General features: G+C 45.2%; 1 protein-coding gene and 1 long non-coding RNA gene across 2 annotated transcripts; both read left to right on the top strand.

The window, feature by feature from the left end:
- Positions 1–29972: 29972 nt before the first annotated feature.
- On the top strand, positions 29973–32787 carry LOC149402645 (uncharacterized). Its single transcript, XR_016296040.1, has 3 exons — positions 29973–30268; positions 31190–31283; positions 32242–32787. It is a non-coding gene; the product is annotated as an uncharacterized LOC149402645 (long non-coding RNA).
- A 25232-nt stretch (positions 32788–58019) lies between these two features.
- Positions 58020–58713, top strand: LOC149402646 (uncharacterized). The gene is made up of 2 exons (XM_089610127.1): positions 58020–58213; positions 58295–58713. The coding sequence occupies exons 1-2, from the start codon at positions 58103–58105 to the stop codon at positions 58673–58675; spliced, it is 492 nt and encodes a 163-aa protein (XP_089466253.1). The 5' UTR covers positions 58020–58102; the 3' UTR covers positions 58676–58713.
- The last annotated feature ends 13376 nt before the right edge of the window (positions 58714–72089 follow it).

Genomic DNA, 72089 nt, shown 5'->3' on the forward strand with positions numbered 1-72089 from the left:
TGGAAATAGTGAGATACTTAGTTATTATAGATATAGTAGAACTTTGAGTCATGTGTATAATGAATATGAACATGACCAATAATGATCGACTATGTAATAACCATGTAATGAAAACAGGTCAATAAAAGTTCTTAACAATATGTTCAATGATAACACAATATAGTTAGTGGTGATGAGATTGAAACATCCCGTGGTACAACTAGTCTTGGTGCCAAAGGGATGTACACATGTGATAGGGGAGTTATTATCAAGAAGATATAAAGTTTGGTGTATGATCTAACCGTATGCGAAGTGTTAATGTGTTCTATAGTAAATTGATTTACTAATGGAAAACTTGACTTGATCTTATAAAGGTAAGTCAATGATCACTTCCAAAGTAGCATGAACTAAAGAATGTCAAACGAGAAATATGTTGATGAGACAAAATCGATAGAGTAATAGATTAAGGTGAGACTCCATATGATGGGAATCTCAATACTGGTCTGACTTCTAGCTGTCTGGATGACATGGCTAGGAATAAAATGGCAAAAAGGAATTGCCTTATCTTCTCTTGTCAAAGTGCGAGATTGCTAGGAATTCTTGCCCACGAGAGATAATGAATAGATAATAAATTATTACTAAATAGAATAATGGTTTACTTTATTAGCATCATATGATTAGTGGGTTGAGCTCTGAATATCAGAATCAATAACAACTATCAATCATAGCCTCCGTATTAAACCGAGTCACGTGTTGGGCATCTGAGTTCGGGCTGTGAGCTAAAACATTGTCGATAACTGATACACGCCTGGATAGCTGTATCTAAAGTCATATATGTGGAACACTAGTGATGGTTGATCACGACGTGTGAGCATTCTGCACTTGTGGTAAGTGCATGACCAAGACAGACTTTGGTTGTAGATGTGTCATTTAAGTACCATTGCGACACACTAACTGTGGTCGCTATATATGATGATCACAGTGAGACTTGATCTAAATCCTGAAGTGATCATGGACACTGGATCATGTTACCGCGCTCTTTGACTCACTCGCTAAAAGGCTACTATCATGCTAATCATAGCTTATGTCTTGGTTGTTTCGGAACATGATTTGAGTGAGAAGTGATTGACAGATACAGACACAAGCCTTCCTAAAAAAGGTCAATGTTCACTCACCTAAGGTTTGATTCCAGAACCGATAGATTGCCGACACTTCCGAAATATGTACGTTCGGAAGAATCTTTCGCTGTGAAAGCAACGATAGTTAGGGTATATATGCATCAAGATAGTTATAACAGAATAATTGACCTTTCTCGATGTGGGTTGAACCTGGAGGATCTTGATCACGAATTAACTAGACCACTGGACACTTGTCACGATGGGTAAATATAATTCTAGTATAAAGAAGGGCTCAGTCTTAACTTACGTAGTGGAGTATTTGACCAACGAATCGATGGAAAAAGAGAAATGACTTCTTCGTCTTTTTCATCGACTTTGTTAAGCTTCTACTACAAGGTCCATAGTCCCCGATTCGGCTCTGATAAGGACGGATAAGAATTCTCTGGTAATAATGAATATTGTTGTCGGTCGTTTTCGGAAAACCCGAGACGCCAAGAAGGCACGTCGCTCAAAGGGCCGATGGTCAGGCCGGAGGTCCTGAAGAGCGGCAAATCTTCAAGCCCTAGCCCAAACTCCTGACTCCTCGAGTCGAGCTTCGCTCCTCGAGTCGAGCCTTGAGTCAATCTCCTCGAGTCGAGCTTCGCTCCTCGAGTCGAGCCTTGAATGGTTCCTCGAGTCGAGCCTTTAATCATTCCTCGAGTCGAGCCTCGAGTTATTTTCGAGTCGAGCCTCGAGTCATCCTCGAGTCACTCCTCGAATCAAGTCGCTAGTCGCTCTCGCCGGGCCGAGCCTTGCCCCTCGGATCGAGTCACTCTCATCAAGTAGAAAGCTTCATATTTCACGTGAGAAGAATGGCATTCGAAGGCCCGCAAGAGCCCGGCAAGACGAGCCGCTCACTGCGCACGCAACGCGCTGCGCCGGCCAGCCGGGCAGCAAGCAGCGCGCCGCGCCAGTCAAGGAACCCTGCGCCGCGCGTCCTGCGCCGCGCGTCCCGCGCCGCGCCCGGTGACCCGCGCGCCGCGCCCCCTGCGCCGCGCGCCGTGCGCTTCCACTTGATGCCACACGCATTCCTAGTCCCACATGGACGAAAAAGGGACCTTCTAAGGCTCCCAAACACCTATAAATACCCTCTCTCATTGAGGGGAAAGCCATCCCAGGATATCCAAGAATATCTAATAATTCTCTTCATCTCTTATCGACACGCTCGATTTCTCTGCTTCTCTGGATGCCATATTTGGCCTGAAGCAGGTTCTCTTCTCTCTCCCTCGTTCTCAAAGGTCCCGAAGCACTCACGGGAACTTCCCGGACGTCGCTCCCTTTGACCGAACGTTCTCCGGTGCTCAGGCACGCCCCTAGGGTTCTCAACTAGAGCTACCCTTGCGCGTCTAACACGCTAGACGCGTACGCGATCTCCGAAGTTCTGAGACGCTGCCGAGGACTCCTCGCGCCCCGTTTCCTTCGTCGAGCACGCCTCTTCGCCAAGGCTCCACGCCTCATACTGCGTCACACACGCTTGAACTACGTTCTGACCTGATCCCACGCACGGGTACGTAGGCAGCCGACAACCAAGGCACGGTCACTCATCCTCCTCACCCCCTACCTCTCCCGAGAGACGGGCTGATCGGAGAGAACCCTAGCTCGAGACTATCGAGATCACACTCTTGGCCCGGGTGCGATCACTTGGTCCGGCCTTGGATCGAACCGCCCGAGGTTTTAAATAGTTGTTCATTTTCGTGCGACAACATTTTGGCGCTAGAAGGAGGGGACTTCCCGACCTAATCAGCCCGAAATCCCTTCTATTCATCTTCTTCTTTTCTTCTGCGAACTCAACCTTCTCGAACTTGAGAAACGATGAGTAGCCAACCACCCGTACGTTCTGAGGGCGCAAACAACCCCGAAAACGTCGCTAAGACCAAGAAATACTTCTTGCGCTCACGAGCGCATGGTGACGAAGAGTCGCTCCACGAAGAGAGCTCGACCCGCTCACCATCTCCATCTCCTGATAGCAGGGACAACCGCATCACGGAGTTGGAGGAGAGTATCCGCCGACTGAAGGCGAGGAACGCAAGGTATCACCGCCGACTGGCTGCGAAGCAACCTATGCGTGACACGACGATCCCCAACGGGGATCCTGAGAACCTCAACGAGGAAAGCCGCGACCCTGATTATGAGGATGTTGGTGACTCGGAGGATGTCGAGACTTCTCTCACGAAGGACGGGGGACTCCCCGCCGTGATTGAAGTCGGTCCGTCGAATCCCTTACCCCGAACAGGCGATGCGCCGGTAGCTTCTCAAGAGGGGAATTCCCGACGTTCAGCCCTCGACCGACTAGGTCCGAGGGAGAATGTTGCGGAAAGTCAGGGCGCGCGGAGAGCACAACGCCGCAAGCAGAGCCGGCGCCTCCATACGGCCAGCCCTGATCTTAGGGACCACCTCACTGCTCAACGCATTGGGCGTGGCAATGATCTGAGAGAGCGACTCAGCTCTAGACCCAATATCCCGCTGGCAGCCCCAACTAACGGGAACCGCCGCGCAGGACAGGGGTCTAACGAGAGGCTGCAGGTGACTCCTCCCGATCAGGGGGTTACTCCAACGACCGGTCTCGATGTGGTCACTATGATCCACAACCTTCGAAATGAGGTACGAGATCTCCGAGAATACGGAATAGGTGGAAGTGCCTACGGAGTCGTTGAGGAGAACTCATCGCCTTTCACTACTCAGATATTGGCTGAGGTTTGTACGGGGAATTTCAAGCTCCCGAACCTCGCTCCCTATGATGGGAAAGCAGATCCCGCTTACCACATCCAGCACTATGAAACCTGGATGACGATGCAGGGTGTTTCTCCTGGTGCCATGTGCCAAGCCTTTAGTTTGACCCTCGCCGGACCCGGCTTTGAGTGGTTCAAAAACTTAAGACCAGGAAGCATCCACTCGTTCAAAGACCTGAAGGACATGTTCCTGGCACGGTTCGCTACGTCTATGGTCCAAAAGAAGACCAAGATGTACCTGTGGTCAATCAGGCAAGAGAGTGGCGAGTCTCTTAGACGATACCTCGCCCGATTCACAGAAGAGTCAAACAAGGTCGACCGCTTTGACGACAGTGACGCGATTGCCGCTATCATAGAAGGCTTGCGCACGAGTGACTTCCTCAAGTCTGTCGTCGGCCGCGTCCCTTCCACCATGGCCGAGTTAATGACTCGAGCTAAGACCTTCATGGGAGTCGAAGACTACCTCGACGGCCGCAAGAGCACTAATCAAAGCTCTCGCCGTCGGGAAGAACCTATCCGCGAGCAGAACGAACCTCGTAAGAGGCGAAACAAGGGGAACCAGGTTTCTAGCAACCAACCCCCTGTACCTCAGAAACCGCGACTTGCGGAAAACTTCAAAGGGTACTCGTCGTTCACGCCGCTGAACACGGCGCCGGAAAGGATCTTGGCTCTAGCACGTGACAAGTTCACGCCCCCGGCTCCAATGAAGAAGGATCCCGCAACTCGCGATCGGTCCAGGTATTGTGAGTTCCATCGGGAATATGGTCATTTGACTTCGGAATGCTACAACCTCAAAAGGCAAATCGAGGCTCTGATCCAACGGGGCGAGCTGAAGGAGTTCGTGTTGCGCATGATTGGCGCTGCGGGCCCCACCGCGAACAGACAGCAGTCTGGTCAAGGAGGAGGAGCAGCCGCCTCTGCCAACCAAACCCCGGCTACTGCCAACGCCAACCCACAACTGCACGTGGTAACCACCATACTGGGAGGTCCCCAGGATGGGGATTCAGCCCGTCAACGGAAGAAATTCCTTAGGGCCGTGTCTCAGGAAGACGCTGCTATGCACGTCAACTTCACATATGAAGAACCTCCGTCCGTGCCTCACGAGACGATGTATTTCACCAATGAAGAGGCCAAGCGAGTTGTGCATCCGCACAATGACGCGATCGTGCTCAAAGCCCAAGTGGCCAATAACTTGGTGAAAAGGGTTCTCATTGATAACGGCAGCGCTGCCGACATAATTTTCAAGTCCACCCTAGAGCGCATGAAGCTCGGGGGGCTGCGCCCGACTCCGACCCAAACGCCATTGTTTGGGTTCACTGGGGAAAAGGTTATGACTGAGGGCATCATCGACCTGCCGGTCACCTTTGGAACCCCTGGAGGAATCGAAGCCGTTCACATGGTCCCATTCCTAGTGGTCGATCAAGAGTCGCCCTACAACTTAATCATTGGGCGACCCACGTTGAACCGGCTAAGGGCAATCACTTCCACGTATCACCTGCTGGTGAAGTTCCCCACCGAAGGGGGAATTGGCATCATGGCTGGAGACCAATCCCAAGCCAGAATATGCTACGTGCAAGGAGTTGATGGCAAGTCCGCGGGAAAAGCGGTCAACACAATCTTCCAACTGGAAGACGATTACCCATGCAACCTAAGGGATGCAAGGAAGTTCGGAGAACTTGACCCCCGTGATGAAATCGAAAGACTCAAAGTGGAAACCTCCGATGATCTTGTGCCAATCGTCCTGGACGAGTCGAAGCCTGATCAAGTTGTAAAAATCGGCACCCGACTTCCATTCGCCATCAAAACTCAGCTTACCGCCTTCCTTAGGGAGTTCAAGGATGTTTTTGCATGGACTCATGCGGACATGCCCGGAATCGATCCCGAGGTAATAGTGCACCGACTAAACGACGACCCAAAGGTCGCCGAAAAAGTGCAGGCTAGACGAACGTTCAACCCAGAACGATACCTGGCCATAAATGAAGAGGTCGAGAAACTCCTCACCGCAAACTTCATTCGAGAGGCTAAGTACCCCAAGTGGGTCGCCAACGTGGTAATGGTAAAAAAGCCCAACGGGAAGTGGCGAATTTGTATAGACTACAAAGATCTTAACAAAACCTGCCCTAAGGATTGCTTTCCACTCCCGCGCATCGAACAACTGGTGGACGCCACTGCCGGCCATGAACTCCTAAGCTTCATGGACGCCTATTCAGGCTACAACCAAATTCGAATGCACGAACCCGATCAAATTAAGACGACCTTTGTCACTGATCGAGGTCTCTACTGTTACAAGGTCATGCCTTTCGGCCTTAAGAACGCGGGAGCAACATACCAACGCTTGGTAAATCGGATCTTCGCCGATCAAATCGGCAAGACGATGGAAGTGTACGTGGACGACATGCTCGTTAAAAGCCTACTGGAAACTAATCACGTACGCGACCTTAGGGAGATGTTCACAATCCTCCGCCGATATAAAATGAAGCTCAACCCCAACAAATGCGTGTTCGGGGTTGAATCCGGAAAGTTCCTCGGTTATATCGTCAACCGACGAGGCATAGAAGCGAACCCGGAAAAAATCAAGGCAATCCTTGAAATGAAGTCGCCAAGACGAGTCAAAGAAGTGCAAAGCCTGACCGGTCGGATTGCCGCTCTGACACGCTTCGTGTCTAAAGCCACTGACAAGTGTCAACCGTTCTTCAAAGCTCTGAAGAAGACGGACGGCTTTGAGTGGACGGACGAATGCGAAAGTGCCTTCCAAGAAATGAAGGCTTACTTTGGGTCCCCACCATTCCTCTCTAAACCAAAAGAGGGCGAGACGTTGTACGTGTATCTCGCCGTCTCTGAAAGAGCTGTAAGCGCCGTCCTTGTCCGCGAAGAGAACAAGGTCCAATGGCCAATCTACTACGTAAGCAAGGCCTTACTCGACGCGGAAACACGCTATACCGAGATTGAGAAACTTTCTCTGGCTCTCGTAACGGCAGCTAAGAAGCTACGACCGTACTTCCAAGCTCACCCAATTGCGGTGCGAACTGAGCATCCAATCGGTAAAGCTCTTCAAAAGGGAACGTCGACTCGCATGGCGATCTGGTCCCAAGAATTGAGCGAGTACGGGATTGAGTTCCACCCAAGAACGGCTATAAAGGGGCAGGCCTTAGCCGACTTCGTGGCAGAATTCTCCTACGCTCCCGATATGGGAAGAGCAGAAACTGACTTAAACGATAACGAGCTAACTCGGAAAAGGAAGGTAGACCCAACGGGTCCCATCTGGGAGTTATACGTAGACGGAGCATCTAATGCTCGGGGGGCTGGCGCCGGAATAATCCTAATTAACCCCGATGGGGAAAAGCTGCGATATGCCCTCCACTACGGCTTCCAAGCCTCCAACAATGAAGCTGAATACGAAGCGCTCATTGTAGGGATAGAGCTAGCACAGAAGCTCGGCTCCCATAACCTGCGAATACACTGCGACTCGCAGTTGATCGTAAACCAGGTTAAGGGAGAATACATCGCCAAGGAGCCCAACATGGTCGCATACCTGGCTAAGACGAACTCCAAACTCGAGGCCTTCTCTTGGTTCGAGATTCACCAAATCCCGAGAGAACAAAATTCGGAGGCTGATGCGCTTGCTCGCCTCGGATCCGGCATCGACGAAGACGGATTGGGGACTGTGCCCATTGAATCTCTCCCACGACCATCCGTCTCCCGAGACGAAGTCGGGACCATAGAAGTGGCATCTCAGCCCACTTGGATGGACTCAATTGTCGAGTTTTTGCGAAGAGGGGAACTCCCCGAAGACCGCAAGGAAGCCGATAAATTGAGGGCCTTAGCATCCAAATACACGCTCCGTGAGGGCACGCTCTATAAGCGCGGTTACTCGACACCGCTGCTCCGATGCCTCGATAGCGTTGAGTCGACCAAGGTCCTCCGCGAAATCCATGAGGGCATCTGCGGAAACCACGCCGCTGGAACTTCCCTTGCGCTCAAAGCGCTTAAGCAAGGCTATTTCTGGCCTTCCATGAAGCGAGATGCTTACGAATGGGCAAGGCGTTGCGATAAATGCCAGCGCTTCGCGGAAATTCCGCGACAGCCCCCGACCCCGTTAAGCAGCATCGTTGTCCCACGTCCCTTTGCTAAGTGGGGCGTGGACATCATTGGCAAGCTCCCTAGAGCGCCAAGGCAATACGAGTACGCCATTATCGCCATCGACTACTTCACTAAGTGGGTAGAGGCCGAGCCGCTTGCCAGAATAACTGAAGCAAACACGACGAACTTCATCTGGAAGAATATCATATGCAGGCACGGTATCCCCGCCTCGATTGTGACTGACAACGGGGCACAATTTGACAACGCGCGAGTAAGAGATATCTGCGATCAACTGAAGATCAGCAAGACCTTCTCCTCGCCGCGACATCCTCAGGCCAACGGCCAAGTCGAGGCAGTCAACAAGACTATTAAGAGCAACCTGAAAAAGAAGCTCGAAGACAAGAAAGGCGCCTGGGCCGATGAATTACCATTCGTCCTATGGGCGTATAGGACAACCGCGCGAAACGCCACCGGCGAGACGCCATTCTCCCTTGCATATGGGGTCGAGGCCGTGGTTCCAATTGAAACCGAGATACCCACGTTCCGAGTCGACACGTTCGACGAAGCGGAAAACAACGAGGCCATGCGCCTTGAATTGGACCTGATCGACGAAAAGAGGGCGGAAGCATTCCGACGCCTCGCCGCACAGAAGCGCAAGGTCGAAAGATACTACAACTCCAAAATCAAAAGGCGAACCTTTGCCGTCGGAAGCCTTGTCCTCAGACGAGTGTTCCAAAACACACAAGTCCAAGGCGCCGGCGTCCTAGGCCCAAACTGGGAAGGCCCTTACACAGTCCGCAAAGTCATTCACGACGGGACATACTACATCGAGCACACGGACGGGACTCCGATTCGCCACCCGTGGAACGCGGAGCACTTGAGGCAGTACTATCAGTAGCTAGCGTCCCCCGCTTTTTTTTTATCGCTTTTTATTTCCATTTTCAATAAGGCCTACGAGCCAATGTTTTAGGATTTAAATTTTCTCGCAAGTTTTTTTTCGCAAAAGTAATAAATCTCAAGTTTTCCATTTCAATTTCGTTTTATGCAAGTTTTCTGGTTATCAACATTTAACTTATAACCCAAAAACTTGGGGGGGCTAGCTATGGTAAGGAAACTCTCAAAAGAACACGCTCCACGAAAAAACCTAAGACGCCTACATGGCGCACGTAAGTCGCGTAAAGGCGCAACCCGTAAGACGCCTACATGGCGCAACCTAAGACGCCTACATGGCGCACGTAAGTCGCGTAAAGGCGCAACCCGTAAGACGCCTACATGGCGCAACCTAAGACGCCTACATGGCGCACGTAAGTCGCGTAAAGGCGCAATCCGTAAGACGCCTACATGGCGCAACCTAAGACGCCTACATGGCGCACGTAAGTCGCGTAAAGGCGCAGCCCGTAAGACGCCTACATGGCGCAACCTAAGACGCCTACATGGCGCACGTAAGTCGCGTAAAGGCGCAGCCCGTAAGACGCCTACATGGCGCAACCTAAGACGCCTACATGGCGCACGTAAGTCGCGTAAAGGCGCAGCCCGTAAGACGCCTACATGGCGCAACCTAAGACGCCTACATGGCGCACGTAAGTCGCGTAAAGGCGCAACCCGTAAGACGCCTACATGGCGCAACCTAAGACGCCTACATGGCGCACGTAAGTCGCGTAAAGGCGCAGCCCGTAAGACGCCTACATGGCGCAACCTAAGACGCCTACATGGCGCACGTAAGTCGCGTAAAGGCGCAATCCGTAAGACGCCTACATGGCGCAACCTAAGACGCCTACATGGCGCACGTAAGTCGCGTAAAGGCGCAGCCCGTAAGACGCCTACATGGCGCAACCTAAGACGCCTACATGGCGCACGTAAGTCGCGTAAAGGCGCAATCCGTAAGACGCCTACATGGCGCAACCTAAGACGCCTACATGGCGCACGTAAGTCGCGTAAAGGCGCAGCCCGTAAGACGCCTACATGGCGCAACCTAAGACGCCTACATGGCGCACGTAAGTCGCGTAAAGGCGCAGCCCGTAAGACGCCTACATGGCGCAACCTAAGACGCCTACATGGCGCACGTAAGTCGCGTAAAGGCGCAGCCCGTAAGACGCCTACATGGCGCAACCTAAGACGCCTACATGGCGCACGTAAGTCGCGTAAAGGCGCAGCCCGTAAGACGCCTACATGGCGCAACCTAAAACGCCTACATGGCGCACGTAAGTCGCGTAAAGGCGCAGCCCGTAAGACGCCTACATGGCGCAACCTAAGACGCCTACATGGCGCATGTAAGTCGCGTAAAGGCGCAGCCCGTAAGACGCCTACATGGCGCAACCCGTAAGACGCCTACATGGCGCACGTAAGTCGCTTACATGGCGCAACCCAAGATGCCTACATGGCGCAATTTGAGACGCCCACGTGGCACAATCCGGCGCACGTAACACACCTACGTAGCATGGCTGACTCGCAGTTGAAAATACTTAAGAACGCAAACCATCCAAGTGACTGGCGTGTTTGAAAAAGTATCCTGCTGAGATAAAAGGATGGACACAAACAAGTGACCATCCATGCATACCATAGGAGATAAATGTGCGAAAACATTCATAAAAATAAATGAATAACTCCTCATAAAAGAAAGGGGCAACTGCCTCAAAACCTAGAAAGCATGCGCTAAGACAAGTGCGCTAAAGGGAAATATCCTAGTAAGCAAGCGCTAAGACAAGTGCGCTGAACGGAAAAACCTAAAAAGCACGCGCTAAAACATTTGCGCAGGAAAAATAAAGAAAGAAAACGGTCACTCGGCGGGATCGTCGCCCACAGGGTCGGCCCCGTCAAGTGGTGGGAAAAGCGAGTCGAAGAAGTCGAAGGTGACCCCCCGAGAAACATTCTCGACAGCTGTGGCGTCCCGACACTCCACCGCCGCTGCGTGCCTTGCCTCCTCGACTCCGACATCAAAGTCGTCCTGAAGGTCGGACGCAAGCTGCTCCGCCGCGGCTTTCTCCTCGGTGACCCGAGCCACCTCCTCCGCCAAGGAGTCACGCTTACGCTCCGCACGAACACGGGCAGCCTCACTCGATGTAAGCTGGCCCTGAAGAATGCCAACTTCTTCCGTGCGCGATTCCAACTGACGTCGAAGGTCCCGCGCTTCGCTCCGGAAGACCTCCGTCGATCGAGTCGCCACTTCAAGGGCTTGACGTTCCGTCGTTAGCTCCTCAGCCATCTTCGCCACCGCCGCCTGAGCGCGGTCGCACTTGCCGCGAGTAACTCCCAGTTCCACGCGAGCCTCCTGAAGCTGCTCGCGGAGACTCGCAAACTCCGCCTTTGAGTGAGAACCTCGCTCGGCGTGAGCCAACTGAGACTTCGCTTGAGCAAGCTCCTCCTGAGCGCGACTCATCCGCCTGATGAGGTCGTGAAGGATCTTCTCGCCCCGGGTCGCTCGAGCAAGCACCTGAGAAGGCAAAGAGACAGTTTAGCGAAAGACAGATTCATCGCAAATGAGGCAAGGGAAACTCACTCTCTGTGCATCGGAAACGCCGTGACGAAAGAACTCTACATCACTGCTGGCCACAACGCTCTTCCACATCTTCATCGAAGATTGAGCAAGGCCCAGGGAGCATTCCCCCCTAACCTCCGCGGCCTCCACGTCGACCATCGAGTTCACGCGCTTAGAGTCCGAAGGCGTGTCTGGCAAAGCCGAGGAGGAAGGTCGCTTCAAGGAAGCGCGAGGACCGCTCTCCGCCCGATGATCGGTATCGAGTTTCTCCCGACCATCCCGCGCAGCAATCCGACGGCGAACCGCCGCCAACGACTTCGGGTCCCGGGAAGCCTTCGCTAGACGAGCCCGATCCCTCGCCCTAGCCGAAGAGACTGCAAAAGCGACAAAGTCAAAACCTTGAGCTAAAAACAAAAGCAAAAATACGAAACGTCAACATACCTTGAGGATCGCCGCTCGAGAGAGATGATGCGGCACTTGGGGTACCCTCGGTCCGCTGAGGAAACGGCGGGAACCACCCAGTGGAAGCCATCAGCTCAGGAGAACGAAATCGTTCAACGGCTTTCCGAGCCTCCGACATTCCCCGGATCTCCTTCACAAAGTCGAGATCATCGGCCCCCTCGTTAGCAGGAAACTCGGACAAGGGGCCGAACCGGAGCGGGGCGTCACCAAAAGCCTCCGCCGAGACCCACACCCACGGTCGTCGATTGTACTTCTCTGAATCAATGATCAGCTTAGTATTCCGTCGATCGCGGGCCACAAAGAAACTGGGTTGCCCGGGCGCAGGGAAGACCGCGATGAGATTGCGAAAATCACTCACGGTCATCACCCGCTCGGTCTGGCAATGCCACTCCATATGGCACATCGCCACTATGCGGTAGAATGCCGGGCTCATCTGACATGCGTGCACCCCCAGACGGGCGAGAAGCTGCTGAACGATGGGTTGAAACGGCAGCCGCAACCCGCAGTTAAGACTCGCAACTGAAACTGCGGCAAAACCACGACGAGGCCGGAAAGGACGGTCGTCCTTTAAAGGACGGAGAAGCGCCACGGATGACGGAATGGCAAAAGCCTCCCGGAGACCGACGAATGTCCGGTAGGTAAGCGTGCTCGAAGCATCAACCCCCGAACAATCGAAGTCCTCGGGAGCAGCAAGGCCCTCCTCGGGATACCACTCCGTCCTAGCAAGCGACCTCGCCGATACCAACGCCTCCGCGTCAGGGGTCTCGGGCTGAGAATCCCCTGGCTCCACGGAAGGGTCCCCACCCTCCGACACGACCGCGGCAGCTGCCGACGGTACCTCGGGACACTCCGACGCGAGGCCTTCGGCCCCCGGACATGTCTCTGACTCACCTCCGGGATCTTCAGACTCGGGACCAAAGTCGTCCACGCAGTCTATCTCGTCGAGAACCGACTCTAGCGGAGTCACCGCATCCGCGTCCGTAACATCTCCCGGCGCGCCTTGAAAGCCCAAGTCGGACTGCGGCACGTCGAGGCGAACTTTGTCACGGACCCCCCCGCCAACTAAGTTGATCACGAGGCGAGGGGCCGGCTCCCCGGACGCGGGACGATCAAACTCCCCGCCTGTACCACGCCCAGTTGGCGCGCACCCTTCGAGAGGCTGAGCAGCGGGCACGGTCGCACCCAGCTCGCCTTCCTCCAACCACTGCTCTACTCCGCTTGGATTTTCTTCCACGTGCAGAGGGACTTCCCTTAATCCCGCGAAGAGATCATCCTCTGCGTGTTCAGAACCCTGAAACAAGAGAGAGAAATCAATCTCGGGACTCTCAGCTGAGAAAAGGGGAGGGACACCCATAATGCAAGCGTAAAAAAAGAAAACAAGCGTAAGAAAAGAGAAAAAATAAAGTGATGAATAAAGGGAAGGGGGGAGGTCTATTTATAGACTTCTAAGGGGGTAGGAGTCGAAATCCTACTCCCACAAGGTGCAAAATCGGAGTAGAAACTCCAAAAAGTCGGAGTTCTCCCGCGCGAAGCGAACCAGCCCCGCGCACGGGGCGCGCCGCGCGCCAAGCCCGCGCGCCGCGCGGGTCGTGCAGCGCAGACCGCGCGCCGCGCCGTCCAGGGCGCGCGCCGCGCGGCCACCACCTAAAAAAAAAAAAAAAAAAAAAAAAAAAAAAAAAGAAAGAAACGAAAGAAAAAAGGGAAGGAAAAAACTTTCCTCGGGGCCACAAGGCACGGGAAACATTTTCCTCAAACACCCAACTAGAAGAACAAAAAGTTCATCGCTGGGACGCCTCCCGAACGACGAACTTGGGGGGCTAATGTTGTCGGTCGTTTTCGGAAAACCCGAGACGCCAAGAAGGCACGTCGCTCAAAGGGCCGATGGTCAGGCCGGAGGTCCTGAAGAGCGGCAAATCTTCAAGCCCTAGCCCAAACTCCTGACTCCTCGAGTCGAGCTTCGCTCCTCGAGTCGAGCCTTGAGTCAATCTCCTCGAGTCGAGCTTCGCTCCTCGAGTCGAGCCTTGAATGGTTCCTCGAGTCGAGCCTTTAATCATTCCTCGAGTCGAGCCTCGAGTTATTTTCGAGTCGAGCCTCGAGTCATCCTCGAGTCACTCCTCGAATCAAGTCGCTAGTCGCTCTCGCCGGGCCGAGCCTTGCCCCTCGGATCGAGTCACTCTCATCAAGTAGAAAGCTTCATATTTCACGTGAGAAGAATGGCATTCGAAGGCCCGCAAGAGCCCGGCAAGACGAGCCGCTCACTGCGCACGCAACGCGCTGCGCCGGCCAGCCGGGCAGCAAGCAGCGCGCCGCGCCGGCCAGGCAGCGCGCCGCGCCAGTCAAGGAACCCTGCGCCGCGCGTCCTGCGCCGCGCGTCCCGCGCCGCGCCCGGTGACCCGCGCGCCGCGCGTTGTGCGCCGCCCTTTGTGCGCCGCGCGCGCCGTGCGCTTCCACTTGATGCCACACGCATTCCTAGTCCCACATGGACGAAAAAGGGACCTTCTAAGGCTCCCAAACACCTATAAATACCCTCTCTCATTGAGGGGAAAGCCATCCCAGGATATCCAAGAATATCTAATAATTCTCTTCATCTCTTATCGACACGCTCGATATCTCTGCTTCTCTGGATGCCATATTTGGCCTGAAGCAGGTTCTCTTCTCTCTCCCTCGTTCTCAAAGGTCCCGAAGCACTCACGGGAACTTCCCGGACGTCGCTCCCTTTGACCGAACGTTCTCCGGTGCTCAGGCACGCCCCTAGGGTTCTCAACTAGAGCTACCCTTGCGCGTCTAACACGCTAGACGCGTACGCGATCTCCGAAGTTCTGAGACGCTGCCGAGGACTCCTCGCGCCCCGTTTCCTTCGTCGAGCACGCCTCTTCGCCAAGGCTCCACGCCTCATACTGCGTCACACACGCTTGAACTACGTTCTGACCTGATCCCACGCACGGGTACGTAGGCAGCCGACAACCAAGGCACGGTCACTCATCCTCCTCACCCCCTACCTCTCCCGAGAGGCGGGCTGATCGGAGAGAACCCTAGCTCGAGACTATCGAGATCACACTCTTGGCCCGGGTGCGATCACTTGGTCCGGCCTTGGATCGAACCGCCCGAGGTTTTAAATAGTTGTTCATTTTCGTGCGACAACAAATATTATTATTACAATCTCACAGTTGTAAATTGTTTAGCAGCATTCACTCAGAAATTTGTCTATTTGTCGAATTAATTATTTATTGTTGGATCAAGGAAATAACTAATTGAATTTTAAGTTGGGCCTTCTGGACACTGTAAAATTCGAAATTCCTAGGTCCAATAGCACTATGTTGGGCGCCTACATTAGGGTATTTATATGATGCTTTTCCTAGATGATTTGAAGTCCCAATATTGTCTCCTTAATTAGTTGCTAGATTTGTGATAACTAATTAAATAAGAGATATAATAATAATGGTAGAGCTATTCTCTCTCCATTAAATAAGGAAATAAGATATTGTCTTTTATTCTCTCTCATAATTAATTTCCTAATATTTAGGAGAATAATAATGGTAGAGTTATTCTCTTCATAAAATAAGGAAATAAGATATTGTCCTAAGTATTGTCAAATATCTAGATTCCTTAAATATAGGAGAAAAATAAGAGAAATAAATATCCTATATTATGATATAATGGATGAGAGAAAAAGTACGATTTGTAGTCAAGATCCAATGTCTCATGCTTAACTACAAAATAGGAAAGAATAAATGATAATTAAATATCTCTATGATATTCCTAGAATATATCATTTCTACCACTTTCAATAGGGGCTAAGAGGAAGCAAGATATACATTTTTGCAGAGGCAAACATTTCGCCCATCATACCTAGTGTGGACGAAATTCTCTCTCTCTCTCTCCCTCTTCGTCGAAATTTCGTGATTACATTCTCATAAACACGGTACGATCTGAAATCATAAATCAGAGTCGTGGTGAGATTCAGAGTGTGCCCACACTGTATTCTTATTCGTCCGAAGATTATGTTTCGGAAGACTAAGGTGTCATCAAGGCAAAACAAAGGAGATCTCGAGAGTTTCAGAGACATCCCGGAGGGCTGATCATAGAAGACGACACTGTGAGGCTGAGATGAGACGAGAAGAAGACGAGGAGGTCGAGGAGATCCCGATTTAGAAAGCTTAAGGAGAAACTCCTAAGTTTTTTAATAACTCGTCTCTTTATATTGGTTGCTAACACATATACTCTCATGGTTAAAGTAATTAAAGAAAACTATATCTTGTTTTAATAACCATTAAACGTATTACCTTAAGATAGCGTAATTAATTATTTTCCCGCGATGTTATTATGTTAAGGTGAATAATCTTAGTTGTTTAGTAGGATAGTTCTAGCTGGTGTATATGGTTTTATAATGAAATTGCAGGTTTTTGGTTTGTCGATATTTTAGGGGAAACTCTACCAAAATTTCAATAGAACAAAATTCATAGTTGCGTAGTTTAAAATCTCTTTTTTCAATCATTGCAATTTTTCGACATCAAACTTCAAAAGTAATGTCCGGTCTTGTTCTCAATATTGGAATCTAAATATTGTAGTATGTCTTCAAGCCTAGGTGATCCGTCGGAGACACCTCCATCTGCAGTACGAGGTGTTACGAAGGGTGCCGGTTCGCAAAGGACGAGAAAGGGTTAGAAGGTGATCATGATCTTCGATTTAGTTCTACTACAGTTTTATCCGCCAGTGAGGAGGGGGCAAGGCGAGAAGTGTTGGTGATCAGTTCACCTTAATAACTGTGCGGAAAAAATAATTACGCTAATCGTAAGCTAATTAATGTGGTTATTAAACAAGAATCTAGATTTACTTGTGTGTACATTAAAAGTACGAGAGCGAGCAAGCAACCGATAAAAAATTAGATTAAGTTCTAGTGACACTTACTCGTTGGGCTCACAAACTGAATCTTCAAGCTGTGACAAATCCCACTTCAGTCTTTATAAGACTACTCCTTCGTGTTGTTTCTGAAACTTCGGGATCATCTTCAAGCCGTTGTTGATGACACCGCAGTCTTCTGAAACGTAATATCCGAGATGAATAGGAAATATGACACTAGTACAAAAAACAGCATTGGGTGCGACTTTTTTCGCACCTGAAAGTCCATATTCGCACCCAATGATACCTTTAGGTGCGACTTTAGGTGCGACTTTTTCGCACCCGAAAGTTCGCACCTAAAGGTCATGGGTGCGAAAAGTCGCACCCGAAGGTCATGACTTTTAGGTCCGACTTTTAGGTGTTGTTTTTCGCACCTATATTCGCACCCATAAGTCAGAAAAGATGTGCGAAAATGTCCGCGGGAAGGCCATTGGGTGCGACTATTCGCACCCATAGGCCTACCCGCCAAACCTTTGGGTGCGACCAGTCGCACCCGTTGGCCTACCCGCCAATTTATGGGTGCGACCAGTCGCACCCGTTGGCCTACCCGCCAATTTTTGGGTGCGACCAGTCGCACCCATTGGCCTACCCGCCAATTTATGGGTGCGATCAGTCGCACACGTTGGCCTACCCGCCAAATTTTTGGGTGCGACCAGTCGCACCCGTTGGCCAACATCAGTTTTTTTAAAATTTTTATTTATTTATTATGCTTATGAATTCTATAATTGTAATCAAATAATATGTACTAAATAGTTTATTAATTAGAAAATTCGTTAACTAATATTCATAATAATAATAAAAACTAACCATTAGTTGTTCGATTACAATAATTATTACAATGTACGATAAATAATTAAAAAAAATGTTCATTCTTTTCCCTTTCCTTTTCCTCGGTTTGTAAACCACTCCTTGAACATTTTACTCCCTCTTCCGCCAAATCTTGCTCCAGAACTGCTGCTACCTCCTCGTCCACTGCCGCTCGTACGCTCACTGTCGCTCGTACGCTCTCGCTGGAAATCTACTGAAGCTGGCGGCGTCGTCTGAGCATCTGACATTGAAACTGATGGCGGCGTTGTCTGATGCATAGGGTGCATCTGAGGCGACGGCGTCGTCTGATGCATCTGTGGCATCGTGCCGGGCGACATCTGAGGCATGTGTGGCATCGTGCTGGACGACATCTGAGGCAAGGGTGAAAACTGTTGCGTGAACGCGAACATTTGTCGCTGCATCTCCTCCATCTGCGTGAACCCCAATGTCGTGCCATCTCATGTTGTTGCAAGGCTTGCAAGGACATCGATATTCGTAATTATCGTTCGGAAATCTTCTTGCAGCGCGGATAAATTCATTAACTCCGATTTTATACTGCAAGGACAACCGATTGTTCTCGGTGATCCAATCTCTACTTGGATTGGACATTGATTTCGCTAAACGAAAGGGAAAAAGAACAATTATTAAGAGTTGTTGCTAAGTGACGAAGACGAATGAAGTCGATTACTTATTGCAATGGGACGAAGATCAATGAATGAAGATTAGATTATGAATTTTATGTTATTTGAAGTCGAATTGAAAAAATTAGGATTTTGAGAATAATAGGCTAGAAACTCAATCTAAATTTCGGCAGAGTTTCCCCTATAATACTAACAAACCAAAAACCTGCAAACTCATTTAAAAGCATATACAAATCACCCAAAACTATCCTAATAATCAACTAAACCCTAAACAGAACCTCCGTGGCTCGTTTACAACAAAAATACAATATTCTCAACTCATTTATACAATAACTTAACTAATTTTAATTTCATGATTAACAATTTAACACATATTATTAAACTAATTACAATTTCAATTTAACAATTTCAATTAACCTAAACTAATCAAAACTAAACAACCTAAACATATTATTAAATTAATTACAATTTCAATTTGACAATTTCAATTAACCTAAACTGATCAAAACTAAACAACTTAAACATATTATTAAACTAAATACAATTTCAATTTGACAATTTCAATTAATTAACATAAACTAATCAAAACTAAACAACCTAAATATATTATTAAACTAATTACAATTTCAATTTGACAATTTCAATTAACCTTAACAAATTAAAACTAAACAAGTTAAACATATTATTAAACTAATTACAATTTCAATTTGACAATTTTAAATTAACCTAAACTAATCAAAACTAAACAACCTAAACATGTATGTATTAAACTAAAAAACATAAAATTAATTAGAACAAATTTCATTTAATAAATTAATTAAAAACTAATTAACTGATTCATTACAAATCAATTACAAACTAACTAACTAATTATAAACTAAACTACTAATCAAAATACTAATCAAATTATGAAAAATACCTAATGAAGCAGAGGGGCTGGTCGGAGGCTCGGGACAGGTCGGAGGAGCTGGTCGAAGAGGCAGCAGCGGAGGGGCTGGTCGGACGGGCTGCAACGGAGGCTCGGTGCTGGTCACGGAAGGGCTGGTCACGCAGAAATCAAAAGCCCCAAAATTCGAATCTTCAAACCCTAGTTCATCGAATTTCGGCCAAATCACTACCAAACCAAAGAAATCCGAACTCAATCCACAAATTCAAGCTATAACCATCACTAATCGAGTTCAATGAGCAACCAAAACCAATCAATTTCACAAAAATCATCTTTTAAATCCGAAACCCCCAAATTTGAATTTCGGAGCTCAAAAATCCAAAATCAACTCGAGGTCAAGAATCCTCACCTTGTTTTTGTGGAATTAGATTCTCCGGCGCTCCCTCACTCCTTCCCCAGTGGTCGCTCCTGGTCCGGCGTCCTCGTGACTCACGGCTGACAGCGTGGTGGGAGAAGAAAGGAAGAAGAATGAGAAAAGAAGAATGACAGCGTGGCGACGGAGTACAGAGTGAGAGGTAGCCGACGAAGCTCGGAGTGGCGGCGGCGACGGAGCTCGGAGTATGGTGGTGGTCGCAGACTTTTTAGGAGAGAAATCGGAGAGAGAGAAGTTTAAAGTTTGGTTCGGGTGAAATGAAAACCGAGCACTTCACCCAATAGTTCTGAGAGACTTGTGGGTGCGACATAGTCGCACCCAATAGTTCTGAGAGACTTTTGGGTGCAAAAAGTCGCACCCAAAGTCAAAAAAATCAGCGAAAATTTTCGACGAGTTGTTTGACTTATGGGTGCGATAAGTCGCACCTGAATGATTATTTGGTGCGACTTTTTGGTGCGAAAAGTCGCACCCGAATGTCTGCCGCACCTGAAAACAGTATTTGTAGTAGTGTGAGTAGGCACAATCTTTATCTCACTATGACCTCGAACAATGAATTCAGGTGGCATCGCGTTTATGGGATTGGAATCACGGAGTTCCGAGGGTTAGGGAGAGAGAGAAATTTTTGTCCACCACAGAGAAGGAATGGAAGAAAATTCTAGAGCAACAAGGTACATTTTTCTCTTCCCTTGAACCCCTATTTATAGTAGTGGAATGGAAAGGTTTTAGGAAACCCTAGTCTCCAATTAAAGATCAACAGTTAGATCTTTATTTAAAATCTTTATTTAAAATCTTACTTTCTCTCTTAACCCTTAGATCATAATATAGGATATATTATTCCATAACATCTTCCTTTAAATAAGAAATCTGTTTAAAAAGGCAATATCTTATTCCCTTTTAAATAGTGAGATAATATCAAATCTAATATTATCTCCTAGATATCAGGAATTTAAACATAGCGAGAATAAAGGCATATATCTTATTTCCTTTTAAATATTATTCTCTCTTTATTTAAATCATGAAAGAGAAAAGTTGGCCGTTTTCCCAATATACCCACTATGGGTATTTCGAATTTCATGTGCCCATGAGCAAAGGATTTCATTTTTGGGTGTTTTCCCAATATACCCACTATGGGTATGGACAAATTAATTGCTTCTCCATGGGCCAAGGAATTTCCAATTTTGCAAATGTCCATAAAGCCCAATTCAAAATTCAATTAATTATTTACTTGATCCAACAACAAATAATTAATTCCACTATAAAGAGTTAATTCGACAAATAAACAAATTTCCAAATGTTTGTTGCTTATCATATTACAACATGTTAGATTATAATTAAAAACATTATTATTAGAAAGTTCCTATTCATATTTATCGAAGCCGAATCGGGGACTATGGACCCAGTAGTTGAAGCTTAACGAATCCGATCAAAAAAGACGAAATAGTCCTTTCTCTTTTTCGATCGATTCATTTAATCTTAGTCAATACTCCACCGTGTAAGTTAACACTGAACTCTCCTTTAATACTGGAATTATATTCACTCATCGTGATGAGTGTCCACTGATATAGTCAGTACGTGATCAAGATCCTCCAGGTTCAACCCGTTTCGAGAAGAGGTCAATTATTCCGTTATACCTTTCTCATACATATGAGTCCTAAGCATTGTTACTTCCCCAGCTAAAGATTCTCTCGAAAGTTACTTACTTCAAGAGTGCGCGCAATCTATCGGTTCTGGAATTAACCCTTAGGTGAGAGAACGTTTTCCTTCTTTCAGGAAGGCTGGATTCCGTATGTAATATACAAACTTTTGTAACGCTTGACTTGTGAATTTGAATAAAATAAACGAGCTCCCGTTTGTTACAATTATGTTATTGAGTGGATGATGGACGTATAAGTTTCTCGAGTTAATTTAAAATATATTAAGGTAAGGAGAAATCTCGGAATAAATAAAGGAATTATCGAGTTTATCTCGACTAATAAATTATTTCCGAGGAAATATTCCGGAAATTAATTTAAGAAATAAATTCTCAAGAACGAGAATTAATTCCAAGAAACCTTAAATATATTTTAATTAATTTAGAACGAACAAGAAAATTCTCGGTTCGAATCATATAATTATAATCCCTTCGGTTATGGGTTTAATTAAATAATTATATGAAGAGGATTTGGTTGTAATGATTTTTTAAGGGACCCATTTGAAATAAAACAAGGAAAAGAGATTGGTTTGTAAAAATTAGGATAAGGATTGAGCTACCACGTGGAAATCTTATCCTTTTTGTCCCTTATCTCTTTCGGCCACTCTCTCTCTCTCTCTCTCTCTCTCTCTCTCTCTCTCTCTCTCTCTCTCTCTCTCTCTTCTCTTTCTTACTTCTTCACGTGCTATATCTTCTCTTCTTCTCCTTCTTCATGCGAATCACCAGCAAAGGATAACAAAGAAGAAAAAAAAAATTCAAGCAACAAAAGCTTGCTCGGCCATCATCACCGATCCTCTTCACTAGCACCCAACCTCAACCTCTTCTTCCTTTCTTCTCGTCGAGTGCCATCATCCTCCAGCCTAGCTCTCCACCGCGCGCGCGCCACCGAGAGGAAGAGCGAGGCCGCCGTGGACCACCGGTACGTTGGAGCAAGGGGAGATCACCGGGAAGAGACGAGGAAGCAGTGGGTGAATGGTATTTCGCTGATTCGATGAGAAATTTCATCTCCTTGGTATGATTGATTCTAGGGTTCATGGATTCTTTTGATTTGGGGCTTTTTTATTCGAGCTAAAATCAGTGGAATTGATGGGTTTTATTTGGTTGTTGGACTTGATTAATTATGTTCCTAGCTCGGATTTGTGTATTTGAGTTGATTTTTGAATGATTTGAGAATTTTGAGCTCGCTGTGAACAACCTCTATAAATTGATTTGAGCAGTTCGGTACCGATATAATTTGGATTTGTTGATATTTTTACTGGATAATAGGCGTTATGAGGTTTCTAAAATGACCAAGAACGCGTAAATCCATTTAGAATTGAGTGAGTTATGAATTTTTGAAAACAGGGTATTGAAGCTGGAAATTATGAACGGGTGTATGAATTTTTTGACCGTATGTGTGCCTTAGGCCATGAGCATTCTTTTGTTTGGCTGTGAGACTTGTTTGGCTAGGTAATTTGCTTTGGCCGTGTGATTTTGGTACTGGCTTAATATGATTTTGTTCATTGAGAATTGAGATTTTGTGACAAATTAGTTGGATTAGTGTTTGGTTGTGTGACTTGTTTGGGTTCGGGTTTTTGAGTCGAGAGGTCGGATTTGGAATTTCGGAATTAATATGAGTTTGGATTTAAGGAAGTAACTCGTTATCGAATTTCCGAACCGACTCAAATCTAATCCCGACACCGGACCCTATCTTTTTCAAGTAATCTCGAATCCAAAAACTATCGGACTTCCACCCTCGGATGCTAGTTCTTTCAACGTTTCGACAAGCGTCAAGTATCTCAGGGAACGTGAAAAGCAAGACATCGCCGGAAGTCGACGAGCTTCTATCGCAGTATTTCAGGTAAGTGAGGAGAGATAAGTCAACTACTTACCAGGGGAATAACCTTGTTTGTTTGTGCATTTATTTGTCAGTAAACAAGAGTAGGAAAAGCCTTAAAAGACACAAACACCAAAGATTAAGGCTTCGGCCACTCTTTATGGAAAACTTAGTTCGGGTTTTACCTGTAGGTTCAAATGCTAACTTGAACCAGCCACGTTGTTATTTGTTGTAGCCCGAACCCTAATGAATTGATGTGTCGATGGTACCAAAAGGAAATGAACCCTGACGGGCTATGAGGGCCTAGGGGATGGCGCTGAGTACTCATATCTTGGGGAGTCGACCAAGAGTCGTACCCGACTCTGTTGCCAGGCTATGAAGGCATGAAGAATGCACCTTGATGGGCTATGAGGGCCTGGGGGTGGCGCCGACGTCGAATGAAGTGGTACCATTAGTGGATCCCAGACAGATGTTAAAACTCTCAGTGCTCGAATTCTAAGGCTGGTCTCTTGTCATTCTAGAGGTTATAGCGGGGGATGTGTGTAACCTTAAAGACGACAAGTACTAGTTAGAGTGTGTACACACGAGTCATGCTCTAGAACTTGTTAGATTTGCATCCATGCATTCTTATGTGTTTGTTTGTACATCACATGTTATCACATGGCATTAGTCGCTTTAGTTTTCTAGGTTAGACTCCCACTTACTAAGTCAATCGACTCATAGTTTTATGACCCTTGGTAATGTAGAAAGGGCAAGGCGCCAATGTGAACAAGGAAGTTGAAGATGAAGACCGGACGTGTATCTCTTGACCTTTGGGCTAATGGGAACTCACCTGGGTTCAAACCCTTCTATAATAATATCAATATTTTGTTAAACCCCTTCCGTAAACTATGATCACCAAACTATCCCTCGTATATATACTTAAAATTCGGGATCTTGTGTATAAATAAGAGTCGCTATAAGGCTCTAATTCCTAAACTCTAAACGCGAAAAATTTACCCAGCTTCTCGTATAACAATTTATAACACTTATATATCATCGTAATATGTTTAATATAAGCGTTATGAGTATTACGGGTATTATTCTGATTATGTTGATATGAGATATATTGTTATATATGTTGATGTTGAGATCTGAGACGTAACCCACCGTCTCGGCCCGTGAGCCGCCGACGAGAGGTCGCAGGTCGTGACACGTTTTGTGGTATCAGAGCCCATGTTTAGCCTTTTCTGTAGACTTGAGATACACGTTTCGGTACGGATTGTGGGATCATGCTGAGCTTAATGTTGCCTTGTTGATAGGACGCAGATAGTTAGTAAGCAGCGTCAGGATTACCCTTTTTGAAACTCTTCTGACTAAGCCTCGGGAAATGCTAGTCTCTTGTTGGGAGTTTGTATATTTATGTAGATAGCGTTAGTTTCCATGTGACATGTGAGCAGTTGATGCATGAATGCAGGTTATATATACCTTTTTTACTTGATGTAGATATGAGAAATGTTTGTGAAAGGTCGTTTTGAGTTAGGATCGTGTGTTGATATGTTTTCTTTTCTCACATTCTCGATGTTGTGAATTGGATTTTAGCCATGCCCTCTTCCATGTATAGAATTGAGCAGGCATGGGTCGTAGACGAAACCCGTCTAATGCCGAGAATGTTACAGTGGCGGATCTCACGGAGATCAGACGCGCTGGAGAGACAAGCTGCCGACGCGACCCAGAGAGATGAGATGAATCAGAGGTTCGCGCAGCAGCTAGAGGAACAGAACCGCACGATCGCGGAACTCTTAACGAGGCTGAATGCGCCGCCTCAACAACACCCAGCGCCTCCAGTTCCAGGAGAACGACTAGAGAATCCACCGCCAGTGCCTATGGATCCTCCTGAGGAGCTCTACTTCCATATTCCTGACGTTGTTCCTCCTGTGAGCGAGCCGGTATACGAGAGGTTTTGTAAGCAGAAGCCTCCGACGTTTGATGGCCATGTTGATCCAGCTGTTGCTGAGAACTGGGTCAAGAAGATGCAGCAGATCTTCAACTACATGCAGCTGTCTGATAGCGAGAGATTGGCTTGTGTTGTGAATCAACTAGAGGATGAGGCTAGGGGCTGGTGGGAAGTGGTAGCGTCGTCTGAGGATGTCCACTCAATGACGTGGGTCCGTTTCCTCAATCTGTTCCATGGGAAGTACCTGAGTGAAGCTAACCTGTCGAACAAGGTACGCGAGTTTATGAGCCTACAACAAGGTTCAATGTCAGTATCAGAATATACGACAAAGTTCGACACGTTAGCAAGGTTCGGTCCTTCCCTAGTCGCTACTGATCAGGCTAGGAAGATGAAGTACATGCATGGGCTCAACGTGGATATCGTGAGCCAAGTGGATAGCGGCGATGATGGACCTTGCTCTTACGCCAACGCCGTGCAAAGAACTTTGCAGATTGCTGGTTGGCGCGAGCGTGATCGAACTCCTGCACCGAAACCAATTGCTGCAACACCTTCTGAAGCTGCTGGCCCAAAGCAGAGTGAATCAAGGAAAAGATTCAGATCCCAGTCAAGATCGGAGAGTCGGCCTCAGCGAGGAGACGGAATGAGGTCCCAGCAAGGCTCGAGTTATCGACCTCAGGGAAGTTCTGGAAACCGATCACAGTCGGTGAACCGGAACAGAGGCCGTGAAGATAGCAGACTGTCAGGGCCGCCTAGTAAGAAGGCTAGGACCTCTGGAAGCAATCAGTCATCCGTGTGCCGAAGGTGTGGCAGATCGCACGAGGGAGAGTGTTATGCTCGTGCGCTAGTATGTTTCAAATGCGAGAAAGAGAGTCACATGTCTCGAGTATGTGAGAATCCAGAAGTAAAGACCCCTGCACCCAAAGAGCAGTCGAGAGCTAATGCCAGAGTCTTCTCCATCCGTGAAGATGAAGTGCGAGCAGGGTCGTCCACCGCTGGGCACAGGTCAGATTTTCGTGTATTCCTTCTCTGCATATACATTGATAGATTCAGGAGCCACGCATTCATTCATCGCATCTAGGAAGTCTGGTCAGTTAGCTGAGCATCAGAAGGAATTCTCATACCCGTTCGTCACGGCTACGCCTTCTAGGGAAAAGTACTAGTCATTATATTGGTATAGAGATGTGCCCATCCGAGTTCATGATCGGATAATGAAAGCAGACTTGATAGAATTGGAAATGGTGGACTATGATGTAAGCCTCGGAATGGATTCGTTAAGTACCCACCATGCAATCACAAATTGCCAAAAGAAGTCGGTTTTGTTCCAGAACCCAGGACTTGGACTGCTACAGTTCCAAGGTTCCTCTCGGAAATCGAGTTTTCCGATCGTATCGGCGCTGAAGGCCATGAAGTTGATGCATCAGGGATGCGCTGGTTACCTTGCGAGTGTGGTAAACGTCACGAAGACGGTCAAGCCGCAACTGCAGGAGATTCCAGTTGCTAGAGATTTCCTTGATATTTTTCCAGAAGATCTTCCATGGCCACCTCCTGATCGAGAAGTTGAGTTCAACATAGAACTCATTCCAGGCAAAGCTCCGATATCGAAAGCTCCGTATCGTATGGCTCCAGCAGAATTAAAAGAACTCAAGACGTAACTACAAGAGTTGCTTGACAAAGGGTTCATACGACCAAGCCATTCGCCTCGGGGAGCGCCAGTCTTGTTCGTTAAGAAAGCAGATGGTTCTCTACGGCTCTGTATTGACTACCGTGGATTGAACCAAGTAACGATCAAGAACAAGTATCCGTTGCCGCGGATCAACGATCTTTTTGATCAATTGTCTGGAGCGACAGTGTTCTCGAAGATTGACTTGCGTTTGGGATACCATCAGCTGAAGGTTCGAGATGAAGACATCCCGAAAACTACTTTTCGTACCCGATATGGTCATTACGAGTTCTTAGTTATGTTGTTTGGGTTGACTAACGCGCCGGCAGCATTCATGAACCTGATGAACCGAGTATATTTGAGAACTTTCTGGATAAGTTTGTGATCGTCTTCATCGACGACATTCTAATATACTCGAAAACTAACGAAGAGCATGAGCAGCATCTGGAGCTAGCGCTAAGCAGGCTGAGGGAAAAGCAACTATACGCCAAGTTCTCGAAGTGTGAATTTTGGCTGGAGCGTGTAGTATTCCTTGGCCATGTTATCAATAGCGCTGGTATCATGGTAGATCCTGCTAAAGTGGAAGCCGTGAGGCAGTGGAGTCAGCCAAAGACAGTCACTAAAATAAGGAGTTTCTTGGGTCTTGCTGGCTACTATAGGTAGTTTGTGGAAGGATTCTCTAAGTTGGCCATGCCTCTGACTCAACTAACCCATAAAGGACAGAAGTTCCTTTGGACCGAGACCTGTGAGAAGAGCTTCCAAGAGCTGAAGACCAGGCTGACAACCGCCCCAGTGTGAACCATTCCACAAGGAGTTGATGGATTCGCTATTTACTGCAATGCGTCTAAGCAAGGTTTGGGCGCTGTTTTGATGCAACATGGGAAGGTCATTGCTTATGCCTCGCGACAGCTGAAGGATTACGAGACCTGGTATCCTACCCATGATCTAGAGCTTGCTGATGTAGTGTTTGCACTCAAGATATGGCGACACTACCTGCACGGAGTCCATTGTGACATCTATACAGACCACAAAACGTTAAAGTATCTCTTCACTCAGAAGGAGTTGAATATGCCCCAAGGACGTTGGATGGAACTCTTGAATGACTATGACTTTGATTTGCATTATCATCCCGGTAAGGCAAATAAAGTCGCAGATGCGCTTAGCCGCAAGTCTGTAGCGTCCTTAGCAAGTTTGGTTGAAACATCTCTTCAACTGAAGGATGATGTTCAGCAGCTAGAACTTCAGCTGATCACTGGGAGATTAGCTGCTCTCAGCGTACATCCGATGTTGCTGGAACAGATTAAAGATGGTCAGTACGCAGACGAATATCTTCTTGGGAAGATGTTTGAGGCTCAAAACGGTAAAGAGGGTGACTTCAAGTTGGATGAGAACGAGGTTCTTAGGTGCAACGGAAGAGTTTGTGTACCATCCAACGAGGAAGTCAGAAAGCAATTGATGGTAGAAGCTCACGAGACACAATATTCGGTACATCCAGGTGTGACAAAGATGTATCAAGACTTGAAAAAGGTATATTGGTGGCCATGAATCAAGAGAGATGTAGCTGAGTTTGTTCAGAAGTGCCTAACTTGTCAACAAGTTAAGGCAGAGCATCAAAAACCAGTTGGACTTCTGGAACCGCTTGAGGTTCCACAGTGGAAGTGGGAGCAGATAACGATGGATTTTGTGTCAGGTTTCCCAAAAACCACAGCTGGTCACGACTCAGTCTGGGTCATTGTCGATAGATTGACCAAATCAACTCATTTTCTGCCCATCAAGACCACTCACATTGTGGATAAACTCGCTGAACTCTACATAAAAGAGATTGTTCGTCTACATGGAGTTCATAGCTCAATCGTCTCTGACCGTGATGGTCATTTTACGTCCAAATTTTGGAAGAGTGTACAACAACATTTGGGGACGCGACTGAAAGTCATCACTACATTTCATCCCCAAACTGACGGCCAAAGTGAACGCACGATCCAAGTGTTAGAAGATATGCTCCGAGCGTGTGTTTTGGAATTCCACGGCTCGTGGAGTCGTTATCTTCCCTTGGTAGAGTTCTCGTACAATAATAGTTACCAAGCGACGATTGGGATGGCACCCTACGAAGTTCTTTATGGGCGAAAGAGTCGCTCTCCAGTTCACTGGGATGAAGCTGGTGAGAGCGAGTTCATCGGGCCTGAATTGCTCGAGCAGACCACCGAAGCGATCAAGAAAATACAAGCCCGGATGAAGACAGCACAAAGTCGACAGAAGAGCTACGCAGATAAGCGTAGAAGACCTCTAGAGTTTGAGGTAGGAGAGAAAGTCTTTTTGAAAGTCTATCCGATGCGTGGTGTCATGAGATTCGGGAAGAAAGGAAAGCTCAGCCCGAGATATGTTGGACCTTTTGAAATCCTGGAACGAGTAGGCAAGGTAGCGTATCGCCTAGCCCTACCGCCGTCTATGTCCAACCTTCATGATGTGTTTCACGTATCGATGTTGCGAAAATACATGTCTAATCCTTCACATGTACTTCAAGATCAAGAGGTTGAAATTTCTCCTGACATCAGATATGAAGAACCAGCTGTTGCAATCCTAGATCGCAAGGAGAAAGTCTTGAGGAATAAGACTATAACTCTAGTCAAAGTATTGTGGAAGAAACACTCCGCAGAAGAAGCTACTTGGGAGCTTGAGAGCGAAATGCAAAAGAAATACCATGCCTTGTTCTAAGTTTCGAGGACGAAACTCTTCTAAGGGGGCAGAGATTGTAATATACAAACTTTTGTAACGCTTGACTTGTGAATTTGAATAAAATAAACGAGCTCCCGTTTGTTACAATTATGTTATTGAGTGAATGATGGACATATAAGTTTCTCGAGTTAATTTAAAATATATTAAGGTAAGGAGAAATCTCGGAATAAATAAAGGAATTATCGAGTTTATCTCGACTAATAAATTATTTCCGATGAAATATTCCGGAAATTAATTTAAGAAATAAATTCTCAAGAACGAGAATTAATTCCAAGAAACCTTAAATATATTTTAATTAATTTAGAACGAACAAGAAAATTCTCGGTTCGAATCATATAATTATAATCCCTTCGGTTATGGGTTTAATTAAATAATTATATGAAAATGACTTGGTTGTAATGATTTTTTAAGGGACCCATTTGAAAGAAAACAAGGAAAAGAGATTGGTTTGTGAAAATTAGGTTAAGGATTGAGCTGCCACGTGGAAATCTTATCCTTTCTTTCCCTTATCTCTTTCGGCCACTCTCTCTCTCTCTCTCTCTCTCTCTCTCTCTATTCTCTTTCTTTCTTCTTCACGTGTTATATCTTCTCTTCTTCTCCTTCTTCACGCGAATCACCTGCAAAGGATAACAAAGAAGAAAAAAAAATACAAGCAACAAAAGCTTGCTCGGCCATCATCACCGATCCTCTTCACTAGCACCCGACCTCAACCTCTTCTTCCTTTCTTCTCGTCGAGCGTCATCATCCTCCAGCCGAGCTCTCCACCCCGCGCGCGCCACCGAGAGGAAGAGCGAGGCCGCCGTGGACCACCTGGACGTCGGAGCAAGGGGAGATCACCGGAAAGAGGACGAGGAAGCAGTGGGTGAATGGTATTTCGCTGATTCGGTGAGAAATTTCATCTCCTTGGTATGATTGATTCTAGGGTTCATGGATTCTTTTGATTTGGGGCTTCTTGATCCGAGCTAAAATCAGTGGAATTGATGGGTTTTATTTGGTTGTAGGACTTGATTAATGATGTTCCTAGCTCGGATTTGTGTATTTGAGTCGATTTTTGAATGATTTGAGAATTTTGAGCTCGCTGTGAACAGCCTCTTTAAATTGACGTGAGCAGTTCGGTACCGATTTAATTTGGATTTGTTGATATTTTTCCTGGATAATAGGCGTTATGAGGTTTCTAAAATGACCAAGAACGTGTAAATCCGTTGCGAATTGAGTGAGTTATGAATTTTTAAAAACAGGGTATTGAAGCTGGAAATTATGAACGGGTGTTTGAAATTTTTGGCCGTATGTGTGCCTTTGGCAGTGAGCATTCTTTTGTTTGGCCGTGAGACTTGTTTGGCTATGTAATTTGCTTTGGCCGTGTGATTTTGGTGCTGGCTGAATATGATTTTGTTAATTGAGAATTGAGATTTTTAATTGGGATTTGATTTGGAAGTAAATTTGAATTTGGGAATTTGGATTTGAAATGTGGTGTATTGTCATATCTAAGGATTCTATGACAAGTCTAGAATTTCTACAAGTGAAGTCTAGAATTTTTATGACAAGTCTAGAAATTTTTTATGACAAGTCTAAGGATTTTGTGACAAGTTAGTTGGATTCGTGTTTGGTTGTGTGACTTGTTTGGGTTCGGGTTTTTGAGTCGAGAGGTCGGATTTGGAATTTCGGAATTCATATGAGTTTGGATTAAAGGAAGTAACTCGTTATCGAATTTCCGAAGCGACTCAAATCTAATCCCGACACCGGACCCTATCTTTTTCAAGTAATCTCTAATCCAATAACTAACGAACTTCCACCCTTGGATGCTAGTTCTTTCGACGTTTCGACAAGCGTCAAGTATCTCAGGGAACGTGAAAAGCAAGACATCGCCGGAAGTCGTCGAGCTTCTATCGCAGTATTTCAGGTAAGTGAGGAGACATAAGTCAACTACTTACCAGGGGAATAACCTTGTTTGTTTGTGCATTTATTTGTTAGTAAACAAGAGTAGGAAAATCCTTAAAAGACACAAACACCAAAGATTAAGGCTTCGGCCACTCTTTATGGAAAACTTAGTTCGGGTTTTACCTGTAGGTTCAAATGCTCACTTGAACCAGCCACGTTGTTATTTGTTGTAGCTAGATCCCTCTACTAACCATAGGGATAAGTTAGATCAGAGGTGTCAGAAGAGCAGAAACGGACTCTCGGATTCGAACCGATGGTAGAAGTACCGGGAGTCACGTCCCGAGTCTTCAACCTAAAATGCTTAACGAGCAATAAAAGGGAAACGATAATTCTTTCGGGATTTAACCCAAGTCGCTCTGTTGTAAGTAGCATAGGTGTGTACTCTGAGTGTTACAGAGTACCCGAACCCTAATGAATTGATGTGTCGATTGTACCAAAAGGAAATGAACCCTGACAAGTGATGAGGGCATGGCGCTGAGTACTCATATCTCGGGGAGTCGACCAAGAGTCGTACCCGACTTTGTTGTCAGGCTATGAAGGCCTGAAGAATGCACCTTGACGGGCTATGAGGGCCTGGGGGTGGCGCCGACGTCGAATGAAGTGGTACCATTAGTGGATCCCAGACAGATGTTAAAACTCTCAGGCCGCCGGACGACTGCTGCTCGAAGTCTAAGGCTGGTCTCTTGTCATTCTAGAGGTTATAGCGGGGGATGTGTGTAACCTTAAAGACGACAAGTACTAGTTAGAGTGTGTACACACGAGTCATGCTCTAGAACTTGTTAGATTTGCATCCATGCATTCTTATGTGTTTGTTTGCACGTCACATGTTATCACATGGCATTAGTTGCTTTATTTTTCTAGGTTAGACTCCCACTTACTGAGTCAATCGACTCATAGTTTTGTGACCCTTGGTAATGTAGGAAGGGCAAGGCGCCAATGTGAACAAGGAAGTTGAAGATGAAGACCGGACGTGTATCTCTTGACCTTTGGGCTAATGGGAACTCACCCGGGTTCAAACCCTTCTATAATAATATCTATATTTTGTTGAACCCCTTCCGTAAACTATGATCCCCAAACTATCCCTCGTATATATACTTATAATTCGGGAGCTTGTGTATAAATAAGAGTCGCTATAAGGCTCTAATTCCTAAACTCTAAACGCGAAAAATTTACCCAGCTTCTCGTATAACAACTTATAACACTTATATATCATCGTAATATGTTTAATATAAGCGTTATGAGTATTACGGGTATTATTCTGATTATGTTGATATGAGATATATTGTTATATATATATATGTTGATGTTGAGATCTGAGACGTAACCCACCGTCTCGGCCCGTGAGCCGCCGACGAGAGGTCGCGGGACGTGACACGTTTTGTGGTATCAGAGTCCATGTTTAGCCTTTTCTGTAGACTTGAGATACACGTTTCGGTACGGATTGTGGGATCATGCTGAGCTTAATGTTGCCTTGTTGATAGGACGCAGATAGTTAGTAAGCAGCGTCAGGATTACCTTTTTTGAAACTCTTCTGACTAAGCCTCGGGAAATGCTAGTCTCTTGTTGGGAGTTTGTAGATTTATGTAGATAGCGTTAGTTTCCATGTGACATGTGAACAGTTGATGCACGAATGCAGGTTGTATCTACCTTTTTTACTTGATGTAGATATGAGAAATGTTTGTGAAAGGTCGTTTTGAGTTAAAATCGTGTGTTGATATGTTTTCGTTTCTCACATTCTCGATGTTGTGAATTGGATTTTAGCCATGCCCTCTTCCATGTATAGAATTGAGTAGGCATGGGCCCTAGACGAAACCCGTCTAATGCCGAGAATGTTACAGCGGCGGATCTCCGGAGATCAGACGCGCTGTAGAGACAAGCTGCCGACGCGACCCAGAGAGATGAGATGAATCAGAGGTTCGCACAGCAGCTAGAGGAACAAAACCGCATGATCGCAGAACTCTTAACGACGCTGAATGCGCCGCTTCAACAGCACCCAGAGCCTCCAGTTCCAGGAGAACGACTAGAGAATCCACCGCCAGTGCCTATGGATCCTCCTGAGGAGCTCAACTTCCCTATTCCTGACGTCGTTCCTCCTGTGAGCAAGCCTGTATACGAGAGGTTTCGTAAGCAGAAGCCTCCGACGTTTGATGGCCATGTTGATCCAGCTGCAGCTGAGAACTGGGTCAAGAAGATGCAGCAGATCTTCAACTACATGCAGCTGTCTGATAGCGAGAGAATGGCTTGCGTTGTGAATCAACTGGAGGATGAGGCTAGGGGCTGGTGGGAAGTGGTAGCATCGTCTGAGGATGTCCACTCAATGACGTGGGTCCGTTTCCTCAATCTGTTCCATGGGAAGTACCTGAGTGAAGCTAACCTGTCGAACAAGGTACGCGAGTTTATGAGCCTACAATAAGGTTCAATGTTAGTATCAGAATATATGACAAAGTTTGACACGTTAGCAAGGTTCGCTCCTTCCCTAGTCGCTACTGATCAGGTTAGGAAGATGAAGTACATGCATGGGCTCAACGTGGATATCGTGAGCCAAGTGGATAGCGGCGATGATGGACCTCGCTCTTACGCCAACGCCGTGCAAAGAGCTTTGCAGATTGCTGGTTGGCGCGAGCGTGATCGAACTCCTGCACCGAAACCAATTGCTGCAACACCTTCTGAAGCTGCTGGCCCAAAGCAGAGTGAATCAAGGAAAAGATTCAGATCCCAGTCAAGATCGGAGAGTCGGCCTCAGCGAGACGGAATGAGGTCCCAGGAAGGCTCGAGTTATCGACCTCAGGGAAGTTCTGGAAACCGATCACAGTCGGTGAACCGGAACAGAGGCCGTGAAGATAGCGGACTGTCAGGGCCGCCTAGTAAGAAGGCTAGGACCTCTGGAAGCAATCAGTCATCCGTGTGCCGAAGGTGTGGCAGACCGCACGAAGGAGAATGTTATGCTCGTGCGCTGGTATGTTTCAAATGCGGGAAAGAGAGTCACCTGTCTCGGGTATGTGAGAATCCAGAAGTAAAGACCCCTGCACCCAAAGAGCAGTCGAGAGCTAATGCCAGAGTCTTCTCCATCCGTGAAGATGAAGTGCGAGCAGGGTCGTCCATCGCTGTCACAGGTCAGATCTGTGAAACACTTCCCTTCTCCGATCAAGTCCCGAATTCCCAAAACATCTGTTTATGCAACCTCAATTGGCCTTTAACGTGATGAATCAAGTAACTAAGTAACAAGATCTAGATGTCCATGAACACTTCAGGATTTAAATCAAGTCTCATTGTAACCGTCATAGTGACCCTGGTTGGTGCGTCGTAACGGTCCTTACACGACACATCCATAACCAACGTCTGTACGGATCGTACACTTACCACAAGTGTAGAATGCTCCCACTAAGTGATCTACCTTAACTTGTGTTCCACATATGTGACTTTAGATACAGCTTCCCAGGCTTGTATCAGTCACCGACCTTGTTTTAGTTCACCGCCCGAACTCATGTGCCCAACACATGACTCAGTTTAATACGGAGACTAAGGATTGATGAACGTTTGTTGTAACTATTTGCAATAGTAGATAGCGCTTTCAATTCAAATAGATTATAAATGACAAAACTTTATTTTATTAATATTTCAGCGAAAATTACAAATAAATCCTCTCGTGGGCAAGAATTCCTGACAAGAAGAATAAGAAAGGCGAGAGGATTGGCACGTTTGCCAATAGTTTGGAGGGCATGGTACACGAGCACCTTCCCCCGTTGACACCATCATGGAATGATGTTACGCCACAACAACGAGCGGCGATTTTGTCTGCCATTTACGCTGAGTTCGACTTTGTGTACGAGGACATGGAGACTAGGGAACTTTGTCCAGCGACTTTTCATCGTACTCTAATCGAGAAGACGATCATCCGCAACGCGAAGAAGCGTCTCTATGATGGAAAGGCCAAGCACAGTCGTCGATACAGGATTGACTGTAGCCGATACCAAGCTTTAGCGCTTGCTAACAAGACGAAGGCGTTGACTGACTTAGAGTGAATTGTTGTGTTGGAAAAGATGGACAGTGATGAGTTCAAGTAATAATTATCGTAAATTTTCTAAAAAATAATATTGATACATGTCATAAAATTGACTCGATGGACGTTTGCGCTTGCATTTTCAGATCCTATGCTCAATTTGACACATGGTTGATAAAAAAAATTACAAGTTCATAGGCAAGTACGTTTGGAATGCGTTATATAAGACTTTACGGTATCCGATTGTACTTGCTTAGGAACTTGTAAATGATTTTATCAAACACGTGTCAGATTGAGCATATATGATCCAAGAAATACAAGTAAAAACCTCCATTGGGTCAATTTTATGACTTAAACAATATTATTTTGCAGAAAAAGTCCGAACAAAAAAAAAGTCAACCAATCCATGAAGATCACACAAAGTCGGCAAGAGATGATTTCATTTGCTGAGTATCGATGGATGAACGTAAGTTTTATTCAACTATTGTTTATTCAACTTAATTAACAACTGTATATAATTATTTTTGTAACTATTGTCTGCAAGGCCGCGTCATTGAACAACTAGCTGACATACTGTTGTCGGTCGTTTTCGGAAATCCCGAGACGCCAAGAAGACACGCCGTTCAAAGGGCCGATGGTCAGGCCGGAGGTCCTTAAGAGCGGCAAGCCTTCTGTCACGAGTCGACTGGCAAGTCCTCGTGCCAAACTCTTACGCTTCTCGAGTCGAGCCTCGAGTCGTCCTCCTTGAGTCGAGCCTCGAGTCGTCCTCCTTGAGTCGAGCCTCGAGTCGTCCTCCTCGAGTCGAGCCTCGAGTCGTCCTCCTCGAGTCGAGCCTCGAGTCGTCCTCCTCGAGTCGAGCCTCGAGTCGTCCTCCTCGAGTCGAGCCTCGAGTCGTCCTCCTCGAGTCGAGCCTCGAGTTGCTCCTCGAATTGAGTCACTCTCGTCAAGTAGAGACCTTCACATTTCGCATAAAAAGTATGGTATCCTAAGACCCCTAAAGGCCCACAAGAGTCCGACGAGACGGGCCATGCATCGCGCGCGTAGCACGCCGCGCCAGCCAGCCACACAGCAAGCCACGCGCCGCGCCGGGTAGGCCGCGCACCACGCGAAGACACGCCCGCGCCCCGCGCCGCGCGTTTTGCGCCACGCTTTGTGCGCCGCGCGCGCCGTGCGCCTCCACTTGACGGCGCGCGCGCCCCTAGTCCCACATGGACGAAAAAGAAGCCTTCTAAGGCCCTCAAACACCTATAAATACCCCGTCTCATTGAGGGGAAAGCCATCCCATTCATTCTCAAGGAACTTGAGACTTCTCTCTGCTTCTCTGGATGCCATCCTTGGCCTTAAGCGGATTCTCCTCAATTTCTCGTTCTCAGAGATTCTGAAGCAATTTCCGGGGACCTTCGAGTGCCGCCTCTCTTGATCCAACGATTAACCTTGAGCCCACGAGTGCTCTAACGGTTTTCGACTAAAAATCGCCTACGCGTCTAGCACCCTAGACGCGTCCACCATTTATGACTAGAAATCGCCTACGCGTCCGGAATCTCCGCCACAACAAGGAACTCTTGACTTAGAGTCTTCCACGTCTCCAAAAGAGAGAAAACACACATTCTCTCTCGCCCTCGCGATCTCCGAAATTCTGAGACATCGCCGAGGACTCCTCCGCGCACCGTCTCCTTCGTCGAGTACGCTTCCCCATTAAGGCTCCGCGCCTCACACTGCGTCACATACGCCTGAACTACGTTCTGACCTGATCCCACGCACGGGTACGTAGGCAGCCGACACACAAGGCACGGTCACTCCCCCTCCTCACCCCTTCTCTCCTCTGAGAGGTGGGTTGATCGGAGAAAACTCAGCTCGAGACTATCGAGTTCACACTTTTGACCCGGGTGCGATCACTTGGTCCGGCCTTGGATCGAACCGCCCGAGGTATTCAATAGTTGTTCATTTTCGTGCGACAATATTTTGGCGCTAGAAGGAGGGGACTTCCCGACCTGTTCAGCCCGAAATCCCTTCTGTTCATCTTCTTCTTTTCTTCTGCAAACTCGATTTTCTCGAACTTGAGAAAAGATGAGTAGCCAACCCCCCGTACGTTCTGAGGGCATGAACAACCCCGATAACGTCACTGGGACTAAAAAGTACTTCTTGCGCTCCCGAGCGCATGGTGACGAAGAGTCGCTCCATGAAGACAGCTCGACCCGCTCACCATATCCATCTCCAGATAGCAGGGACGACCGTGTCATGGAGTTGGAGGAGAACATCTGCCAACTGAAGGCGAAGAACGCAAGGTACCACAGCCGACTGGCTGCAAAGCGACCTACACATGACACGGTAATCCCCAACGAGGATCCTGAGAACCTCAACGAGGAAGGCCGCGACCGCGACCCTGATTACGAGGGTACTGGCGATTCGGAGGATATCGAGACTTCTCTCACGAAGGATGGGGGACCCCTCGCCGTGTTTGAATCCGGTCCATCGAATCCCTTATCCCGAACAGGTGGCGCGCCGGCAGCTTCTCAAGAGGAGAATTCCCGACGTTCAGCCCTCGACCGACTAGGTCAACGGGAGAATGTTGCGGAGAGTCAGGGCACGCGGAGGGCGCGCCGTCGCAGACGAAGCCTGCGCCTCCGTACGACCAGCCCTGATCTTAGGGACCACCTCACTGCTCAACGCATCAAGCGTGGCGATGACCTAAGAGAGCGACTAAGCTCTCGGCCAAACATCCCCGTAGCGGCCCCAACTAACGGGAACCGACGCACGGGTCAAGGGTCAAATGAAAGGCGACAGGTGACTCCTCCCGAACAAGGAGTTACTCCGACTACCGGTCTCGATGTGATCACAATGATCCACAACCTTCGAAATGAAGTACAAGATCTCCGAGAACACGGAATAGGCGGAAGTGCCTATGGGGTCGTCGAAGAGAATTCATCGCCTTTCACGGCTCAGATATTGACCAAGGTATGCACGGGAAATTTCAAACTCCCGAACCTCGCTCCCTATGATGGGAAAGCGGATCCCGCTTACCATAGCCAGCACTATGAAACCTGGATGACGATGCAGGGTGTCTCTCCTGGTGCTATGTGCCAAGCTTTTAGTCTTACCCTCGCCGGACTCGGCTTCGAGTGGTTCAAGAACTTAAGGCCAGGAAGCATCCACTCGTTCAAAGACCTGAAGGACATGTTCCTAGCACGCTTCGCTACATCTATGGTCCAGAAGAAGACCAAGATGTACCTGTGGTCAACCAGGCAAGAGAATGGCGAGTCTCTTAGACGATACCTCGCTCGATTCGCTGAAGAATCGAATAAGGTCGACCGCTTTGACGACAAAGACGCAATCACTGCCATCATTGAAGGCTTGCGCACAGGTGACTTCCTTAAGTCCATCGTCGGCCGTGTCCCTTCTACCATGGTCGAGTTAATGACTCGAGCCAAGACCTTTATGGGAGTCGAAGATTACCTCGATGGCCGCAAGGGCAATATTCAAAGCCCTCACCGCCGAGACGAGCCTAGCAACGAGCAAGGCAACTCCCGTAAAAGACGAAACAGAGGGGGCCAGACTTCTAATAGCCGACCTCCGATGCCCCAAAAGCCGCGACTTGCGGAAGACTTTAAGGGCTACTCGTCGTTCACACCGTTGAACACAACGCCAGATCAAATCCTAGCTTTGGCACGTGACAAATTCACTCCCCCGGCTCCAATGAGCAAAGATCTCGCGACTCGCGATCGATCTAAATATTGCGAGTTCCATCAGGAATATGGTCACTTGACCTCCGAATGCCATAATCTTAAAAGGCAGATCGAGGCATTGATCCAACGGGGTGAGCTAAAAGAGTTCGTGTTACGCATGATTAGCGCTGCGGGCCCCACCTCGAACAGACCACAGTCTGGCAAAGGAAGAGGAACAGCCGCTTCTGCCGACCGAACCACGGCTGCTGCCAATGCCAATCCACAACTCCACATTGTAACCACCATACTAGGTGGCCCACAAGATGGAGATTCAGCCCGACAACGGAAAAAATTCCTAAGGGCCGTGGCTCAAGAAGACGCTGCTATACACGTCAACCTCACCTATGAAGAACCTCCATCCGTGCCTCACGAGACGATGTACTTCACCAACGAAGAGGCCAAGTGAGTTGTGCATCCGCACAATGACACGATTGTGCTCAAGGCCCAAGTGGCTAATAACTTGGTGAAAAGAGTTCTCATCGACAACGGCAGTGCTGCCGACATAATTTTCAAGTCCACCTTAGAGCGCATGAAGCTCGGGGGGCTACGCCCAACTCTGACCCAAACGCCTCTATTCGGGTTCACTGGGGAGAGAGTCATGACCAAAGGCATCATCAATCTGCCGGTCACCTTCGGAACTCCCGAAGGCATTGAAGTCGTTCACATGGTCCCATTCCTAGTGGTTGATCAGGAGTCGCCATATAATGTCATTCATTGGGCGACCTACGCTGAACCGACTAAGGGCTATTACCTCTACATACCACCTACTAGTGAAGTTCCCTACCAAGGATGGAATTGGCATCATGGCTGGAGATCAATCCCAAGCTAGAATATGCTACATCCAAGGAATCGATGGAAAAACCGCTAGAAAGACGGTTAACACGATCTCCCAACTAAGAGACAGCGTCGAGTCGACCAAGGTCCTCCGCGAAGTTCACGAAGACATCTGCACGACACCCAAGTGCAAGGTGCCGACGTCCTCATCCCAAATAGGGAGGGACCCCACAAAGTCTGCCAAGTCACACACGGCGAGACATACAACATACACGGAAGAGACACCGATCCGTCGTCTGTGGAATGCGGAACACTTGAGAAAATACTACCACTAGCCAGCGCTCCCCCCATTTTATTTATTTTCCAACATTCAATAAGGCCTACGAGCCAATGTTTTAGGATTTCAAATTTTTGCAATATTAATAAAGTTCGAGGTTTTTCTTTCAAAATCCACTTTTTCAAAGTTTTTCGGTCATCAAAATACGATTGTAAACCCAAAAACTTGGGGGGCTAGTGACATAGGCAACGGTAAGTACCCTCAAAATCCTCAAGAAAGTACGCTCCACCCAATGAAAGTACGCTCCACCAAAATAAAACACCCGAACATAAACGGGAACGAGCGTTCAACTAAGACGCCTCCGCGGCGCACCATAAGACATCCCAGAGATGCAGGCTAAAGACGCCTCCGCGGCGCGCCATAAGACATCCATGAGATGCAGGCTAAAGACGCCTCCGCGGCGCGCTATAAGACATCCCAGAGATGCAGGCTAAGACGCATCTGCGGCGCGCCATAAGACATCCCTGAGATGCAGGCTGAAGACGCCTCCGCGGCGCGCCATAAGACATCCCAAAGATGCAAGCTAAGACGCCTCCGCGGCGCGCCATAAGACATCCATGAGATGCAGGCTAAGACGCCTCCGCGGCGCGCCATAAGACGTCCCAGAGATGCAGGCTGAAGACGCCTCCGCGGCGCGCCATAAGACATCCCAGAGATGCAGGCAAAGACGCCTCCGCGGCGCGCCATAAGACATCCCAGAGGTGCAGGCTGAAGTCGTCCCTCGCGACGCACCTAAGACGCCGACATGGCGCACCAAAGCCGTCCCTCGCGACGCACCTAAGATGCCTACATGGCGCATGTAAGACGCCTTCATGGCGCAACCAAGTCGTCCCTCGCGACGCACCTAAGACGCATACATGGTGCACCAAAGTCGTCCCTCGCGACGCACCAAAGACGCCTATGCGGCGCGCCGTAAGACATCTCAGAGATGCAGGCTAAGACGCCTCTGCGGCGCGCCATAACACATCACAGAGATGCAGGCTAAGACGCCTCCATGGCGCGCCATAAGACATCCCGGAGATGCAGGCTAAGACGCCTCTGCGGCGCGCCATAAGACATCCCAGAGATGCAGGCTAAGACGCCTTCACAGCACGCCGTAAGACATCCCCGAGATGCAGGCTAAGACGCCTACGCGGCGCGCCATAAGACATCCCAGAGATGCAGGCTAAAGTCGTCCCTCGCGACGCGCCAAAGACGCCTACATGGCGCACGTAAGACGCCTACATGGCGTGACCAAGTCGTCCCTCGCGACGCACTAAAGACGCCTACATGGCGCACCAAAGCCGCCTACATGGCGCACCCAAGACACCTACATGGTGCACCTAAGACGCCTATATGGCGCACCAAAGCTGTCCCTCGCGACGCACCAAAGACGCCTACATGGCGCACCAAAGACGTCTATGTGGCGCACCCAAGACGCCTACATGGCGCACCCAAGACGCCTACATGGCGCACGTAAGACGCCTACATGGCGCAGCCAAGTCGTCCCTCGCGACGCACCTAAGACGTCTACATGGCGCGCTTAACATGCCTATGTGGCACATCTAAAACCCCTATACGGAACACCTAAGAAGCCTACATGGCATATCTAGGACATCCCTTGTGACGTGCCTAAGACGCCTAAACGAGCGCAGAACCGTCTCTCACGATGCGCTCGGAGTCGCCACAAGGCGTTGCATGTGATGACTAATCGCAATGCACTTGAAGCCGCCACAAGGCGCACCTGAACTGCCATACAAGGCGTAGGTCTTGCCATCTTCACCACCGCCAACTGAGCATGATCACACTCGCCTTGGGAGACTCCCCATTCCACGCAAGCTAATTGAAGTTGCTCGCAAAGACTCGCGAACTCCGCCTCTGAGAAAGAACTTCGCTCGGCCTGCGCTAGCTGAGACTTCGCTCGAGCAAGCTCCTTCTGGAAGAGTCCCAGGCGACGAATGAGGTCGTGTAGAATCTTCTTGAGTCGAACCTTGCTCCTCGAGTCGAGTCACTCTCGTCAAGTCGAGCCTCGCTCCTCGAATCGAGTCATTCTCCTCGAGTCGAGCCTTGTTACTCGAGTCGAGCCCTGCTCCTCGAGTCGAGTCATTCTCCTCGAGTCAAGCCTTGCTCCTCGAGTCGAGTCATTCTCCTCGAGTCGAGCCTCGCTCTTCGAGTCAAATAATTCTCCTCGAGCCGAGCTTCGCTCCCCGAGTCGAGTCATTCTCCTCGAGTCAAGCCTTGCTCCTCTAGTCGCGTCATCCTCCTCGGGTTGAGCCTTGCACCTCGAGTCGAGTCATTCTCTTCGAGTCGAGCTTCGCTCCTCAAGTCAAATCACTGTCCTCGAATCGAGCTCCCCGAGTCAGATCATTCTCCTCGAGTCGAGCTTTGCTCCTCGAGTCGAGTCATTCTCCTTGAGTCGAGCCTTGCTCCTCGGGTCGAGTCATTCTCCTCCAGTCATTCTCCTCGAATCGAGCCTCGCTCCTCGAGTCGAGTCATTCTCCCCGAGTCGAGCCTCGCTCCTCGAGTCGAGTCATTTTCCTCGAGTCGAGCTTCATTCCTCAAGTCAATTCACTGTCCTCGAGTCGAGCCTTGCTCCTCGAGTCGAGTCACTCTCTTCGAATCGTCTGTCTGGAACATGTCAGGCCCAGTCTGCATCTGTGAACACTTCGACACCTCGACTTCGTCTTTTCTTGAAGGAGAGACCAGTACCTGGGGCAGATTTTGAGGTATCGGAGAATCCTCATGACTGCGTCCATGTGAGTTTCTGAGGGATTACTCATGAATCGACTTACCATATTCACTGCGAATCCAATATCTGCCCTTTTCTGATCGAGCTATCTCCATGCCGAGGAAATATCGTAGGCTGCCGAGGTCCTTGACTTAGAACTCAGATGACAAAGTTTGCTTCAGCCTCCTGATCTCGTCCAGGTCGTCTCCGGTGATGACTATATCGTCCACATACACACTAAGAATGGTGTGCTTGCCTTGTGTGGAGATTTTTGAGAAGAGTGTTGGATCGGCTTGACTCTGCTCGTAGTCACAACGTTTGAGCACGTTGGTGAATTTTCCGAACCATGCTCGAGGGGACTGTTTTAGTCCATATAGTGACTTCTTGAGTTTGCAGACTTTGTTGGCTCCTTGATCTTTGTCAAATCCTGGTGGGAGTTGCATGTAGACTTCCTCTTCCAGTTCGTCGTTTAGAAAAGCATTCTTCACATCGAGCTGGATGAGAGACCAATCTAAGTTGGCTGCTAGTGAAAGGAGGATTCTGATGGTATTGAACTTTGCAACTGGAGCGAATGTTTCTTGATAGTCAATGCCATACGCCTGCGTGTACTCTTTTGCGACAAGTCGGGCTTTGTATCTCTCCACTATCCCATCTGGATTGTGTTTGATGGTGAAGAGCCATTTACATCCAACAGTTCGCTTGCCTGGTGGTAGCTCGACGATATCCCACGTATCATTCATTTCGAGGGCTTGGATCTCAGCATGACTTGCGTCTCGCCACTCGGAACTTTGAAGGGCTTCCTCGATGGAGTTCGGCACTTTTCCTTCATCTAACTTCGCCACATAGGCTTGGTAGCTCGTAGATAAATTCCCATAGTACACGTAATCTGCCATCCTGTATTGAGCACACGACCGAGGAGGTTTTCTCAATGCAATGGGTAAGTCTGGAGATTCGATGTTACCTTGTTCAATAGTTTCATGGTTCAGGTTCGGAGAGACATCTTGGTCGCGAGCTTGTACCGGACTCTGTGTGATATTCAGTTCGCATGGAGAGGGTTCAAAGGCTTGCGAGCTGGGAATTTCTTGAATAGGTGAGCTAGGACTTTCTGGAACATGTGAGGTCGGATTTTGAGGCGAGCTGGGCGAGCTGGGAATTTCTGAGACACGTGAGGTCGGATTTTGAGAGGTCGGATTTTGAGGCAAGCTAAATTCTGGGTTTATGATGAGCCAATTTGGGAAGTCATTTTCGTCATTCTCCCCCTGACGAGCTGAATTGGCGAAGTAAGGACTGAACTCATGAAAAGATACATCCATTGAGACTATGAATTTTTATGATCGGGGTTCATAGCATTTGTAGCCTTTCTGGGTTGCTCAATAGCCAAGGAAGATGCATTTGAGCGATTTTGGTTCAAGTTTACCTTGGCCATAAGAATGGGTGAAGACTGAACAGCCGAACACTTTTGCAGGTAGGGTTGAGATGAGTCGACAGTGAGGGTATGTCTCTAGAAGGACTTGAGATGGGATTCTATAGCCAAGGACACGAGATGGCATTCTGTTTATGAGGTAGGTGGCTGTGAGGACAGCTTCTCCCCAAAAATGAGATGGGACGTTTGAGGAGAACATGATGGCTCGGGCGACCTCGAGAATGTGTCGATTTTTCCGCTCGGCTACCCCATTTTGTTGCGGGGTATGAACGCACGAGCTGGAGTGAATTATTCCATGTGTTTTGAAGAAATCGCCGAGCTCAGAATTAAAGTAATCTCGAGTGTTGTCAGTGTGGATAATTTGAATGGATGTGTCGAACTATGTTTGGATCATTTTGTGAAAGGTTTTGAATGTATTGGATGTTTCAGATTTTTGTTTCATCATGTATATCCAACTGAGTCTAGTGTGGTCGTCAACAAAGAGAAGGAACCATCGAACTCCAGTGATATTGGGAACTTTTGAGGGCCCCCATATATCACTGTGAATTGTGGCAAAATGGCGAGATGGTTTGTACGAGGTGTGGTGATACGAGCTTCGAGAATTTTTGGCGAACTCACACATGTCACACTGAATGGAATTGATATTTTTATTGATAAACAAAGAAGGAAACATTCGTTTGAGATACATGAAATTTGGATGCCCTAGTCTAAGGTGATTGAGCATGATCTCTTTGTACTGGGGTGAATGCTGGGCGAGCTGACACATGGCGGGCTGATCTGGCTTGATGACATAGAATCCGGTGCTTAGCTCGGCATTACCAATCTGTCTCCCCGTGACCTGTTCCTGAAACACACATGAACTTCCATCAAAAATAGTTCGGCACTTGGAGTCTTGGTTGATCTTATGCACATATAAGAGATTGCATTGTAGTTGAGGCACAAAGAACACCGAGTCTAGCCTCATGGACTTCGTCAAGACAACGGTACCAATACCAGTGACTTGAGTTTTGGCTCCGTTGGCGATGGTGACTGATATGCTTTTATTGCAAGGGGAGTAAGTTGTGAACAGATTTCTATTACCAGTCATGTGATCAGTAGCACCGGAGTCGACAATCCATGCTGTGGGATTCTCTGAGCTTACATTGAGGGCTCTAGGAGAGTTACCTAGAGGGCCAATGCCCGAGTGTTCTCCACTGAGTTGGACTTGTTGAAGAAGCTTCTGGAGAATAGCGAGCTGGTCGTTGCTGAAGGGAGAGGTCGAGGTCGAGGTCGAGGCAGCGGACGAGGTGGATACTAAGTTTCCGACTGAGTTAGGATCCTTCGTATCTTGGGTAGACTTCGAGCTCGGTGGTTTCCCATGCAGTTTCCAGCAGGTTTCTCGGAGGTGTCCAGGTCGTCTGCAATGATCGCAGTAGGGGCGAGGTTTGCGAGGTTTCTCTGTTGAGACGCGGGCTGCGAGAACTTCGTCTCCATGTGTGGTGAGGGCGGACGAGTCTGAGGATGAGCCTGGAAGTGAGCTCGATTTGATAACTCCCAGCATGAGTTTCCTCATGCTTTCCTCGTGTCTGACCGCGGAGAAGGCTTCACGGAGAGATGGTAGTGGTTTTGTACTAAGTATCCGACCTCTGACCTCATCAAGGTCTTGGTTGAGGCCGGATAGTAGTTTAAACACACGTTTGGTCTCCACTATCCTGCGGTAGATTTTTGAGTCTTCGGAGCTGGTCCACTGGTGCTGTTCGTAGAGGTCGATCTTCTGCCACAGATGTGTGAGCGAGTTGAAGAACTGAGTAACAGACATCTCTCCTTGACGTAGGCCGTGGAGAGTGTTCTCAGTTTCAAACAGCTCGGACATATCTTTTGAGTTGGAGAAGATTTCTCTAGCTGCTTGCCAGATTTCTGCTGCCGTTCGGTAAAGGAGGAAGGTTTCTCCGATTTCGGGGAGCATAGAGTTTATGAGCCAGGACATCACCATGCTGTTTTCGGCCTTCCAACTCTTGAACGTCGGATCTTCGATCACAAGAGATGTGGCCACGCCTGTGAGATAGTCATCTTTACCTCGTCCCGATATGAACAGGAGCACAGATTGGGACCACTGTAGGAAGTTGTGGCCATTGAGTTTGTGGCTCGTGATATGTTGGGAGAAGGATTCAGATTGCGATTGAGTGGGCGTGGTCTGAGTGGTGTTCATGATGGTTGATTTTCTCTGCTCTGATACCATGTTGAAGTTTAGAGAGAGAAGATAAAGAAAGAGAGAATCGGAGAAGAGAGAGAGTGTTCCGAGACTTTGAATATTTCTTGTATTTAATATTAATTTGTATCACCTATTTATACATAAGGTGGGTACAAGAGAGAGTGTAATAAATACATGTGTAAATACTACTTCTAGGAAAGAGAGAATAATAAATATACACAGAGAGTAAGACATCGGAAATAACATGAGAAATAAATGCGACGATTTCCCATGAGGAATGAGGTCCAAGGAGAGGACTTCCGAGGCAAGCTCGACGCGGAAGGGCGAGCTGACGAGCTCGACGCGGAAGGGCGAGCTGACGAGCTCGACGCGGAAGGGCGAGCTGAAGAGTTCGACGTGGAAGGGCGAGCTGACGAGCTCGATTTCAACATTTTGATATGAAGTTCATGCAATTCAATATATGATTATGTGAATTGTGATTTGTGGTTGATCGTAGAATTTTTTATTCTCGCTTTTCTAGATTTTTTGTACACCCGAAATTCAAAGGGTATAGGATTTTTTTTTGTAAATCTATTATTATTATTATTGTTGTAATCCGACGAGCGACGTTCTTGATCACGACGATCGGCAAGAGATGAGACGGACACACAACGAAGAAGCATGACGGACGAAGACAGCCTCAATGACTACACCACGAGAAAACTTGTCACAAAATTTTGTGACAAGTCTCGGCCGTCCTCTTCGTGCCGGGCCGCGCCCTCGTGGCGGCGGCGGTCCGGTGCAGCCTCAAGTCTAAACTTGACCTAGGTCAAGATTAGAGGATTCGTCCGGGCCTCAGCCCGGAAACCCTAGTGGGCCCACGGGCCCACTCATAAAAAAAAATTTACCGAAAAAAAAATTAAGTTTTTTAAATGTTTTATTTAATTAATTGTATGGGCCGAGCCCTAATGACTCTTATTTAAAACATTACAAAATAAATGATTATGATATCGATTTATTTTAAATGGGACATTGAAATGGGCCATTTACTTAATTAATTTTTTCGATAAAAAACTTAGAAAAATTAAATAATTTGATATTGATTTATTTTTCTAAAGGACATAAGAATGGGCCTAATTGAATCCATGGTTCAATATGATTGGGCTCATCTTGATTTATTATTAAAGAGTCAACTAGGATACGATCAACACAAATGAAACCATGCTTGCTATGCTTGTTTATTTAATTGCTTTGCCATGCTTGTATGCTATAACTTAGATCGTGTATCGTATGTTTATGGTTGTCATGGGCTTTCATTCATTAAAATTGTCTAATTGGATTAGGATAGTTAATTAATGAATGAGTTGAACGGATCGGAGAGCTTTGTCACCAAGCCGATAAGAGGCTAAGCTGAGAGGTACTTAAGAAGACCTAGTGTCTCACCTTCTCTACAGAGAGCTTTTCCGTGAAGGAATACTATTAGGATAATCAAGACTAGAATGTCACAATTTCCTAATGACTAAGCTATATCGAAACTTATTGTTTTTAAGGGTAGCTTAGAATCACTCGAGCTTTTAATATGATTTAGTAAACACGAGTGTATCACCTAGATTAAAGTTAATGCTATGAAATTAAAATACTAAAAGTATATTGAGTCTTAGGCCTCCAACATTGACACAACACCGTGAGGATGAAAGATCCCCTCGTGACCGGCGGTTTTCTAAACATGGTGGTCAGTTCCTTTCGGAAGGGCTTTTCTGATTCCAATACCAAGGTTGTGTCTCTGACGATAGGTGGGAGGGTTGATCCCTGCGTGTACTAGTTACGCTAGTGCGTATGGGCTAGATTTCTTTCACTGAAATGTTGGGTCGACTCATGCATGAACCAACCAGTGGTTGCTCATGTGGCCAACGATTCCTATTAAAATGGTAGTTAGTGAGCATAGTTATGAAGGTACATGTACTGTGATTGTTCACTAATCTGAGATGGTTCTCATTTTCACTAGGTGCACTCCGTTACGTCACCAGAGTGAAACGGACTGTGACTATTAGTCGAATTACCTTGGAATATAAAAAACTGGGTCTTTTAATATCTTTAGTATTTTTCTCCGTGCTTATGCATTATGTTTTTTCTTTTCATTAGTAATTTATGTACTTGTATTTTATTAATTTCAACATGACTTCGAATTATGATCTCTTGAAGTATATTATGGATAACAAAATGAAGTCTGGTGAATGCGCAGTTCTCTATATGAGAAACATGTCGGATTGGATGAATCTAGCTGCCTTTCGGGGCACAAAGATTGATGAGGCAACTCGGGTTGAAATCATTCTGAATTCACTCGCCGAGGAATACGCCGATTTTGTCATTTACTTTCGTGGTTTTGGCCCGGATTATAAGATGACGAAGTTTCAAAGCGAACTTCTTTCTTGGCGTGATGGTTTGGTAGAGTATGCTTACCATCAGGTGCAACCGAGTTTGGCACCACAGCCTTGTCTACCTTCACCATAAGATTTACCATTAGAGAATGTTCTCGTAATGGAAAGGCCATCACTTATAGTGATTCCTGATGATGATGACATCAGCCTTGAGTCGTGTGAAGGTAATGTATCGTTCACTCACTTACATGTATTAGAAGCATTATATGCTGGAGATTCTCTCTCGTCCTGGATAATTGATTCGGGGACAACTAATCATGTTTGTACAACCTTACAGTTGTTTGACTCGTGGGAGGAACTGAGGGGAGACGAACTACAGCTTAGAGTGGGGAACAGAGAGTCCGTCACGGCTAAAGCTTTAGGAATAGTTCGACTCCGATTTGGAAATAAATATTTGATATTAGATTCAGTTTATTTTATTCCTGGGTTCTGTAGAAACCTAATTTCAGTTTCTGAATTACTTAAACAAAAATTTTCTTTATCTGTAAATGAGAGTGTTTCTTTAGATGGAAGATTAATATGTGATGCCTTATTATATAATGGTTTATATGTATTAACTCCTGAAAATAAATGTTCATTTAATGCTGAAATGTTTAAAGTAGCTAAACTCACATCTAATAAGAAAATTAAACTGTCTAGTGATGAACAAACCTATTTATGGCACTTAAGACTTGGTCATATAAATATAAAGAGGCTAGAGAGGCTTTCAAGGCTTGGGCCGTTGAAACACCTTCAAGTGGGAACTCTGCCTGTTTGTGAATCCTGTATTGAAGGAAAAATGACCAAGCGATCTTTTGCTGGAAAAGGATTAAGAGCCACCGAACCTCTGCAACTTGTTCACTCTGACGTCTGTGGACCAATGAGTGAAGCTGCGAGAGGCGGTTATGAATACTTCGTCACATTTACTGACGACTATTCTAGATATGGTTTCATTTACCTAATGCAACGAAAATCTGTAACTTTTAGTAAGTTCAAAGAATTTCGTGCTTGTGTTGAAAACCAATTGGGTAAGACTATTAAGACCTTTCGATCGGATCGGGGAGGCGAGTTCTTAGACAATGAGTTCACCGACTACTTGCTTGAGCATGGGATTGAGTCGCAATTATCGGCTCCTGGTAACCCTCAACAAAATGGGGTTGCTGAAAGGAGAAATAGAACTTTATTAGACATGGTAAGATCCATGATTAGCTACTCTTCACTTTCAACATCTTTCTGGGGTTATGCATTGAAGACAGCCATATATATCTTAAATCAAGTTCCTTCAAAATTTGTATCCGAAACACCCAAAGTACTATGGAATGGAGCACCTGAAGGTTTGCGTCACTTCCGTATTTGGGGTTGTCCCGCTCATGTCTTGAAAAAGAAATCGAGCAAGCTGGAACCAAGAACAAACGTTTGTTTCTTTGTTGGTTATCCAGAAGGGACAAAAGGACGTATATTTTATGATCCTATTGATAGGAAAACATTTGTTTCAACTCATGCTACTTTTCTTGAAGATGATTATGTTAAAAATCATAAGCCTCGAAGTAAAATTATACTCGAGGAAACTGTTAGACCAACCCCGAAGACTAACGTCCAAGGGAATCCATCTCCACCTACAACTGTTGTGAGCGTAGGAGATGAAGAAGAAAACACAAACGTTGGTCCAAGTGCTACACTGCCTCGTCGTAGTGGGAGGGTCTCTAGAGAGCCCGACCGATATCTTGGTTTTGAAGCAAACGTCGTTGCCTTGGATGCGAACGACGACGACCCCGTGTCATTTAATGACGCCATGGTCGACTTGGACAAAGAAAAATGGCTAGAAGCCATGAATCTAGAGATAGAGTCTATGCACTCGAACTCAGTCTGGACTCTTGTAGATGCACCCGAACAAATTAGACCGATTGGGTGCAAGTGGATCTATAAGAGGAAGAAATGAGCTGATGGACAAGTCGAAACCTTTAAGGCTAGACTTGTGGCTAAGGGTTTTACCCAAAGAGAAGGAATCGACTACGACGAAACCTTCTCTCCTGTAGCCATGTTTAAATCCATCAGAATTCTTCTGGCCATTGCCGCTCATTACGATTATGAGATTTGGCAAATGGACGTAAAGACAGCATTCTTGAATGGCTATCTGGAAGAAGAAATCTATATGGCTCAACCAGACAGATTCATAGAAAATGGTCAAGAGCACAAGGTTTGCAAATTATTGAAGTCCATTTATGGACTCAAGCAAGCGTCTAGATCCTGGAACCAAAGGTTTGATGGAGTGATCAAGACCTATGGTTTCGAACAAAACCTTTATGGGCCTTGTGTTTACAAGTACTCGAAGAAAGTAGTTGTTTTTTTAATCCTTTATGTAGACGATATCCTCCTTATAGGAAGCGATATTAAAGTAATGTCTGACATAAAGGAGTGGCTGGCAAAGCAATTCCAAATGAAGGATTTGGGGAATGCTGCTTTTGTTCTAGGAATCCAAATCATTCGTGATAGGAAGAACAAACTACTAGCTCTGTCTCAAGGTACTTATATAGATAAGGTACTTTCTCGCTTCTCGATGCAAAATGCCCATGGGGTATTATTGCCAATTCGTTCAGGAAAGTTCATGTCGAAAGAGCAATGTCCTAAGACACCGCAAGAAGTGGAGGATATGAGTCGAGTTCCATATACCTCAGCAGTTGGGAGTCTGATGTATGCCATGTTGTGTACTAGACCCGACATATGCTATGAAGTGGGAGTTGTTAGTAGATACCAGTCAAACCCTAGTCAAGAACATTGGATAGCTGTTAAGCATATCCTAAAATATCTTAAGAGAACTAGAGACATGATGCTTGTATACACAAGTAATGACTTGGTGATACAAGGATACATTGACTCTGATTTTCAGGCAGATCGTGACATGTTGAACGTCTGGATCAGTGTTCACTCTCAATGGAGGAGCGATTGTCTGGAGAAGCGTTAAGCAATCTAGTATCGTAGACTCTACTATGGAAGCTGAATATATTGCAGCTTCCGAGGCAGCCAAAGAGGCTGTTTGGCTTAAGAATTTCTTAGCCGAACTGGAGGTAGTTCCTAAAATGAACGAGCCTTTGCAACTCCACTGTGATAACACTGGACCCATCGCAAACTCAAAGGAACCTCGCAGCCATAAGAGAGGAAAGCATATAGAACGAAAATACTACCATATAAGAGAAATAGTTCGAAGATGAGACGTGGCAGTCATGAAGATCTCGACGTTGGAAAACATTGCGGATCCAATGACAAAGGGACTATCTGAACATGTGTTCATGAAACATGTGGGAGGAATGGGCCTTAGATACATGCCATATCTTCTCTAGGTCAAAGTGGGAGATTGTTAGGAATTCTTTCCCACGAGAAGATACTTATGTAAATTCTCGTTGAAATTATTAATAAAATAAAGTTTGACATTTATTATCTATTTGAATTGAAAGCGTTATTTCTTATTTAATGAGATTTATTAAACATTCAATATTCCATAGTCTCCGTATCTAACTGAGTCACATGCTGGGCACCTGAGTTCGGGCGGTGTGCTAAAACATGGTCGATGACTGATATACGCCTGGAAAACTATATCTAAAGTCATATATGTGGAACACATGGGTGAAGGCTGATCACTATGTGGGAGCATTCTACACTTGCGGTAAGTGTACGACCCGGACATGTCTTGGTGTAGATGTGTCGTTTAAGGACCGTTACGACACACTAACCGAGGCCACTATGATGGTCACAGTGAGACTTGATCTAAATCTTGAAGTGATCATGGACACTGGGTGATGTTACTGAGCTCTTTGATAGGGGTGAAATCGGTTCGGTTCGGTTCGGTTTTGGACCAATTTGAAAACCGAAACCGAATTTTCGGTTTTGAAAATTTTGGACCAATGACTGAACCGAATTGGTCAAAAACCGAAAATCGGTTAACCGAGAGTTCGGTTAACCGGTTTTGTAAAACCGATAACCGATTTTATAACCGTTTTAAAACATGGTTAACCAGTTTCGAAACCGGTTATCCGAAAAAATCAGTTAACCGATTTCAAAACTGGTTAACCAGTTTTAAAGATGTTATAATTATCCAAATCGGTTATCCGGTTCAAATCGGTTATCCGATTTAAAATTGGTTATCCGGTTTCAAAACTGGATAAAAAAAATCGGTTAAATAACCGATAACCGAATTTTTGGATTTTCAAAACCGATAACCGAACCGATTCTTAAATTCGGTTTCGGTTAACCGAACTGAATTTTCGGTTTGATGACGTGGCACCGAATTTCGGTTCCAGGTCGGTTCGGTTATCGGTTTAACCAATTTTCGGTCAATTTTTGTACACCCCTAAAGGCTGATCACTATGTGGGAGCATTCTACACTTGCGGTAAGTGTATGACCCGGACAGGTCTTGGTGTAGATGTGTCGTTTAAGGACCGTTACGACACACTAACCGAGGCCACTATGATGGTCACAGTGAGACTTGATCTAAATCTTGAAGTGATCATGGACACTGGGTTATGTTACTGAGCTCTTTGACTCATTCGCTAAAAGGCTATTCATGCTAATCACAGCTTATGTCTTGGGAGTTTTCTCAGAGCATAATTCGAGTGGGAAATTATTTACAGATACGGAATCCAGCCTTCCTGAAAGAAGGTTAATGTTCTCTCACCTAAGGGTTGATTCCAGAACCGATAGATTGCGCGCACTTTCGAAGTAAGTAACGTTCGAAAGAATCTTTCGCTGGGGAAGCAACAATGCTTAGGGCTGATATGTATCAAGAGAAGTATAACAGAAAAATTGACTTCTCTTGACACGGGTTGAACCTGGAGGATCTTGATCACGAACTGACTATATCAGTGGACACTCGTCACGATGAGTAAATATAATTCTAGTATAAAGGAGAGTTCAGTCTTGGCTTACAAAGTGGAGTATTTGACCAAGATTAGACGAATCGATGGACAAACGAGAAAGGACTATTTCGTCTTTTTCATCGGATTTGTTAAGCTCCTATTACTAGGTCCATAGTCCCCGATTCGGCTCTGATAAAGGCGGATAAGAACTTTCGTATAATAATGTTTATCATTATTAATCTCACTTGCTGTAATTGTGATTGACAGCATTAATTCTTGAAAACAGGTATTCGCAGAATTAAATAAATATTTATGGTAGAATTGTTTATTTATTGTTTGATCAAGTAAATAAACAATTATTAATTATTTGTTTATTATTGGACCAAGTAAATAAATAATTAATTGGGTTTTAAGCAATTGGGCCTTGCACAAAATATGAAAATCGTATTTGGGAATTTTTGGCACTAGGGTTTGCGCAAATCCCCCCTTGGCCGTGTGCCTAAAATTTGAAATTTATAATATTGGTATTTACCAATATTTTCTATTTAGTTGTTTAAATAAAAGAGAGAGAAAAATATAAGATATTGTCCTATATTTTCTCCTTATTTAAATGAAAGTATTTAGGAGAATAATATATTCTCCTTTATTATCTCACTAAATAAATTATTCTCTATTTAAACAAAAGAATAATATCCCATAGATATTGATCTGATGGATGAGAGAAAAAGTATGATTCACTTGTTGAGATCCAAGGGCCTAGATTAAATCCTCTAGTGTGAACACAATAAAAGGAAATAAAATATTCTGGAAGATTCCATGAATATCTCCTTTTACTACTATAAATAGGGGTTCATGAGAAGGCAAAAATAAGCAATTATTTTAAGCAATTTTTGAGAGAAATTTCGTGCAACCTAGCCCTCCCTTGGCCGTGCACTTCTGCTTCTCTTCCCCTCGGAAATTCGTTTCCATTCTTAGTAAAATAAGAGAGATCTCGAAACATCTAGTTTCGTGATCTAGTGAGATAAAGACTGTGCCCACTCATCTTTCTTATTCGTCTCGGAGATTACGTTTCGGAAGACTAATGTGTCATCACATCGAGTCCTTGAAGTAGAGTCCCTTATTTGATCGTGTGGAGGCTTGTACGTTCAAGACGAAGACGGATTGTGAAAGCTTTCAGTTCGTGAACCGAAAATCAATGTAAGTACTTGTTTACTCTTGTTTCGGTTGCTTGACTTATATGCTCTCTTATAATTTTTAATTAACGTAAATCTAGATCTTGTCATATAATCATTGAATTAATTAGCTCATGATTAGCGTAATTAATTACTTTTCCGCATTTATATGGTTATATGGGGGAGTCATCCCCGACAGCATCAAGGGTAAGCTAGATTGCGACCCGCTACGGATCACCTTATCGAGCTCTCCGCTTACATCCGAGCGTACACCTGATCTGCGACAACAACGATCACCCGAGGATCCTGTATCTTCATCGGCTCGAGTACCACATTTTGGCCCCGACCCTGGTGAGCCTAGATATGGACCAGTTGGAAGATGCGTAGCACGCGGATGAACTCTCTACGTTGATCGCAATTATTATTATTAGTATTTGTATTTCGACGCTTTATTATGTTTTTCACACTTTTTATTTTGTTATGAATGCAACTTTTAATTTCATGTTGTCAATGCAACTTTTAATTTCATGTTTTTTAAAATTATATTAAATGAATCCTGCTACTTTTAATTATAATAAGAAAATATATTCAAATATATATATAAAAAAATAAACAACAACATTAGAAACGACTAGTCGCTTCCAGACATTTTTCGCGAAATGGTGGGAAAAATTAAGAAGCGACAATCCGCTTCTAATGTCGCTTCTAACTCTTCTCGCTATTTCATAAGAGTCATTTCCAGATGCCGCAGTTTTCGCCTTGCTCATATGCCGAAAAAACCGCAACCAGCCTCGTCGGATCCTGCAGTCCTCGCCCTCCAACCTTATGCATTTATTCATAACTAGATTTACACGAAACCTCCAAATTTAAGATTTTATTTTTTGTCATAATATTGATTTTTAGGGTAAAAGATTTCAATCGGTATTTTTAACAATAGATAATACAAAAAACGTCATTACCTATCAACTAGGATAAGAATCGATTTAACAAAATACATGGTCGATTACCAAAAAAATAAAAGGTTACCAATAACCAATTTCTATTTGTATCGATATTCAAATCTTTTGTAAGAATTTCTTTCAAAGCACATTAAATACCAAAACCTATGATATTGTTTACCTGTGATGTCTTGTCGGCGACTGAAGATGTTTGTTGTTCTTAAAACTATGCTCGTCGGCAAAAAAAGCATGTCTCCGATTCCCTTTGTGCTGCTCTCTTTTTTTTCTATTGAAATGTTATAAAGTCAAATAGGTAATTCGTGTGGTTTTGGATTTTTCCAGTTAATGTCATTTATTCGCACTCTATGCCGATTTATTTGGTTAATTTTTTATTTAATATTAAGATAAAATTGGTTTGTCGGGAATGATGTTGTGGGTCTTCTTGAAAAATTACGCCTGTAAAAAAATGCAATTATTATTTACGTAATATTTACGAAACGTTGACTATTTAACAATAACAAAGACTATTTCCCAAATGAACCTATAAATAAATAAGCTTTTTTTTCTTATTGTTTTTTTTTTATCCATTAACATAGATAGAAGAGGCAAAGCCTCTTCCATCTTTAACCACATGCCGCCACGTGGCGTCGCCATACGGCGACATGTGGCGGCCCTAAATTTTTTTTTTTTGCCATTTGCCTTCCGGGTTGTTGTTTTTTTTTTTTTGGCGTTTTCCTTCCGGGTTTTTTTTTTTTTTTTTTTTTTTTTTTGGCGTTTGCCTTCCGGTTGTTTTTTTTTTCGCCTTTTGCATTTCGGTATTTTTTTTTTCAATTTTGATTTTTTTTTCTTCCAAATATCAATATATTTTGTATAATTTTTTATGTATATTATAATCATAATTACTGGTACTATATCAATAACATATATTATCATTTATTTTTTTTCCGATCTTTAATTTTTTTCCCTCTCTCATCAGTATATTTTGTATATATTTTTTTTTCAACTTGAATCCTGGTGCCGCCAGGCAGCGACACGTGGAAGCCATTTTTTTTCCCTTCCGATTTTGATTTTTTTTTTTTACTTCCGATTTTGATTTTTTTTTTATTTCCAATTTTGATTTTTTTTTCCTTTCCAATTTTGATTTTTTTATAATTTTTTTATGTATATTATAATCATAGTTACTAATACTATATTATACTATATCAATAACATATATTATCATTTATTTTTTTCCGACCTTTAATTTTTTTCTCCTCTCTCATCAATATATTTTGTACATATTTTTATTTCAACTTGAATCCTGGTGCCGCCAGACAGCGACATGTGGAAGCCATTTTTTTTCCTTCCGATTTTGTTTTTTTTTTTTACTTCCGATTTTGATTTTTTCCCTTCTAAACATCAATATATTTTGTATAATTTTTTTTATGTATGTTAATTTTTTTTCTCCCTCTATTATCAATATATTTTGTATAATTTTTTTTTTGTATATTATAATAATAATTACTAATACTATATTATACGATACCAATAACATAGGTTATTTTGAGTATATTTTTTTAATATATATTATTATTATTATTATTATATATATATTCTTGGAAAAACTATGTGGTATTAATATTACACGTAGATTTTATATTTTATTGTTTGATGTATAATACACTTTTGCAATTTAACATAACAATATTTATTATTAATATAAATGTAAGAATTTTTTTTCTTTCTATTTCTTTATATATATATTTTTAATTTATTTTATCAAAATTTAACTTCAACTTTTACTTACCTAAACTTTTTTTTGTCCATAATGCTTCTTAGAAATCCGACAGATAGGAAAACATGCAGTATTTTAAAAACTTTTGAATCATAAAAGAGTTTTTTTCTATTTTTTTATTTTTTAAACATTATTGACAACGATTTTCTTAGATTTAATTTAATAAAATTAAATGTCTTCAATTTATTTTATTTTCTTTATTTTTATTTCCCACTTTTTTTTAAGATAACAATAATAATTTTGTTGACTCGCGCATCTCGCGTTTATTCAACTAGTCCTAATAAGGAAAGGGAAACGAGATCCAGAGTTCAAGGTCACTCGTGTAATGCCACGATCTACAAAACTCCACGTGTCAGAAGCCTATGATAACACATGTCATCCAAAAGATCATTTGAATTTATAGTCACCCGGGATTTGCCACGGCACGTAAGAAAAAAAAAAAAAAAACTTAACAAAACCGAAGCCAAAACAATCATTAGATTTAGAAGCATCCACAATGGATTATGATAATCAGAAGATAGAGCTTCTCAACGTGGCAATCAAAAGAGTAATTAAAGAGAATAAAGACGAGGACGACCATCTCTTGCTCTCCAGATTGCTCTCTCAGGTATGCAATTAGTTCTCTCTTGCTCACATTCAAGACCACTTTAGATCGCCGCTTTAACACCCATATCATATAAAATTACAGGTGGAGTCTTTGAAAGAAGGAAAACCAGACCCGAAAACGAGTGGTGACGTCATCGAGAAAGATGAGATGGCGAAAGAGGTGAAGAAGGTGAAGCAGCAAAACACAATAACTCACTGCCTTCTCTCAGCGGTGATTGTTTTGATCGTTGGTTGGCAAGTCTCTGAAGTCTCTCTCATTCTCAAAATCAAAGGAGTTAGCGACGGTTTAGCTCACCCTTTTCGGAGCATCGGCGGTTTGTTCACTAACATCTTCAAACGCCCTCTCTCCGGCGATTCCTTCACCAGCGTAATTCCTCCTCCGCCACCGCCGATCAGGATTCCCGATCTTCCTCAGCTCGAAATGCCAGGTTTACGTGTGAGTGGCCAGAGAGACGACGAATAAAAGAGAAGGAGAGACTTGTTTTCGTGGTTTTATATATATATATATATATATATATATATATATATATATATATATATATATATACATGGCCGGCCCGATCTCATCCGGGGCCCTGGGCGAATAAAAATTTTGGGGCCTTTTGATTACAGCCAAATTAATTGTTGTAGCCAAATATGCTCACACGCAAAAAGCATAACTATTGCTTGATATTTACAGTGTGTATTAATATTAGAGACTTGCATTACAGCCAAATACCTGATGCTCACACACAAAAAACATAAAAAAAAGTTGCTTGGTATGTTCAAACTCCCAATTTGCTCCCTGTATGACTTGTATTAATATCATAAACTTGTATTAATATTAGAGACTTGCATTACAGCCGTCCTGTAGCCAATTGCATTCCTGGATACAATTTACTCCCACATACGAATATAAAAACTCAAACGAAGTTTACCAATTTTCTCAAACGAATATATACCGAAGTTTACCGATTAAACTCAACCTCAAATACCTAATTCTAATTGCTTGCTCAAACTCAGCGGAAAATCAAACCAGTGAATCAAACTCCGCGGAAAATCAAACCAGGGGATCAATTATCAAACTCAGCGGTATCAATATCATACACGGACTCTTCCTGCTTCCAGTCAAACTCAAATAAAATCAAATACCTACTAACCTAACTAATTGCTTGCTCAAATTAACTCAGCGGAATATAAAAACTAGCCAATTGCATTCCTGGATACAATTTACTCCCACATACGAATATAAAAACTCAAACGAAGTTTACCAATTTTCTCAAACGAATATATACCGAAGTTTACCGATTAAACTCAACCTCAAATACCTAATTCTAATTGCTTGCTCAAACTCAGCGGAAAATCAAACCAGTGAATCAAACTCCGCGGAAAATCAAACCAGGGGATCAATTATCAAACTCAGCGGTATCAATATCATACACGGACTCTTCCTGCTTCCAGTCAAACTCAAATAAAATCAAATACCTACTAACCTAACTAATTGCTTGCTCAAATTAACTCAGCGGAACGATGAGACAATTGCGATAAGTGAAGAAAGAGTACTTAGATTAGATCAAAGGGCTACATAAAAAAAAAAACCTGTAGACACGCAGGGTAAATTCAACAAGAGAGAAAGAAATCCCTAATTCTCAAATCTCAATCTCAAGTAAAAATTTGGGGAAAAATTTCGGAAGGTTGAAACGTTTGTCTCCCCTCGCAGCACGTCTCTCTTTTTTCCTCGACAACTCGAGCAACCACGATAGTTTCTATCACTAAAACCACTCGAGAGAAAAGGAATTAGTGAGTGGGAACTTTTAAACACGACAACTCGAGAACAAGTCTCAAAGTCGAAGAGCTAAAAATACTAGGTCAAAAGAGGACCTAGGTGCCAAAACAAAAACGAAAGAAAACTAGAGAGAGAGAGAGGAGAAGTCGGCCAAGGTAGAGAGAGAAGCTCTCAATCTCTAAAACTTGGGATGAATAAACAATGAGAATGAGGCGTCTATTTATAGGGGAGAGATTACCTTCAATAAGGTAGTTTCCTCTTCTATAGAATATCACATATTCATGAACAAAATTTGCTCTCCTTTCTTTAGAGTCACATGGCCAAGATGTTGTCAATGGTGCCCACAAGAATAGTTGTAGCCTTTACTTTTGCACATTTGATGTAATAAAGTCTCACGAAGACTCTTGCTTGTAATTTCTTATTCATTAATAAAAAGTTGAAACGTTCATTCATTCTTCCTTGTCTGTTTGAAGCTTTATGATAAAACATTAGTCTTTAGTCCATAAACAAACTTAACAACTTACGAAGAGACAAATGTAGATTTTCATGAACAAACTCTTCGTAGTTTTCTTAAAACGATATATTCGCAGTCTAAGGGTCAAAGGACTATTGACCTCAGTACGATTGTTAGGAGAATCTATGATGTCTGGTTATGGGGCATTGAGAGTTGGAGACTCTATAGTTCTTCTAGGTATCTTATGAAGGTACTGAATTGACCAATGCACTTCTAGAGATAAAATAAGAACAAACCATTTAACATCTTGCGTCTCGAAGTCACTACATATGAATTGCATCGTGCTTACCTTAATCCTGAAATGAGACATGCCATTTCACACCTTACGTATTCTCATTTGAGAAAGTCAGAAATAGGACTCACTATGTGATTCTGAACATGACCTATTGATGAAGTACTAAGTTGTGAAGATGTCATGAGTAACTTTGTGAAGTTCTCATAGATATGGAATTCATGTACAAGATTGCTGAAATGCAATGTATATCACCTCATGCTTTGTTCCTTGGAATGTGAATAAATGAACTGGCCAGTGTCCAAATTGAGTCTTGACTCTTTTGGATGAAACAATGTGACTTGTTAGCTCCTCGTCAATACATTGTTTCTAACTTATTCATAGGCGACAAAGGAGTTAAGGAAATAACAGCTAGAAGGGTAAACTTGTAATTTTGTAAATCTCGAGTTGCTGATGATATTCATGAAGGGTAAACATAGATAATATTCAGTGGATCCATTCATTACAATTAGGTTGAATTCGTGAGTAGAAAATATATTAATTTGAACCGAGAGATTTTCAGTGTCAACTCTTTAGTGGAGTCAGTTGACATTAAGCTAAACTTGGAAAAAGTTTGTGAACTTTTTAGTCCAAGTATTTAGCTCAAGCTTTGTTCATTTGGATCCATGAGGTCAGTGTCACAAATCATATCAAGTAGGAATAGTTAAACTAGAAGCTAAGTCAAAACAAGAACGAGACAAGTTTTACGAAAATTGTCAAAAGGGTTTTTTTTTTTTTGTCTTTTTGGACATAGGATGAAATGAATGTCAATAAGTTTTTTGATGAGATGCTCGGCCAAGTCTAGAGAGAGATGCTCTCAATCTCTAAAACTTTTAATGAATGAAATGTGAAGAATGAGGCCTCTATTTATAGGGGAGGGATTACCTTCAATAAGGTAGTCTCCTCATCTATAGAATATCACATATTCATGAGCCAAATTTATTGACATTCATTTCATCCTATGTCCAAAAGACAAAAAAAAAAAACCCTTTTGACAATTTTCGTAAAACTTGTCTCGTTCTTGTTTTGACTTAGCTTCTAGTTTAACTATTCCTACTTGATATGATTTGTGACTGTGACCTCATGAATCCAAATGAACAAAGCTTGAGCTAAATACTTGGACTCAAAAGTTCACAAACCTTTTTCAAGTTTAGCTTAATGTAAACTAACTCCACTAAAGAGTCGAAACTGAAAATCTCTCGGTTCAAATGAATTTATTATCTACTCAAGAATTCAACCTAATTGTAATGAGTGGATCCACTGAATATTATCTATGTTTACCCTTCATGAATATCATCAGCTAGTCGGGATTTACATTGTTTCTAACTTATTCACAAGCGAGAAAGGAGTTGAGGAAATAATAGCTAGATGGGTAAAATGGTAATTTTGAAAATCTCGACTAGATTATCATATTCATGAAGGGTAAATATAGATAATATTCAGTTGATCCACTCATCACATTTAAGTAGAATTCTCGATTAGAAAACAAATTCATTTGAACTGAGAGATTCTCAATGTCAACTCTTTAGTGGATTCAGTTGACATTAAGCTAAACTTATGGAAAAAGGTTTGTGAAATTTTGAGTCCAAGTATGTTAGCTCAAGATTTCTTCATTTGGATATATGAGATCACTGTCACAAATTATGTCGAGTAGGATTAGTTAAACTAAAAGCTAAGTCAAAACAAGAACTAGACAAGTTTTACGAAAATTGTCATAAGAGTAATTTGTCTTTTTGAACATAGGACGAAATGAATGTCAATGAATTTTTTTAACATTGTAATATGATGAAAAATATCACTCGGCCAAGTTTAATTATTTGGGTCTTGAGGATTAATTTCATTTCATGGAAATTTACTTGAAAATTCGTAATGGGCCTTTCTTATGTTGTCATGAACAAATGAAGAAACATCTAGAAGCTCCTTATATATGCATGTTAGCCGTCCAAACAAGAGAGAAAAGGGAGATTATTTTGTGCATTGATGTATGAAGATACTTGCCAAAAGAAAAAGCGGAAACAAATTTCCTCTATAAGGAAAACAAGGTGGGCAGCGAAGCAAGAGAGAAAACAAAAGAAGAAACAAATCCAAGGCTTCTAGAAGCCATGTTGGCCGTGTGACTTAATGAGAAGGAGGGAAAATTTTGCTCATGAATATGTGGTATTCTATAGAAGAGGAAACTACCTTGTTTAAGGTAATTTCTCTCCTATAAATAGAGCCCTCATTCTCTTTGTTTTCTCATTCCACATAAGTTAGAGATTGAGAGCCTCTCTCTCTAGAAATTGTGGCCGCCCCTTCTCTCTCTCTAGAACTCTTTTTTTTTTGTTTTTGTTTTGGCACCTAGGTTCACATTTGACCTAGTGTTTACTTTAGCTCTTCGACTCTAAGACTTGTTCTTGAGTCGTCGTGTTTAAAAGTGCCCACACTAATTCCTTCTTATCTCGAGTGATTTATGTGATAGAAAATTTTGTGGTTACTCTAGTTCCCGAAGAACGAAGAAAGACGAGCTGCATGGGGAAACAAACGTACCTTCCTAAGGCTTCTCAACGTTCAAGCTTCATAAAGGTTAGTAAACGTGTAATCGCTTTTAGATAGTTTTCATTATAACATGTGCTTGCTCTTTGTCTAGGTTAGTAAAATTGTTTTACTTGTTTAAAAGGAATTTTTTATTTTCTGCAGTTTGCTCGAAGCGTTAAATCTTTTCTTAACCCTAGACCAATTCCGACAAAAGCAACGATGCTTAGTGTTGTTGGCTCGTCTAGGGCCAACGGGAACAAGGGCATCTCTTCGACCCACATGGCTGCTACGAGATCTTGGGCGGCGAAACCCTGACTCAACCAGGAGCCGGCCCAAACCAATGGCCAAGTCAAAACCCAGCCATGGGCCGAGTCAATGGCTCACCCGGCCATTGGCTGGGTCAAATGGCTCACTCGGCCATTGGACAGTTCACTCGGCCAATGGCCGAGTGAACCCCTCAGCCACCAAGGCAGTTCACTCGGCCAATGGCCGAGTGAACCCCTCAGCCACCAAGGCAGTTCACTCGGCCATTGGCCGAGTGAACCTTCCAGCAGTTCACTCGGCCAATGGCCGAGTGAACCCCTCAGCCACCAAGGCAGTTCACTCGGCCATTGGCCGAGTGAACCTTCCAGCAGTTCACTCGGCCAATGGCCGAGTGAACCTTCCAGCCGCCAAGGCAGTTCACTCGGCCATTGGCCGAGTGAACCTTACAGCAGTTCACTCGGCCAATGGCCGAGTGAACCTTCCAGCAGTTCACTCGGCCAATGGCAGAATGAACCTCAGCCGGCCCAAGACCTTCACTCGGCCAATGGCCGAGTGAACCTCACCACCATGTTCACTCGGCCATTGGCCGACCCAGCCTCCTCCAAGGCCGACCCAAACATTCTCACTCGGCCAAGGGGTCTTCAAACCACCCCTTGGTTGCCTATAAATACAAGGGTCCTTCCCTCGACCCAGGTAATCCATTCTTGAGCACTGAAACGCTGCCGAACTCGTACCTCACTCGTTTCTCTCAAGCTTTGGCCTCTAAACACCCCTAAAACCTCTATACTCCACCTCAATCACACTAATGTTGAGCGTCGGAGAGGTAAACAGGGGCACCCCCCCTATTTCCCCTTTGTAGTTCACGTGTTCTCTACTCCTTTTCAGGTACTCTGACGAACTCAAGGGGCATCCACAGCTAAGGGATGACTTGGGATACCAAGTCCGACACGCTCGAGTCAAGACGAGACCACTTGGTCCGGCCTTGGGTCTAAACGTCTTTGGCTCCTAAATAGTTGTCCGAAAAACAGCGACAACATTTTGGCGCTAGAAGGAGGGGCTCTCTCGACCTTGGCAACACATCCCCTCTACCAGTCTTCTTCTCACTTCTACGACTCTCGAGAGATGAGTCGTAGCCCCGCCACCTCCGTGGGCGCCCGAGCGACTAGCTCGAGGCGCGACCTCCAAGGCTCTGCGCACCGTCTCGAAGGGCAACCTCGTGATAACGAGAGCCAGCCCCGAGACCCGGCGAATGACCCCGAGGCCGCAGTCCGAGAGGACACGGCTCGAAGGCTCGCCGAGCTCCTAGACCGCCCCGGCGTCACCGGCGCGCTCATCGCCGACCTCCTCGACTCCAACAATGTCGATGACATCAACCACGAGACCAACCTCGACCGCGCTGTTCACGAAAGTGGACACGCGCGCACGCCTCCAAGGGGACACCCTCGGGCGGCCGCGTCAAAACGTCAACTTTCTAGTGAGCACGCACACGCGCCCTCGAGGGAACACCCTCGGGCGACCACGTCAAGGCATCAAAGCTCGCACAATGCCCGAGGACGCTCGACCTCGAGGTCCCGAAAGGGACGCTCCAAGCTCACCATCCGCGTCCAAAACCCTTGTGAAGGTGACAACGTCGATGGTCTCGGCCTCCGCCAAAGGCGTCGCCTGAATGATGCGCCCGTAACAAGGGTGATAGGGACGGCCTCCGGAGACTTGAGAGACCGCCTCAACTCTCAAAGAGAGGGTCCCGAGTTCGACTTGAGAGAAAAGCTCAACGCCCGACGTGAGACCGCGATCATCTTGGGGCAGCAACCACCCAACATTGATCGAGCACTCGACCAAGAGCGCGCAGCCACGCTTGTGATGCCGGCCGGTGGTCCCGAGTCACGAAGGAAAAGGCGCCGGAAGGGTCAAGTCCATAACGACCACCCTTCTCCAGCTCCGAAGCAATCCTTCGTCCTGCTCAACACAACGCCCGACCGGATCCTGAGCTTACGCCACGATAAGCTGGGAAGCCCCGCTCCACTCACAAAGGACCCCGCAAAGCGAGATCGAAGCAGATTCTGCGAATACCACAAAGATCACGGGCACGTGACGATCGAATGCAAGCAGCTTAAGAAGCGAATTGATTCCCTAATTCGAGTTGGGGATCTCAGAGAATTCGTCGCGTCTACTAGCAAGCCATGATGGCCGCGACTTCGACATTCACGCCCGAACTCGATCGGCTTCGTGGTCACTTTCATTTCAAAAATGTAATTTCCTCTTTTCAAAGAAGGCCAAAAGCCATGACAAACTGTAATGACCCCCTTATTGCAATAAAGAGTTATTTCACACATGAAAAAATGTAACGCATACTATTGTATACCTCTAACGCGAGAGTTTCTCAACCTTTGTCTCACAAACGCAAGAAACTCGGGGGGCTAACAGGGACCAACGCTCAATCAAAAAACAATTCAACAACAACTCAAAAAATAAAAATAAGAGAGACTCTTCACATGTCTCCTCGAGATGAATTCATTCCTCGAGTCGAGCTACGAGTCCGCGCGTCGACCGATACTCCTCGCGCCGACTCTTCACAAAACTCCTCGTGCAGGCTCTACGTGAGTCCTCGAGTCGAGTTCGAATCCACGAGTCGACTGATACTCCTCGTGCCAACTCTTCACATGTCTCCTCGAGATGAATTCATTCCTCGAGTCGAGCTACGAGTCCGCGCGTCGACCGATACTCCTCACGCCGACTCTTCACAAAACTCCTCGTGCAGGCTTTACGTGAGTCCTCGAGTCGAGTTCGAATCCACGGGTCGACTGATACTCCTCGTGCCAACTCTTCACATGTCTCCTCGAAATGAATTCATTCCTCGAGTCGAGCTACGAGTCCGCGCGTCGACCGATACTCCTCGCGCCGACTCTTCACAAAACTCCTCGTGCAAGCTCTACGTGAGTCCTCGAGTCGAGTTTGAGTCCACGAGTCGACCAATACTCCTCGTGCCGACTCTTCGCATGTCTCCTCGAGATGAATTCATTCCTCGAGTCGAGCTCCGAGTCCACGAGTCGACCGATACTCCTCGCGACGACTCTTCACGAAACTCCTCGTGCAGGCTCTACAAGAGCCCTCGAGTTGAGTCCCAAGTCCACAAGTCAACTGACTATTCCTCGTGCAGGTTCTACATGAGCCCTCGAGTTGAGTCTTGAGTCCGCGCTCGCCGCCCAGCTCGTCGACCGATAGGCAACGAGTTACAAATGGGTTCAAGGTCTGCGTCCGCAGGGCGTATCTGGTCTAGCCAGCGTCCACGAGAAACCTCGCCACACAAATGTGGCATCGCGCTCGCCGCCCAGCTCGTCGGCCGATAGACAACGAGTTACAAATGGATTCCAGGCTTGCGTCCGCCAGGGCGTATCTGGTCAAGCCAGCGTCCACGGGAAACCTCGCCACACAAATGTGGCATCGCGCTCGCCGCCCAGCTCGTCGGCCGATAGGCAACGAGTTACAAATGGATTCAAGGCTTGCGTCCGCCAGGGCGTATCTGGTCTAGCCAGCGTCCCCGGGAAACCTCGCCACACAAATGTAGCATCGCGCTCGCCACCCAGCTCGTCGGTCGATAGGCAACGAGTTACAAATGGGTTCAAGGCTTGCGTCCGCCAGGGCGTATCTGGTCAAGCCAGCGTCCACGGGAAACCTCGCCACACAAATGTGGCATCGCGCTCGCCGCCCAGCTCGTCGGCCGATAGGCAACGAGTTACAAATGGGTTCAAGGCTTGCGTCCGCCAGGGCGTATCTGGTCAAGCCAGCATCCACGGGAAACCTCGCCACACAAATGTGGCATCGCGCTCGCCGCCCAGCTCGTCGGCCGATAGGCAACGAGTTACAAATGGGTTCAAGGTCTGCGTCCACACAACAAAGACGTGCAAATCGATTATGCCTTCGTTGGCAAATCGAGAAAACAAGACGCGCACAAAACAACAAAGATGTGCAAATCGATTATGCCTTCGTGGGCAAATCGAGAAAACAAGACGCGCACAAGACAACAAAGACGTGCTAATCGATTATGCCTTCGTTGGCAGGTCGAGAAAATAAGACGCGCACAACACAATAAAGCCGTGCTAATCGATCACGCCCTCATTGGTAGATCGAGAAAATGAGCCACGCACGATCAACCCGAAACAAAAAGTCGTCCCTCGCGACGCGCGAAGTCCATTCCTCATGATGCAAACCCGAGAGCATTCATCCCGCGTCCGCATAAAAGCGTAGATTTTGAGTTTCCACTTGACCTACGCTCGACCGGAAACTCGGGGGGCTAATGTTGTTGGCCCGTCTAGGGCCAACGGGAACAAGGGTATCTCTTCGACCCACATGGCTGGTACGAGATCTTGGGCGGCGAAACCCTGACTCAACCAGGAGCCGGCCCAAACCAATGGCCAAGTCAAAACCCAGCCATGGGCCGAGTCAATGGCTCACCCGGCCATTGGCTGGGTCAAATGGCTCACTCGGCCATTGGACAGTTCACTCGGCCAATGGCCGAGTGAACCCCTCAGCCACCAAGGCAGTTCACTCGGCCATTGGCCGAGTGAACCTTCCAGCAGTTCACTCGGCCAATGGCCGAGTGAACCCCTCAGCCACCAAGGCAGTTCACTCGGCCATTGGCCGAGTGAACCTTCCAGCAGTTCACTCGGCCAATGGCCGAGTGAACCCCTCTGCCACCAAGGCAGTTCACTCGGCCAATGGTCGAGTGAACCTTCCAGCCGCCAAGGCAGTTCACTCGGCCATTGGCCGAGTGAACCTTCCAGCAGTTCACTCGGCCAATGGCCGAATGAACCTCAGCCGGCCTAAGACCTTCACTCGGCCAATGGCCGAGTGAACCTCACCACCATGTTCACTCGGCCATTGGCCGACCCAGCCTCCTCCAAGGCCGACCCAAACATTCTCACTCGGCCAAGGGGTCTTCAAACCACCCCTTGGCTGCCTATAAATACAAGGGTCCTTCCCTTGACCCAGGTAATCCATTCTTGAGCACTGAAACGCTGCCGAACTCGTACCTCGCTCGTTTCTCTCAAGCTTTGGCCTCTAAACACCCCTAAAACCTCTATACTCCACCTCAATCACACTAATGTTGAGCGTCGGAGAGGTAAACAGGGGCACCCCCCTTGTTTCCCCTTTGTAGTTCACGTGTTCTCTACTCCTTTTTAGGTACTCTGACGAACTCAAGGGACATCCACAGCTAAGGGACGACTTGGGATACCAAGTCCGACACGCTCGAGTCAAGACGAGACCACTTGGTCCGGCCTTGGGTCTAACCGTCTTTGGCTCCTAAATAGTTTTCCGAAAAACAGCGACAACACTTAGGGCTTATATGTAACGAGAAATGTATAATGGAACAAATTGACCTATCTCGATAAGGGAAGAACCTGGAGGGTCATGATTACATACTGACTATATCAGTGGACACTCAACACGATGAGTAAATATAATTCTAGTATTAAAGGAGAGTGCAGTCTTAGCTTACACGGTGGAGTATTGACTAAGATTTGAGAAATCGTTCGTAAAATAGAAAGGACTATTTCATCTTTTTTGATCGGATTTGTTAAGCTTCTACTACTAGGTCCATCGTCCTCGATTCGGCTTCGATAAAGACGGGTTAGAACGTTAATATATTAGTATGTATTATTATTATAATCTCACTTGGTGTAATAGTGATTGGCAACATTAATTTAAAAAAGGGTATATTGGGTAAATAGCTGTTTATTTATTCCTAGAACAAGTAAATAAACTTATTATTTATTGTTGGACAAGTAAATAAGTGTTTAATGGGCTTAAATCTATTGGGCCTTGAAAAAGCAAAAAATCGCCTACCCCTACAGCGTTGGACGTTTTTTGCACTAGGGTGGTAACCTGTATTTTTTCTGCTTTTCTGTTCCTAAAATATAGGAGAATAAATAGGCGATATATATATTTTTTTATATTCTCTCCTAATATATAGGCTAAAGATTAGGAGGATATTTAGGAGAATATAATTTCCAAGATTTTCTCAACAGCAAATATTTATACTGATGTATAAAATAAAATCCTATATACTGATCTGACGGATGAGAGAAAAAATAGGATTCAGTTGTTGAGATCCAATAGCTGAGATTTAACCATTAGTGTGAACACAATAAAAGGAAATAATATCTTTTAGAATATTCTGGAATATTCTATAAAGATACCTTTTAGATTGCTATAAATAGAGGGCTGATGTGAAACAAAATTTAACCTAGCCATATAGCTAAAAACGGCCACACACTCTTCTTTGTGGCCATGTGCGTTCTTCTCTTTCCTCCTCTCAGAACTGCTTCAATTCCATTATTAGAAATAAGAGAGAAAGATCGGAAACACCTCATTTCCAGATCTAGTGAGATATAAAGAAGCCCACTCTTTTGTCTTATCTTCCTCGAAGATTACGTTTCGAAAGACTTTGGTGTCATAACATCGAGTCCTTGAAGGAGGAGTTCCAGATCTGATCGTGTGGAGGCTCGTACGTTCAAGACGCAGACGGATTGTAAAAGCTTTCGGTTCCTGAGCCAAAAACTGTAAGTTTTCTTAAACTCGTCTTTTATCTGATATGGTTGCTTGATGAAGTTTCTTATGATTAATTAATCAAGTAATCTAGATCTTGTTTAATAACCATGTTAATAATTAGCTCTTGTTAGCGTAATTATTCTTTTCCGCATTTAATTGGTTATTTAAGGTGCATTAATCACCAACAAGTGGTATCAGAGCTAGATGATTACTTAATTAATCGATTCGTTCTAGTAATTTTAATATGGTTTTTATGAATTTATATTATGATATGTTATTCATTCAATTCAGTATGATATGATATGTGAATTGTGATTTGTGGTTGATTGTAGATTTTTTATTCTCGCTTTTCAAGAATTGTTGTTAAACCCGAAATTCAAAGGGTATATGATTTTTGTAATTATATTTTAAAATACTTTCTATAATCCGATCGTCGTGAACTTCGAAGGGCCGACTACCCACTACGAGAGATGACGGTCCGAAGCACAGCCCCATTGGAGTTCCAGAGATCCACCTTTGATGAAGAAGACAAATTTTGTGACATCCTTGTCACAAAATTCCGCCTACCCCTTAGATAGGAGTCTCGGATTTTTTGCCCCCTTGGCTCTTGATCCGAGCTAACTTGTAGAGTCCTACCTTGGTAAGTTGGCTCAAGGATTCGACAGGGTCAAATCCAGTTAGCCCGGTTGGGCCCAAAAGGGCCAAACCCATTTTTAAAAAAAAAATTAATTTTTTGATGTTTTATTTAAATTAATTATATGGGCCGGGCCCTAATAAATTTTATTTAAAACATGAAAAATAAATGATCAAGGACATCAATTTATTTTTCATAGGCCAATTCTATTGGGCCTTAATCATTAAATTATTTTTTGACAACTATGGAAAAATAAATAATTTGACATTGATTTATTTTTCACTTGAGACATAGAATATGCTCAATAAGAATCCATGAACTAATGTGATTGAGTTCATCAAGTTAGATTTATAAGAATCAATTAGGATACGATCAATCCAAATCAAAACCATATATGCTTTTTCATGATTGTTTAATTAATTGCTTTGACATGTATGATATATCTTAAAATAATGGTTTTGTGGGTTACCATAGGCGCTTTCATTTATTATATGTTACTTATGTAATATGATTAGCGTAGTTTTTAATAAATGAGTTGAACGGATCGAAGATCTTTTGTCACCAAGCCGATAAGAGGCTAAGCTTGGGGGTTAATAAAAGACTATGTCTTCCCTCCTCGCTGGAACCTTTTTCTGTGAAGGATGCTATTACGATAATCAAGATTCGATGTCACGATACTCCTAATGGATCATCTAGATTAAAGTTAATGCTATGAGATAAAAAAAAATAATACTGAAAGTATATTGAGTCGTAGAGATCCAACATTGCCACAATACCGTAAGGATGAAAGATCTCTGCTTGATCGGCGGTCTTTTAGACATGGTGATCTGCTTCTAAGGACAGGCTTTTCTGATTCCAATAACAAGGTTGTGTCTCTAGCGATTGGTGGCGGAGTTGAGTTTGGCGTGTACAGCTAAGTCAGTGCGTTCGGAGGATACTCTTTCTGCTAAAATGTTGGGTTGACTCATGCGTGAATCCAACAAGTGGTTGCTCATATGGTCAAAGATTCCTAATTAATTGGTAGTTAGTGAACATAGTTAGGAAGTGTCATGAACCACAATTGTTCACTAATCTAAGGTGGTTCTCGATTTTCACTAGGTGCACTCCGTTACGCTACCATAGTGGGAGGACTGTGACTATTGGAGGATTACTGTGGAATATAAAAACTGGGTTCTTTTCTTTAGTATTTTATCCTGTGCTTGGTTGCATTATGTTTTTATTTTCCTAAATCTTATTGATAGCTTGTTTCTTTTGATATTGCTAATATATATGTGCTTTTATATTTTAGCAATCATGTCGAACCCTATTATGAACCTGTTGTCGAAAGACGTCTTGATTGGTGAGAACTTCCCGAAATGGAAGTCTA

This window comes from Urtica dioica, chromosome 3 (assembly GCF_054948205.1).
Source record: "Urtica dioica subsp. dioica isolate 48M chromosome 3, U.dioica_male_clone48M_v1_H2, whole genome shotgun sequence".
NCBI lineage: Eukaryota > Viridiplantae > Streptophyta > Magnoliopsida > Rosales > Urticaceae > Urtica > Urtica dioica.

Bases quoted from the DNA above. Each gene is read 5' to 3' on its own strand.
- LOC149402646 (XM_089610127.1), top strand. From the start codon at position 58,103: ATGGATTATGATAATCAGAAGATAGAGCTTCTCAACGTGGCAATCAAA. The intron at 58,214-58,294 runs GTATGCAATTAG...ATAAAATTACAG, and splicing joins TCTCCAGATTGCTCTCTCAG to GTGGAGTCTTTGAAAGAAGG.